Source organism: Hordeum vulgare, chromosome 3H (genome assembly GCF_904849725.1).
Source record: "Hordeum vulgare subsp. vulgare chromosome 3H, MorexV3_pseudomolecules_assembly, whole genome shotgun sequence".
Classification (NCBI taxonomy): Eukaryota; Viridiplantae; Streptophyta; class Magnoliopsida; order Poales; family Poaceae; genus Hordeum; species Hordeum vulgare.
In genome coordinates this window covers 12,419,797-12,490,177 of record NC_058520.1, presented here as the reverse complement: position 1 = coordinate 12,490,177, position 70,381 = coordinate 12,419,797, and the positions used below count along the sequence as shown (strand labels likewise).

At 46.6% G+C, this 70,381-nt stretch overlaps 6 protein-coding genes across 7 annotated transcripts; 2 read left to right on the top strand and 4 right to left on the bottom strand.

The window, feature by feature from the left end:
• Positions 1–27,302: 27,302 nt before the first annotated feature.
• LOC123439244 (chitinase CLP-like) lies at positions 27,303–28,755 on the top strand. The gene has a single exon (XM_045115982.1). It carries the CDS (start codon positions 27,464–27,466, stop codon positions 28,655–28,657), a length of 1,194 nt encoding a protein of 397 aa, XP_044971917.1. The 5' UTR covers positions 27,303–27,463; the 3' UTR covers positions 28,658–28,755.
• Positions 28,756–38,914: 10,159 nt separating this feature from the next.
• LOC123442532 (probable signal peptidase complex subunit 3) lies at positions 38,915–41,989 on the bottom strand. Its single transcript, XM_045118601.1, has 6 exons — positions 41,838–41,989; positions 41,272–41,319; positions 40,799–40,861; positions 39,703–39,756; positions 39,310–39,396; positions 38,915–39,227 (listed from the first exon to the last, which is right to left on the bottom strand). The coding sequence occupies exons 1-6, from the start codon at positions 41,961–41,963 to the stop codon at positions 39,099–39,101; spliced, it is 507 nt and encodes a 168-aa protein (XP_044974536.1). The 5' UTR covers positions 41,964–41,989; the 3' UTR covers positions 38,915–39,098.
• A 2,078-nt stretch (positions 41,990–44,067) lies between these two features.
• LOC123442531 (alpha-1,3-arabinosyltransferase XAT3-like) lies at positions 44,068–46,512 on the bottom strand. Its single transcript, XM_045118600.1, has 3 exons — positions 46,185–46,512; positions 45,790–45,992; positions 44,068–45,651 (listed from the first exon to the last, which is right to left on the bottom strand). The coding sequence occupies exons 2-3, from the start codon at positions 45,911–45,913 to the stop codon at positions 44,402–44,404; spliced, it is 1,374 nt and encodes a 457-aa protein (XP_044974535.1). The 5' UTR covers positions 45,914–45,992; positions 46,185–46,512; the 3' UTR covers positions 44,068–44,401.
• Positions 46,513–46,615: 103 nt separating this feature from the next.
• LOC123442529 (leucine--tRNA ligase, chloroplastic/mitochondrial) lies at positions 46,616–54,649 on the bottom strand. 2 transcript variants are annotated; one of them, XM_045118597.1, is made up of 20 exons: positions 54,490–54,649; positions 53,990–54,134; positions 53,818–53,874; positions 53,050–53,169; positions 52,745–52,849; positions 52,387–52,610; positions 52,227–52,293; positions 52,001–52,155; positions 51,283–51,544; positions 51,003–51,197; positions 50,295–50,374; positions 49,958–50,020; positions 49,807–49,888; positions 49,280–49,357; positions 49,097–49,198; positions 48,844–49,016; positions 48,572–48,749; positions 48,013–48,090; positions 47,415–47,546; positions 46,616–47,027 (listed from the first exon to the last, which is right to left on the bottom strand). In XM_045118597.1, the coding sequence occupies exons 1-20, from the start codon at positions 54,504–54,506 to the stop codon at positions 46,794–46,796; spliced, it is 2,547 nt and encodes an 848-aa protein (XP_044974532.1). In that variant the 5' UTR covers positions 54,507–54,649; the 3' UTR covers positions 46,616–46,793. The 2 variants fall into 2 exon arrangements, with proteins under 2 accessions (XP_044974532.1, XP_044974534.1); XM_045118599.1 differs by lacking the exons at positions 53,818–53,874; positions 53,990–54,134; positions 54,490–54,649 and having other exon boundaries at positions 52,745–52,874; positions 53,050–53,142.
• Positions 54,650–61,682: 7,033 nt separating this feature from the next.
• Positions 61,683–63,790, top strand: LOC123442528 (protein NEN4-like). The gene has a single exon (XM_045118596.1). The coding sequence runs from the start codon at positions 62,229–62,231 to the stop codon at positions 63,075–63,077; it is 849 nt and encodes a 282-aa protein (XP_044974531.1). The 5' UTR covers positions 61,683–62,228; the 3' UTR covers positions 63,078–63,790.
• LOC123442527 (alanine--tRNA ligase) lies at positions 63,638–67,258 on the bottom strand. The gene is made up of 9 exons (XM_045118595.1): positions 67,110–67,258; positions 66,809–67,038; positions 66,572–66,709; positions 66,358–66,461; positions 66,117–66,206; positions 65,844–65,946; positions 65,697–65,771; positions 64,862–64,957; positions 63,638–64,029 (listed from the first exon to the last, which is right to left on the bottom strand). The coding sequence occupies exons 1-9, from the start codon at positions 67,195–67,197 to the stop codon at positions 63,970–63,972; spliced, it is 984 nt and encodes a 327-aa protein (XP_044974530.1). The 5' UTR covers positions 67,198–67,258; the 3' UTR covers positions 63,638–63,969.
• Positions 67,259–70,381: the final 3,123 nt, after the last annotated feature.

The window sequence follows — 70,381 nt, the reverse complement described above, 5'->3', positions numbered from 1 at the left end:
GCAAATCTTGGACACACCATATTTGTCTTGAAGCTTTGTCCACAACTCATGAGCATCCCGAAATGGCATGAGTTGAAATATAACTACATTGCTCAAAGCATCAAAAACCACATTAGAAGCTTGAGCATTGAGATAAGAGTTTTTCTCATCCTCTAAAGATATACTTTGAGAATCCTTTGGAGGAGAAAAACCCATATCTATAATTCGCTCTAAATTTCGGTCCATGACCCTAAAGTGATTAAGCATGCGAATTACCCAAACATCAAAATTTGTGCCATCGAAACTAAGAGTGTCAGTGAATCCTAAACCCCTAGTCGACATCCTTACTCTCTAGGTGGTTAAACCTAATAAAGAGAGACCTAGCTCTGATACCAATTGAAAAGGACGTGGATGTCGCCTAGAGGGGGGGGGGGTGAATAGGCGCTTTAAAATAGTTAAGGTTTAGGCTTGAACAAATGCGGAATAAAACTAACGTTTAATATGTCAAGCACAAAACCTACAAACAACTAGGCTCACCTATGTGCACCAACAACTTATGCTAAGCAAGATAAACAACTAAGTGATAGCAAGATATATTACAATAAACAATATGTCTATCACAAAGTAAAGTGCATAAGTAAAGGGTTCGGGTAAGAGATAACCGAGGCACGGGGAGACGATGATGTATCCGAAGTTCACACCCTTGCGGATGCTAATCTCCGTTAGAGCGGTGTGGAGGCACAATGCTCCCCAAGATGCCACTAAGGCCACCGTAATCTCCTCACACCCTCGCACAATGCAAGATGCCGTGATTCCACTAAGGGACCCTTGAGGGCGGTCACCGAACCCGTACAAATGGCAACCCTTGGGGGCGGTCACCGAACCCGTACACGTGGCAACCCTTGGGGGCGGTTACCGGTACCCGTACAAATTGCTCGGGGCAATCTCCACAACCTAATTGGAGACCCCGACGCTTCCCAGAGCTTCACACCACAATGATTGAGCTCCGAGACACCACCAAGCTTCTAGGACGCCAAAGCATCCACGAAGAACAATATCAAGGGTACTAAGTACCAAAGGTAGTAAGCTTCTCAACTTCTCACTTCCACGTATCACCGTGGAGAACTCAAACCGATGCAACTAATGCAATGGCAAGAACACACGAAGTGGTCAAGTCCCTCACACTCAAATCCCTCCACAACAACAAAAGCTATGGAGAAATATGAGAGGAAGAACAAGGAGCTCACAAAGAACTCCAAGATCAAGATCCAAGGGGTTCCCCTCACATAGAGGAGAAAGTGATTGGTGGAGATGTGGATCTAGATCTCCTCTCTCTTTTCCCTCAAGAACAAGCAAGAATCATTGGAGGGATAAAGAGTAATCAAGCTCTAAGAATGTCAAGAATGGAGGTAGAACACGAGCTCAACGGATGGATCAAAACCAAGGGGGAAGAAGACCCCCTTTATATAGTGGGGGAAGGAATCAGACCGTTACCCCCACTCTCTGCCCGAGCTCCAGCGGTACTACCGCTGGCTGCAGCGGTACTACCGCTGGCCCCAGCGGTACTACCGCTGGGCCCCTGGTAGTGCAAAGGCACTACCACCGCCAAGAAAGTCTTCGCAAAAAGGTCTGACCACGAACAACCGCTAGGCAGGCGGTACTAAGCTCCTGGAGCGGTACTACCGCTGACCAGGGCGGTACTACCGCCAGCTAGTGGTACTACCGCTAGGGCCAGCGGTACTACCGCCAACTCTAGCGGTACTACCGCTAGGTCCAACGGTACTACCGCTCGCCACTGAAACAACCATAACTTTCGCATACGAGCTCCGAATCGAGCAAACCCAAGTTTGTTGGATTCAGGACGACAAGGGCTATCCAAACAGCTTGTTGGAAATCTTAAGACCATGCAGTTATGAAAATGCCAAAGATATAGAGATGTGAGTCCTCTATGAACGAAGAACCGGCAAAAACTCCAACATCGAAAACATCATTGTAGATGCATATGGACTCCGTTTTCGATGAACTCGAGCTTGTCACGAAGATGACCATAAGCTCTAAAACTCACAAAGAGAAACACCAAACAAGAACCAAGAAGTATGATGCAAGGATGCAAATGGTTTGAGCTCTCAACGAATGATACGATCAAGCTACTCACTTGAGAGCCCCCTTGATAGTACAGCAATCTATCCTAAACAGAAAACCTATCAAGGGCAAACCTATACCTTGCACCTCGTCCTCTTGAGCTAGATGATGATGATCTTGGCTTCCTCAAGATGGACCACCTTTCTTGATTGTGTTGGCTTGATGAAGACTAGTTTATTTCTCCCCCATACTCACTACGGGTGAGCCACTCTTCAGCATATCTTCACAAGTCCATTGCCACCACAATGGACAGCAAGCTTCAAGCATGATATCTTCGTGCTGATCCACTTGAACTTGCACATCGCAATCTTGATGACTATCACAACTTGACGTCATACTTCATGGGTTGTATGAGATCTTCCCTTTGACGCAAGCCCATGGAAACACACCTAACCCCCACATAGAACTCTCACGAAGACCATGGGTTAGTACACAAATACGTAATGGACAATGCTTACCATACCATGGGATCACTTGATCCCTCTCGGTACATCTTGTACGCTTTGTGTGTTGATCATCTTGATTTGCTCTTTGTCTGAGATCTTGATCAACCATGTGTCTCTATGACCATTATTTGGATAATACCTTGAATACCATCTTGGTCATTGACGTCATACTTCATGGGTTGTATGAGATCTTCCCTTTGACGCAAGCCCATGGAAACACACCTAACCCCCACATAGAACTCTCACGAAGACCATGGGTTAGTACACAAATACGTAATGGACAATGCTTACCATACCATGGGATCACTTGATCCCTCTCGGTACATCTTGTACGCTTTGTGTGTTGATCATCTTGATTTACTCTTTGTCTGAGATCTTGATCAACCATGTGTCTCTATGACCATTATTTGGATAATACCTTGAATACCAACTTGGTCATCATATAAACTCCTTGAACCCAACAGATGGACTTCAAGAAGTGCCTATGGACAAATCCTATAAATGTAACTTAAGGCAACCATTAGTCCATAGGAATTGTCATCAATTACCAAAACCACATATGGAGATATATGCTCTAACACCTCCAGCCGACTGATTCAGAGGCTGGCAGAGGGATCGAGAAGATCTGTGCCCTGCTGCACACGGCGCAGCAGCAAAATTCGGCGGTCTCCGAGTCGCACAACAGGATCCACAATAGTTCTGTTCGCGCGAACATGCATCGGTCAGTTCACAGCCCCGGTTCTCATCAGCAACACAGGGGAGGCAGCCGTTCCATGAATCCTGAAGATCGTCGCCGTTCACGCACCCTTCCGCGGGGTGGGCCCTACGGGCCCCGACATCATGATGATCGGCGTTCGGTCGGTGACACTTATGATCCAAGGCCTGACGCAAGAGGATATATCACCTAGAGGAGGGTCGACAGGGGCCGGGCCCACCGCGATGGTCACGATATAGACCGTCCGAGTGGAAGCAGGACCATCGTCTCTGGCCCCGAATGTTTCAGTCGAGCCATCCGTTCGGCTGACATCCCTCCCAACTTCCGATTGGCGACGGGGATCAGCAAGTTTACAGGAGAATCCAAGCCAGAAACGTGGCTGGACGACTACCGAGTGGCAGTCCAGATCGGCGGTGGAGACGACCAGGTCGCCATGAAACATCTCCCCTTGATGCACGACGGCTCGGCACGAGCGTGGCTGAACCAGTTGGCTCCTTCAAGCATCTACAGCTGGGCAGATCTGGCCCGAGTCTTCGTCAGGACCTTCGAGGGGACGTGCAAACGCCCTGCTGGTCTCGTGGAGCTCCAACGCTGTGTCCAGAAGCAGAATGAGCCCCTGCGCGACTTCATCCAGCGTTGGACAACCCTCTACCACACGGTGGAGAACGTCACAGAACACCAAGCAGTCTGCGCCTTCAAGGCAGGCGTGCGGTACAGAGATCTGTACCTGAAGTTCGGTCGAACATGCGACATCTCCATGAGCAAAATGATGGAGATAGAGGCACGCTATGCAAATGGCGAAGAAGAGGACCGCATTCGTAGCGGCAAGCACAAGGCAGCCGCCGATGGAGATGGGAACAGCACTCGGAAGCAGAAGCAGAAAGCTCCGTGCACTCCGCAGGCGGAGGCCGCAGCCGTTACCAATGCCAAGTTCAAGGGCAAGGGGAAGGCTCAGTTCACCCCCAAGAAGAAGCAGTTCGGAAACCACATCCTGGACCAGCCATGTCCAATCCACACGAAGATGGATGAAGAGGGCAACGCCATATTCCCGAAGCATACCACTCGGCAATGTCGCCTCCTGATCTAGGGGTTCGGCGAAGCGCAGCCGAGTGAAAAGGACAATGAACAGGATGAGGAGGACAAGGAGGATCCGTTCCCCCAAGTCCATGCCACGCTGATGATTTTTGCTAACGTTGAAAGCAAGAGTCGACTGAAGTTGGTGAACAGGGAGGTGAACATGGCCACCCCGACCAACCCCACGTTCCTCAAATGGTCTCAGACTGCGATCACCTTTGACCAGTCGGATCATCCAACACACGTACCCACCCCAGGGAGGCAGGCCCTGGTCGTCGACCCGGTGGTGGAAGGAGTCCGACTGCGCAAAGTCCTCATGGACGGCGACAGCGGCTTGAACGTCATGTACGCTGACGCTCTCAAGGGGATGGGCATTCCGATGTCTAAACTTAGCGAGAGCAGCATGCAGTTCCTTGGAGTCGTCCCTGGACGAAAGGCCAAGTCACTCGGCCAGATCGCGTTGGACGTCTTCTTCGGCTCCGACAAGAACTTCCGCAAGGAGAAATTGACGTTCGAGGTGGTGGACTTCCAGAGTGCGTACCACGCGATTCTGGGCCGCCCGGCGTATGCGCGTTTCATGGCCCGTCCATGTTACGTGTACCTGAAGCTGAAGATGCCAGGCCCAAAAGGTGTGATCACTATGACAGGCAATCAGCAGCGGGCCAAAGAGTGTCTGCAGCAGGGATCGAGGATCGCTGATCAACAGATGGCTGTCCTCGAGCTCGACGAGTACAAGAAGACAGTCGACCCCGCTGACTTGATGCGTTCGAAGAAGCCAGCTTCGAAGTCCGCATTCCAGTCGGCGGGAGAGACGAAGAAGGTCAGCATCCACCCGACGGACGACACCGCTGCTCCGACGAACATCTCCACCACCCTCGATCCTAAATAGGAAGCCGAGCTCAACCAATTCCTCCGTGAGAACTGGGACATTTTTGCATGGAAGCCCGCTGACATGCCAGGTGTACCCAGGGAATTGGCTGAGCACCGACTGCATGTGGATCCTGCTGCTCGGCCTGTCCGAGAACGCTTGCGTCGGTCCGCCGCGCACAAGAGGAAGGCAATCGGAGAAGAGGTGGCTAAGCTTTTGGCAGCCAACTTCATTCGCGAGGTACACCACTCCGAGTGGATCACCAATGTTGTCATGGTGCCCAAGAAGGACAAGTCCCTCCGAATGTGCATCGACTTCAAGCATCTCAATAAGGTCTGCCCGAAAGACCATTTCCCGCTCCCCCGCATCGATCAAATTGTCGATTCGACTGCGGGTTGCGAGCGTTTGTCATTCCTTGATGCCTACTCGGGCTATCATCAGATCCGTCTGTATGGCCCCGATGAATTAAAAACAACCTTCATCACCCCATTCGGGTACTTCTGCTACATCACTATGCCATTTGGTTTGAAGAATGCAGGAGCAACCTTTATGCGCATGATCCAAAAATGTCTCCTTGACCAGATCGGTCGAAATAGGGAGGCGTATATGGATGATATCGTAGTCAAGTCATGCAAAGGTTCTGACCTGCTGACTGACTTGGCAGAAACATCCGCCAACCTTCATAGGTACGATATCAAGCTCAACCCAGCCAAGTGTTCATTCGGTGTTCCCAGCGGAAAGTTACTCGGTTTCTTCGTTTCCGAACGAGGGATCGACGTCAACCCCGAAAAGATCGGGACCATCATCCGAATGGAGCGGCCGGTCAGAATACACGATGTTCAGAGGCTCACAGGTTGCCTAGCGGCTTTGAGCAGGTTTATCAGTCGACTCAGCGAGAAGGCACTTCCTCTGTACCGACTCATGAAGAAATCAGATACTTTCGAGTGGACAGACGAAGCCCAAATCGCATTCGACGACCTCAAAGTTCTACTTTCTATCCAGTCGGTTATTACTCCTCCGCTCAGTAAAGAACCCCTTCTTCTGTACATCGCGGCTACAAATCAAGTCGTCAGCACTGTTCTCACAGTCGAACGCAAAGAAGAAGGCAAAGCATACAAGGTTCAGCGGCCAGTGTATTATGTCTCCGAAGTCCTGACTCCTTCCAAGCAGAGGTATCCCCACTATCAAAAACTTATCTACGGGATTTACATGACTGCGAAGAAGGTGGCTCATTATTTCCAAGACCACTCGGTGTCTGTCGTTTCTGATGCTCCGTTGTCGGAAATCCTCCACAATAGGGACGCATCGGGCCGAGTGGCGAAGTGGGCGATGGAGATGTTATACTGCGATATCAAGTTCGAGGCCAAGAAAGCTATAAAGTCTCAAGCTCTGGCTGACTTCATAGCAGAATGGGTAGAACAACAGCAACCGACCCACATCTACTCGGCTCATTGGACAATGTTCTTCGATGGGTCCAAGATGTTGAATGGCTCCAGCGCTGGCGTTGTGATCATATCGCCAAAGGGTGACAAACTCAAGTATGTGTTGTAGATACACTTTGATTCCTCCAACAATGAGGCAGAGTATGAGGCTCTCCTTTATGGATTGCGCATGGCCATCGCACTCGGCGTCCATCGCCTGATGGTCTACGGCGATTCAGATTTGGTAGTTAATCAAGTGATGAAGGAATGGGACGTGAGGAATCCCACCATGACCACATACTGCAATGCAGTGAGGAAGCTCGAGAAAAAGTTTGAAGGTCTGGAACTCCACCATGTTCCGCGACTGAAAAACCAAGCACCTGATGAATTGGTGAAACTTGGATCCACTCGGAGACCGGTCCCGAGTGACGTCTTCCTCGAGCACCTTCACCTCCCCTCAGTTAAAGAAGATCCTTTCACAGAAGAACCAGTACAACCAAAGAGCTCGACAGATCCGACTGAAGTCGAAGTCCCTGCTGTGGTTGATTTGATCATGGAGATCCTTGCTATCATCCCCGATTGGACTGTGCCATTCATTGCATACATCATGAGGCAAGAATTACCAGAAGACGAAGTCCAAGCCAGACAGATCGTCCGCAGGTCAAAGTCGTTCACTTTCATTGATGGCCAGTTGTACAAGGAAAGCGTTTCAGGCGTTCTTCAACGATGCATCTCCCCTGAAGAGGGACAGTTAATCCTGAAAGAAATTCACTCGGGAACCTGCGGTCATCACGCCTCCTCAAGGGCAATCGTCGCCAAAGCATTCAGAGCCGGTTTCTTCTGGTTGCAGGCGAATGATCGGGAAAGGATATGGTCGACCGGTGCGAAGGTTGTCAGTTCTACTTTAACAAGTCCCACAAGCCAACATCCGCGTTGAAGACAATTCCTCTTGTTTGGCCGTTTGCAGTGTGGGGATTAGATACAGTCGGTCCATTCAAGACAGGCCAAGGGGGATTCACACATCTGTTGGTGGCAGTCGACAAGTTCACAAAGTGGATCGAAGCCAAGCCCATCAAGAAGCTCGACGCCCTTACATCCATCAAGTTTGTCAGGGACATCATCTCCAGGTTCGGGGTGCCGCACAGCATAATCACTGACAATGGCACAAACTTTGACTCGGACAGATTCAAAGGTTTCTGTACAGGCCAAGGTATCCGAGTGGATTTTGCATCTGTGGCGCATCCCCAAACAAACAGGCAAGCAGAGCGGGCGAATGGACTTATTCTGCAAGGTTTGAAGCCTCGACTCCTGCGAGAAGTGGGACATGCTGCCGGCGCATGGGTCTCCGAGCTGCCTTCGGTGCTGTGGGGTCTCCGCACAACCCCAAATAGATCTACAGGGCGATCCCCGTTCTTCCTCGTTTACGGAGCAGAGGCAGTCCTTCCGAGTGATTTGCTTCACAACGCTCCACGAGTTGAACTCTTCTCCGAAGCTGAAGCAGAGCAAGCAAGGCAAGACGGAGTGGATCTTCTAGAGGAGGAGCGTGAGATGGCACTAACTCGCTCAACCATTTATCAACAAGATCTGCGGCGTTTTCACGCGCGACACGTCAGGAGTCGTACATTCCAAGCAGGCGACCTGGTGCTCCGACTGGATCAACAGAGACCTCACAAGTTGGCTCCCGCCTGGGAAGGACCCTTCATCATCTCCAAGGTGCTGAACAACGGAGCATATCGACTCTACAACCTCGAGAGGGAAATGGACGAGCCGCGAGCATGGAATGGAGATCTCCAGAAGCGCTTCTACACGTGACCGTCGGCTGAAGCAATGTAAAGAAGAAGTATCATTGAAGTAATACAAAGCAGATTGAGTTTTTGCAGATTCAAAATTCTTCCGCGGTCGCAGACTCCGGTCTAAAAAAAACAAACTTAGCTGCGATCCAGAATCGCCTAAGTACTAACTTTCTCCGAGTGTGCACTAAACATCGCACTCGGGAGCTTAGCTGCGATCCAGAATCGCCTAAGCACAAACTTTCTCCGAGTGTGCACTAAACGTCGCACTCGGGGACTTTGCTGCGATCCAGAATCGCCTAAGCACAAACTTTCTCCGAGTGTGCACTAAACGTCGCACTCGGGGACTTAGCTGCGATCAAGAATCGCCTAAGTACTAATTTTCTCCGAGTGTGCACTAAACGTCGCACTCGGGGACTTAGCTGCGATCAAGAATCGCCTAAGTACTAATTTTCTCCGAGTGTGCACTAAACGTCGCACTCAGGGACTTAGCTGCGATCAAGAATCGCCTAAGTACTAATTTCTCCGAGTGTGCACTAAACGTCGCACTCGGGGACTTAGCTGCGATCAAGAATCGCCTAAGTACTAATTTTCTCCGAGTGTGCACTAAACGTCGCACTCGGGGACTTAACTGCGATCAAGAATCGCCTAAGTACTAATTTTCTCCGAGTATGCACTAAACGTCGCACTCGGGGACTTAGCTGCGAACAAGAATCGCCTAAGTACTAATTTTCTCCGAGTGTGCACTAAATGTCGCACTCGGGGACTTAGCTGCGATCAAGAATCGCCTAAGTTCTAATTTTCTCCGAGTGTGCACTAAACGTCGCACTCAGGGACTTAGTTGCGATCAAGAATCGCCTAAGTACTAATTTTCTCCGAGTGTGCACTAAACGTCGCACTCGGGGACTTAGCTGCGATCAAGAATCGCCTAAGTTCTAATTTTCTCCGAGTACGCACTAAACATCGTACTCAGGGACTTAGTTGATATCCAGAATCGCTTAAGTACAAACGTTCTCCGAGTGTGCACTAAACGTCGCACTCGGGGATTTAGCTGCGATCAAGAATCGCCTAAGTACCAACTTTCTCCGAGTCTGCTCTACACGTCGCACTCGGAGACTTAGCCGCGATCCAGAATCGCCTAAGTAACGGCTTAGCAGAACCTCATTGAGACTCATGTGGATGTAAAGACAACTGAGAATTACATGAGTACCAACTCCCTTTGAGTGCGCACGAGACAGCACACTCGGGGACATAGCTGCGATCCAGAATCGCCTAAGTAAAAGCTTCCTTCAAGTGTATCCTACAGATCCACTCGAAGGCTTAGCACACCCTCCTGGAGACTCATGTGGATGTCAAGACAACTGACAACTACATGAGTATCAACTTTATTCGAGTGTGCACTAAACGTCGCACTCGGGGACTTAGCTGCGATCAAGAATCACCTAAGTACAAACTTTCTACGAGTGTGCACTAAACGTCGCACTCGGGGACTTAGCTGCGATCAAGAATCGCCTAAGTACAAACTTTCTCCGACTGTGCACTAAACTTCGCACTCGGGGACTTAGCTGCGATCCAGAATCGCCTAAGCAACAACTTTCTCCGAGTGTGCTCTAAACGTCGCACTCGGAGACTTGTCTGCGATCAAGAATCGCCTCAGTAAAAACCTTCCTTCGAGTGTATCCTAGAGATCCACTTGGAAACTTAGCAGACCCTCATTGAGACTCATGTAGATATCAAGACAACTAACAATTACATGAGTAGCAGACCCCCATTAAGGCTCATGTAGATGTCAAGACAACTGACAATTACATGAGTTGCAACTCCCTCCGAGTGCGACCTTACGGTCGCGCTTTAAGACTTAGCTGCGATAACGAATCGCCTAAGTAAAGAACTCCCTATGAGTGTATCCTAGAGATCCACTCGGAGGCTTAGCAGACCCTCATTGAGGATCATGCAGATGTCAAGACAACTGACAATTACATGCTCCGCATGTTTGCCATTGGCTTCACCAAGAAACGGCAAACAGAAACCACGAGCCAAAATCGTGTCAACAATTCTTTGGCAAAGGAAGAGCAAAATATTCGGTTCCAATTAAAAGTTGGTTTAAAGATAGTCGGTTCGGTGTAGATCAAGCTTATCCACACCGAACCACGAATGTGACGGCCAACAGCAGTGGCCAAAGTTTGATACAAGTAACACTCGACATACCAAGGTAAAAGTTTTCTCAAGCGTCGTCAGGGCTGGCACTGGGACTGGCAGGCTCCATGAAAGTGTCGAGGTCGATCCCGTCTGTGATACGAGTGGCGCTCTCAAGGAAGGTCTCCATGAAATCTTCGAATCGAAGCTTCTTGGTGTTGGCGACCTGCAGCGCTTTCAGCTTCTCTTCGCGAGCCTCCTTGCAGTGCACTCACACCAGCGACAGCGCCACGTCCGCACCACAGCGAGCAGCAGACTTCTTCCACGCCTGCACTCGGTTCGGGACGTCCTCCAGCCGAGTCATCAACCCTTCCATCTCTTGCCGGGACTCGTCTTCGGGCCACAGCTCCTTGTCGATTCGGCCGACGACCTCTCTCAGTCGACCTATGAAAGGTCCCACTTTGCCCAGGCGAATGTGCGCTCGGAGCATGTCTCGATTGGCGTCCTCGCCGAGTGGAACGTTCGGAATAACCGACCGCTCAACGTCAGCTGCTTCAGCTTCAGCATCCATACAGAAATCTACGAAGACAAGACGAGCAGAAAGTAAGCGCAGAATGAAATACACAGTCAAGAAGCACTCGGAAAAACAGAACTTACCACCGAGAAGAGAAATCATCTTCCTTGCCCAGTCACTGACGTACTTCTCCTGTGATATGCACCGCCTATTCATCACCTTCATCTGTCCCATCAGCTCGGTCCTTTGTTTCCCCATTTTCTCCATTTCGGCCACCAATGCCTTGTTTGCCTCACGGGACTCCTCCAAGGACTTCTCTCATTCAGCTAGAGCGCCCTTCACACCAGCCAAGTCATGAAGAGCTGCCTCCAGTTCCGCAGCAAGCTGAACCTTTTCAGCCTTCAGAGCGTTGTACGCTGATCCCATCTCGCAAGTCTTCTGCAAATCAAAGCCAAGAGAAGATCAGACAAATTCAACAAGGGAAACAATAAAAGCTCGAAGTTCTTCAGACCCCTGCCGACGCAAGCAGTCACAACGGCCTCGGGGACTACACCCAGTGGGTTCACTAAGAGTGACCCCACTGCATGAAGCTCAAACAGGTCCGCCCTATTGAGTTAAATAACAAAAACAAGCCTAAGAGGCTACTACTACCCGACCTGAGTAAAATTACTCTCGGGGACTACTTCCAGTAGGTGCACTCGGAGTGCCCTCACCGGTAACATTCGAACAGATTAGTTTTGATCTGATCAAGTTAAATAAAATGTATATAAAGACAACTGCTGGTGCGAGCACTCGACAGAAATCTCGGGGACTACACCCACTGGGTTCACTAAGAGTGAACCCACTGCAAAATAATCATACTGCATCCGAGTATATTGCTTAAACACCCAGTGGGTTACAAGAGGAAAGTAAATACTTACTAGCCCACTTACTCGGATATCTTCCCGGAGTTCCAAGCTTCGCTTGTACATAGATGCGATGGAGTCGTACGCTCTCTTGGCATCACCCGCCATCAACTTCGCCTGCACGATGGCTCCCTTGGCAGCTCCCACCTGATCTTCCGGGAGGCGTTGGGCGTCGTACTGGACAGTCGACGGACCTGGCACCACAAGAGACTCCTTGGGCATCCCAAGTCCTGCTCCAGTCGGTTCAGCAGCGATTAGCGTCGTTTCAGTCGACGGCATCGTCTCGGCTGGCGGCGCGTCCATGGCGGGAGTAGTAGCAGATGGAACGGCCTCAAGGACAGGCACCGCAGTTTGCTCGGACCTCTTCTGGTCGTCCTCCCCCACGTGAATCACCTCTGAAGGAAGTCCGACTGAACGACGTGAGACCACAGAAAAAAGGGCAAGATCAAAGACAGAATTCGCGAAACAATAATTTGGGCTCTCGAAGTCGTCACGACGTACCTTGCTGGGATGTGGCAACGTTGTCCGTATCCATGGGATCGCCTTCCTGGCGTGGCGGAGAAGTGGCGGAAGTAGCAGCTCTGTCGAGTAAAATCCACTCGACCAATAAACATGAGTTCAATCAAATACTAAAAGAAGATAAGAGAACATGACTCACGTTGAAGCAACGGGAACGGCGATCCTCATCCGCGGCAAAGCCTTCCGAGGTTTGGATCCACTCGGTTTGGCCACCTTGGAAGGTTGGCCCGCAGGTTCAGCAGCAGCGTCCCTGGTCCTCTTTGTACTCCGAGCACTCGGAGCCACGGGAGTAGCTGTCAAGGCGCTCGGAACCACGGGAGGAGCTGACGGGGCACTCGGGGCCGCTGGAGGAGCCGACAGAGTCACGGGAGCTGACGGGGCACTCGGGGCCGCTGGAGGAGCCGACGAAGTCACGGGTTCGTGACGGCGCTTAGTTCGAGGCTCTGGTGGTGGGGGTGGCGAGCTCTGCTCCTCATCCTCCCCCTCCTCTTCTTCGGACTCCTCCTCCGTCTCCCCGCTGTCTGAGACATACTCGACGCTCTCCACACTGCCTTCCTGGCTGCCTTCCTCTTCCTCAGCCGGATTCCCGTTCGAGACGGGGGAATACCAGTTGGTCCACGCCTGCACAAGATACAGTCGACAACATCAGACGTCAGACAGTGATGCAAGAAAAAGCGGCAAATCCAATGGAATTGTAAGCACTCGGCAAGGTATTCTCACCTCATTCGGAGGAGGGTTGTCCGCGCGGAAGGGCTTCACTCGCCGGGCTCCTCTGGGGTTATCGCAGGCGCCTGTGATGCGCGGACCCATGCTGTCACCACCTCCCCGGTCACGCACTCGGGGTGAGTCCGAGTGGAGTCCTCAGGCCCCGTGTAGTGCCACATGGAGTGATGTCGAGCTTGCAAAGGCTGGATACGCCGACCCAGAAAAACCTCCAGCAAATCTATGCCGGTGACTCCCTTGCGGATGACGTCTCCCAGCGCGTCGACCAGAGGCTGAATCTGGATTTTTTCCATCTTCGTAAGCGCAAGCTGCCTAGGCGGAGCCGGTCGGTCTAGACTAAAAGGTGGCAGTCCAGTTGTGGCATTCGTACAAGCGACGTCCTAGCAGTAGAACCAAGTCGACTGCCAGTTCCAAACGGATTCAGACAACTGAAGAGCGGGATAGCTACTTTTTCTTTTCTTCTAGAAGCCTAAGCCTCCGCAGAGCTGGAGGAGATGAGTTTTGTCGTCCGACTGGCTAAGCCTGTTGATGGTTTGGGATCCAGCGGAGAAGATGTGCTTAAAGAGCCCCCAATGAGGAGGGCAACCGATAAAACACTCGCAAAGCACGACGAAGGCAGAGAGATGAGCTATTGCATTGGGAGGAAAATGGTGGAGCTGCGCCCCGAAGTGGTTTATTATACCTCTGAAGAAGGGATGAGGAGGCAGAGAGAAGCCTCGGAACACGTGGCTGAGCAGCAAGACGCGCTCATCCCCCCGAGGCACCGGCTCCGTCTCACCCTCCGCCGGCAGCCTCCACGACTCGTTCTCGATCAGGCCTTGCTCCACCAGCTCCAGCATGTTGCTCTTCGCCACCGTGGAGGGAAGGAAATCCCCCTAGATCCACCCCGCCGCAGTGCCCGCTGTCGCCGTTGAGCGGGAGCCGCCGTTTTCTTCTTCTTCCGCACCTCGAGCTTGCTCGTCTGCCCCTTCGTCATGGTGGAGGCTGCAGATCCACGGAGGAGGAGGAGAAGGAGAGAGCTTGGGATGCGCAGGAAGCCACGGGAGAGACGGGGAGAGTGCGAGTTATCAGGCGAGTGCAACGAGAAACCCTCGCTGGGGAGGTTTAAATAAGGTTCCGACTGGGTCACTAGCAGGTGGCCCCGAACTCTTATCCCCCGACCGGTTGCTGCCATATTAGTGGAGGAGATGAAGGCGTGGAAATCGAGGCGACAGATACTACTCGATGACGATGTCGTCATCCCCGCTGAGCGCTCGACAACCGAAATTTGAGGATCCCAGAAAATCCGCCGCTGTGAGTTGACCGGTCACGTCAAAAGATTCCACGGAAACACTCGATTTCTGACGGTTCGTTTCACAGATATATCCACTCGGATCACCGGTCAAGAGGATAAAATGGATCGAGGCAAACAACGCCAAAGTCGCATCCATACCAGTTGGATCAGTACTCCAAGCGTCGCTTCGTCGTTCCAACCCCGATCTATTCGGGGACTAATGATGAGGTTATAGTCCTAGGGTAGGGTCATAGGCCTGCCCTATAGGTCCTACCCAAGGACTACCCTTCATAAGGGACAAGGCCCTTAGTCAGTTCCGACTGAATTAAGGACTTCCCTTCATCGAGTCGGTGACGATTCCTCCATCATCGAGTCGGTGACGTTTCCTCCATCATCCAGTCGGAAATGAGCATTTGGAGCGTATCAAATTTACCGACTGGATTCCACTCTGTACATCGTAACCCCCCTAGAGGGCAACGGTCATACGCTTTCATGTACCTTTATTAGCATTTAAGGCATACGTTACCTGTAACGTAGACATTTAATCACCACTACACCACCCCTATGCACCGAACCGTTGTGAAGGGCATCGCACTCTATATAAGTCGCCCTTCCGCACTGGTGCAGGGGTTAGCAATTCACTGTAATCCATATTCCACTCGACATCAAGCTCCCAAGAGCACTGAGACGTAGGGCTTTTACCTCCACGGTAGAGGGGCTGAACTCATACAACCTCGCCGTAGCTAAGGCTCTGCCCATCCTTTCGTACCCTACACATCTACTGTCAGACTTATACCCACGACAGCTGGCCTCTCGCCTCCTTCTCCTGCGCCTATAAAAGAGAGGTCGCTCCTCTCCAGAGAAGACGCATCAGAAGTTCCCTTCGCCACCGGTTCCTTTCCCTGTGCTACTGCTACGTTCTTCCCCATCCCGTCTTGCGGCGTGCACCGTTCGTCGGGACAGTAGGCCTCCAAAACTCCGTCTCTTCGAGTCCTGTACGGGAGAAGGGCGATAAGGTTTTTGGGGAGCGCTCAGCGCGACTATTGGCTTCCATCACGGACACCGACGATTTCTTCCCGGACGACGACTACTTCCCCGACGTCGACCACCTCTCTGGTAACATGGCCAACGACAATGCCAACACCAATGGTACTGCTGCTGCAACTCAGTACGTACTCATGTTCTTCTTCTTTCAGTTCCTACCGCAACTTCTTGCTATAGTATCTTTTCTAGATATGTTACGTTTCTGTTTAGCACTTCATATGATACCTTGTTTATATAGAACGGTTACACATATGTTCTTTCCTAGATCATATGTGCACATATCTTTTGTCATTTCATCTCTATATTGCATGCCTTCTTCCGTCTTTATTATGATGTTTATGTTTATTCTAGCTTTTCCTATAATAAAATACTATGGTAAATTTCTTATATTTCCAACAATCCAAAAACCTTATTATAGGCAATTTACCCCGAGTGGTTTTGCTGCCTCCATGAGACCTCCTATGTTTGAGGGTGTTCACTACAAGAGATGGCGTGTGAGAGCTGTTCTATGGTTTCAAACCATGAGTTGCTATGACGCCACTCTTGGCAAACCTGAAGGAGATCATGGTGCTCAACATGAGCTAGCCTTTCAAAAAATAGGTACCTTGTTTAAGGCTGCTCTCTTGAGCATTCTTGGTGAGAACATAGTTGATGCTTATGCGTCAATTGATAATGGAAAAGATATGTGGGATGCACTCGAGACCAAGTTTGGGGTCTCGGATGCTGGCACTGAGTTGTACCTCATGGAACAATTCTATGACTACAGGATGACTGAAGAGCGCTCCGTGGTTGAGCAAGCTCACGAAATACAGTCATTTGCAAGAGAACTTGAGCACTTCAATTGCATTCTACCGGACAAGTTTGTTGCCGGAGGCATCATCACTAAACTTCCTCCTTCGCGGAGGAACTTTGCTACCTTACTGAAACATAAGAGACAGGAGTTTTCCGTTCCGGATCTCATAGGTACTCTTGATGTGGAAGAAAAGGCGAGAGAAAAAGACACACGTGCTCGAGCTATTGAGGGAGGTTCTAGTGCCAATCTGGTACAGAAGAAAAACTTCCAGCCCCACAATTTCAAGAACAAGGGCAAATTTGATGGTAAAGCAAAGTTTGATGGGAAGAACAAGGTTGTACAGCACACCAAATTCAAGAAGAAGAATGACAAGAATAAAGGTGTTCGTCATGTGTGCGGAGATCCTGATCATTGGGCACCTAACTGCCCTAATCGTTATGACAAGCGTCAACATGGGAAAGGCGGCAAGTCTTCTAATGTCATCATTGCTGACACTGATGTTGAGGATGTTGGGTATGGTATATTACCCACTATTCTTTCAGTATGTCATTTTTCTGATTGGTTGGTTGACACGGGTGCTAATGTGCATATATGCGGTGATATTTCCATGTTTTCATCTTATCAGTCCGCAGGGATTTCCACCGTCCTGATGCGCAACGGTTCATGTGTGCTTTTGTTCGTGGTGTTGGCACGGTCGATCTGAAGTTTACTTCGGGAAAGGTCGTGCGGCTGAAGAACGTGCATTATGTCCCCTCCGTCAATAAAAATCTTGTTAGCGGATCTCTTTTGTGTAGAGATGGCTACAAGCTTGTCTTTGAGTCTAATAAATTTGTAATATCCAAGTATGGAACTTTTCTTGGTAAGGGCTACGAGTCAGGAGGCATGTTCCGTTTATCCTTGGCGGACGTTTACAATAAAGTTGTTAATCATGTTTACAATAATAGTGAATCAAATGTGTGGCATTCACGTCTTTGTCATGTTAATTTTGGTTGCATGTCGCGACTAGTCAAATTGAACTTAATCCCTAGATTTAACACCGTCAAGGGATCTAAGTGTCAAGTTTGTGTGAAAGCCAAACAACCTCGTAAGTCTCACACGACTGCCGAAACGAGAAATCTAGCACCGCTAGAGCTCATACATTCAGATCTATGTGAAATGAATGGCATTTTGACAAAAGGTGGAAAGAACTATTTCATGACACTAATTGATGACTCCACTAGATACTGCCGAGTGTATCTTCTGAAGTCTAAGGATGAGGCTTTAAACTTTTTCAAGATCTATAAAGCTGAAGCAGAAAACCAACTTGACCGAAAGATCAAGAGGCTTAGGTCCGATCGTGGAGGAGAGTATTTCTCAAATGAATTTGATTCTTTCTGTGCGGAACATGGTATAATCCATGAGAGGACGCCTCCCTATTCACCTCAATCAAATGGGATAGCCGAAAGAAAGAACCGTACTCTAACTGATTTGGTTAACGCCATGTTAGATACATCGGGTCTCTCCAAGGCATGGTGGGGGGAGGCGATATTGACTACATGTCATGTCCTGAATCTACTTTCCACAAAGAACAAAGAGATAACTCCATTCGAGGAATGGGAAAATAAAAGGTTAAAACTCTCTTATCTACGAACCTGGGGTTGTTTGGCGAAAGTTAATGTGCCAATCCCAAAGAAGCACAAGCTAGGACCAAAAAAAAGTGGATTGTGTTTTTCTGGGATATGCTTTTCATAGAATTGGATATAGATTCTTGGTTGTAAAATCTGAGGTATCTGACATGGATGTCGGTACAATCATGGAGTCGAATGATGCGACTTTCTTCAAAGATATCTTTCCCGTGAAGGATATAGCTACCTCATCTAATCAGGAGATGCCTAATTCATCAAACCATGAATTAGTCACAATTACTGAACCTATCATTTCGATGGAACACTTTGAAAATATTGTGGAGGAGAACAATGAAGTTCCTACCAGGAGCAAGAGACAGAGGACTCCAAAGTCCTTTGGTGATGATTTTCTTGTGTATCTCATAGATGACACTCCTAGTTCTATTTCAGAGGCCTATGCGTCTGAAGATGCTGACTACTGGAAGGAAGCCGTCCGTAGTGAGATGGATTCCATCTTGGCAAATGAAACTTGGGACATCACTGATCGTCCTTATGGGTGCAAACCTATAGGATGCAAATGGGTATTCAAGAAGAAGCTTAGGCCTGATGGTACTATCGAAAAGTACAAGGCACGGCTCGTGGCTAAGGGTTATACACAAAAGGAAGGTGAATACTTCTTTGATACTTACTCACCCATGGCTCGACTAACCACTATTCGAGTACTACTTTCACTAGCCGCCTCACATGGTCTTCTCGTTCATCAAATGGATGTTAAGACTGCTTTCCTAAATAGAGAGTTGGATGAGGAAATTTACATGGAGCAACCAGATGGGTTTGTAGTAGATGGTCAGGAAGGGAAAGTATGCAAGTTGCTGAAGTCTTTATATGGACTTAAGCAAGCACCCAAGCAGTGGCATGAGAAATTTGAAAGAACTTTCACAACTGCAGGCTTTGTTGTAAACGAAGCTGATAAATGTGTGTACTATCGCCATGGTGGGGGCGAGGGAGTTATGCTTTGCTTGTATGTTGATGACATACTAATTTTCGAAACAAATCTGAATGTTATTAAATAGGTCAAGGATTTCCTATCTCACTGTTTTGAGATGAAGAATTTAGGAGTGGCTGATGTCATTCTGAACATCAAGTTGTTAAGAGACGAAGATGGTGGGATTACGTTGCTTCAATCTCACTATGTGGAAAAGATCTTGAGTTGCTTTGGGTATAGTGACTGCAAGTCCTCTCCCACACCATATGATGCGAGCGTGCTGCTTCGAAAGAATGGAAGAATTGCTAGAGACCAATTAAAATATTCTCAGATTATTGGCTCGCTTATGTACTTAGCCAGTGCTACAAGACCTGACATCTCTTTTGATGTTAGCAAACTGAGTCGGTTTGTCTCAAAACCAGGAGATGTGCATTGGAAAGATCTAGAGAGAGTTTTGCGTTATTTGAAAGGCACTGCAAATTATGGAATTCACTATACTGGACATCCAAAGGTGCTTGAAGGGTATAGTGATTCAAACTGGATCTCTGATGCTGATGAGATAAAGGCCACGAGCGGATATGTATTCACTCATGGAGGTGGCGCTGTTTCTTGAAAGTCTTGCAAGCAAACGATCTTAACAAGGTCAACAATGGAAGCAGAACTCACAACACTAGATACAACTACCGTCAAAGCAGATTGGCTTCGCCGGCTCTTGAGTGACTTGCCGGTTGTCGATAAACCTGTACCAGGTATCCTTATGAACTGCGACAATCAAACTGTGATCACAAAAGTGAGCAGCTAACATGAAGTCATCAAGACACATTCAGAGAATGTTAAAATCTGTGAGGAAAATGAGAAACTCCGGAGTTATTGCATTGGATTATATCCAAACATCTAAAAATCTGGCAGATCCTTTTACTAAGGGTCTATCACGTAATGTGATAGAAAATGCATCGAGGGAGATGGGTATATGAGACCCACAATTTGAGTTGTTCACAGTGGTAACCTATTCTTTGTGATCGGAGATCCCGTGAATTAGATGTGGAACACAAGCTGTTGGTCAACTGAGAGGAAAGTATCCTTATCATTAATAATATCACTCCATGAAGATGCAATACTTTCCTAAACTGCATGGCAGGTTGATATACATCTTAATATATTCTAAGTGGCTTATTGAAGCAGAGATGTTATCCTGCAGAACATCTTTTGAAGAACATACCTATATGAGTCTGATTGTTAACGTCGCAATCTATGAGAGTAGGGTGCTCTCTAATAAACTCATGAAAGGTCTCGGAGTATGACGCATAAGCTCCACCCGCGGGGAAGTCCCACGGTAGCCTAGTATCGATCAAACCTCTGTGTGAATCTAGTTTTGCAGAAAACTTGCAGTTCAAGGCCTAGTCCACTGTTCAAGTTGCTTACTAGTGTAGCATAGAGTTCTAGGTGGAAGTTCAACTTAACAGTCTTCACTTCAATATCGGTATATAAAACAGTGTTTTGGAACCAAAGGCAAATTTGTGTTTGCCTCTGGGATCTGGTGGGGGATTGCTGGAATTTTGTACGATTATTTGGGCCAACCCAATATATAATTCCTATTAAATCCTAGAGGCCCACGCAGCCCATTTGTGCAAGGCAAGAGGTGGAAATGTTTAGTCCCACATTGCTAGTTTAGAGGGAGTTGGACCTTCTTATAAGGGAGGATGTTTCCACACATGTATGAGCTTGAGAACAAGAGAGACATACACGCGCGCTCCTCCTCCTCCGCCGCCCGCCCCGCCTCGTCACGACGCGCCGCGCCGCGGGAATGAGCCGAACAAAAATTTCAACACGCACCACTGATATACGAAAGTCCACTCGGTGAAGCTGAACGTTTTACGTTTCTGTTCATCACTTCATATGATACCTTGTCTATATAGAACAGTTACACATATGTTCTTTTCTAGATCATATGTGCACATATCTTTTGTCATTTTATCTCTATATTGCATGCCTTCTTCCGTCTTTATTATGATGCTTATGTTTATTCTAGCTTTTCCTATAATAAATCCTATGGTAAATTGCTTATATTTCCAACAATGATGAATCTACAAGAGTTGCTCTTAGTAATCAGTACACAAACACAAAAGACTTTGCAACATGACATGGTAGATCGGCGAGGCGCACACACACACATAGAGAGAGAGAGAGAGAGGGAGAGGGAGAGGGAGAGGGGGAGGGGGAGGGGAGAGGGAGAGAGAGAGAGAGAGAAATCCAGGGTCCTTAAAGGGTGAGGATTTAGGGCATGCATGTGCGAGGGCACTCAGGTCCTTCGTGCCGTCTTTTTATCACTGTAACTTAAAACTTATTGAGTGATTTTTTTAATATGCGAGGGCACTTAGGTCCTTCGAAGGATTCAACTATAGCGCGAATCGCAATACAAAACGAGCGGGTGGCAAGACTTGATAGGTCAGTGCCCCCGCACTTGCTTGTAACTGTAAATTTTTGGGTCCTGCAGCAACATCTCGAGTTCACAACTTATTTTTCCGAGATTGAACGAGTTCACAACTTTGATCACCCAAACACGCATTGTGTCGGTGTGATCTCCATAGGCGGTCTAAGGGTGCACGGGCTTGCTCGAGCTGATTTCTTTAGGCTAAGCACACTTCATTTTATTAATCAATAATAATGTTCATCTGAATACAATTAAGGACCAGAAGCTGAATGAGCTACACATGACGCATCTCAGAAAGACTAGAGCATGTTTAGCAGGGCTATGTGCCTCGATATTTGATTTCTCTCTTCATATTTGAAAGGTGCAAGCCTGGAAATCATAAGCCAGTAAGCTAATTCATGAATGATATTTACATGTCTTTTTCTAGTACCATACTTTCTTCCATGCGATACTGAAGAGATACTCAAAATTCGGGCGCCCCCAATACAACCTTACGATGTCCTTGCTTGACGCCCAGGGAAGCTAGGCACTTCTTCAGTACGGCCGACTTATAACTTTGTTTCTGAGGTATCATGCAGGACTATGGAAATGTCTTCAAGTTTTGTGCCCGATGGTAGATAGAAGTGCTGGGATCTTATATGGAGAATGAATGTACCGCCAATGTTGGAAAATTTGTTTGGCGTGTGGTATTTGATTATCTTACAATATGGCCGGATAAGAAGAAAAGTGGACTTGAGATAATAGAACTTTGTCCAATTTATGATCGTGAACTGGAGCACACATTTCACGTATTGTGTAGGTGCATGATTGTGCATGATGCTCAATTTTTAGATTACCTCACCCTGGAGAGCTTCAAAAATCTAGTAAGGAATGGCTTCTTCAAACCCTGGAGTTTCTTCCTGATTTCGAGAGATTCATGCTTCTGGCTCACTTTGAGGCACCGATGGTATAATAGGAATGAAGTTCTTCACTACAAACGCTTATCACTGATGGATGTGTCAAATATATTTTGTCCAGCTATTTGGATTCAGTAATTGGTACTAGTAAATAAGTATGTGCAATGCACGTTGATATTTGGTAGGATGTTTATTGCATGATGATATTAGGTAGAATATTAATTGCATGTTAATTATATGATTAGAAATGATATTGATTGCAATGTTAAAATGTTGAGCACTCGGCATTGAAGAAATTTAAATCATTGGATTGACTTTCTTTGATGGTTGAGATTAATTGGATCTACTGCTTATTTGGGTCTTTTTATATTGATATAGATAGATTGATGAAGCTACTATATGTAATGCAGTAAAAGGAAAGGGTACTGTTGTGGTCGATTATGGTGCAGTTCCGAAACATGTTGGGGTTGTGTCTGATCAGATTTATAAGTGGGTTGTCCCTCCTCAAGGATAAGTAAAGTTAAATATGCGATGGTTCTTGCACGTTAGATAGGAGTGCTGGAGCTGGAGTGATTCTCCGAAACAACACAAGCAATGCAATTTTTTCGCCTTGGAGGGAACTTTTTTCATGTACAGATGCAATGGAAGCTGAACTTTGTGCCTGCGTGGACGGACTATTCTTATCATTACAACGATTAGATCTTGTATATGGAATTTACAAATGCAATGGAAGCTGGAATGATTATCCTCGCATCGACCTTACGACGCTCGATCGGATGGCAATCGCTTTGCCATCCAATTTAACACGAGGATGAAAGTATTACATGTCGTGCCGACGCGGCGTTATCATGTCCATCAAGGCCAACCAGATTCTGATGGGCTAAGTAGTGAGTTATTTGGTTGCTTAGCTTGCACGTAGAAACTAGTCGGCACGAAACTTAAACCATCCTCGGCATGGCTCGCAAGGTATACTTAGAGATTGACCCTTTTTCAGATGCATGCTGGGCTTATTCCAATTTAGACATCGAGGATGCGAGCTAGGCCTGTATACACCTAAGAGCATCTCCAACACCCGCGCTTTGCGCCGCGCGCAAAAAATCTGTTTGCCGCGCGCGCTTTGGCTGGTTTAGCGCGGTTGTCAGCGCTGGCTCCAACGACCGCGCTATAATGCAGAGCGCGGTTTCAGCAGCCCCCAAAAATACAGCGCGCGCAACACGCACAAACCACATATACATTTCAAAAAATAGGAACAAAAATGATCAAAAAAACAAAATAAATCAACAATAAATAGTCATTACAACTCAAACAAATAGTTTATCGTTCAGTACAACAAATAATGCAATAAACACAACTAATAGTTCATGAACAATACAATGTCAAATGCAGAAATCATGCTCTTTCTCGTCCATGCCATGTCCACCACTCTTCAATCAGATCCTTCTGAAGTTCATTGTGCGTTGCGGGACGCCGAATGGCATGATAGGAGGCAACAAAACGGGCTACCCTTACAGCCCTCCGTCGCACTCGCACGGGATGTCCCAAGAGCTCATACTGTGAGTAGTCTAAATCTTGGCCACGCTCATTCTCGATGATCATGTTGTGCATGATCACACAAGCGTGCATGATGTACCAAAGCATGACTAGGAAGGGGTGGGGCGGACGCGCGGCGGCGCGGGGATAGGCCGGGGAAGCGCCTGAACGGTCGCTGGGGGGCGCGGGCGGCGGCGGGGATAGGCCGGGGAAGCGCTTGAACGGTCGCCGGGGGGGGGGCAGCGGCGGCGGCGCGGGGATAGGCCGGGGAAGCGCCTGAACGGTCGCTGGGGGGCGCGGGCGGCGACGGCGGCGGGGATAGGCCGGGGAAGCGCTTGAACGGTCGCCGGGGGGCGCGGGCAGCGGCGGCGGCGCGGGGATAGGCCGGGGAAGCGCTTGAACGGTCGCCGGGGGGCGCGGGCAGCGGCGGCGGCGCGGGGATAGGCCGGGGAAGCGCCTGAACGGTCGTCGGGGGGCGCGGGCGGCGGCGACGGCGCGGGGATAGGCCGGGGAAGCGCGGCCGGATGGGGGGTAGGAGTGGGAGAGCGAGCGGGAGTGGAAGAGCGAGCGGGAGTGGGAGAGCGAGCGCGCGAGAGTCCAGCCCGCGGGAGCTGGCGCAGCAAATAAGCGGCGCGCGATTGAGTTTCGGCCAACGCGCTGAACTGCATATGCCGCGCGCGTCGTTTTTGCGCGCCCGCTGAAGCCACCCGCCGCATTGCGCGCGCTAAAACGGCCTAATTTAGGCGCGGCGCTAGTTTACCGCAGCTGTTGGAGTTGTTCTAAAGAACCTCTACTGAAACAGGTTCCGCTGGACCAGACTACACCGAGAAAGCACCCAAATGCGCCTTCATGGCTTGGCACGGGATGTGTCCAGGGATCTCGGGTTCCAGACAAACATAGCTACAGAACTAGTCAAACCATCTGACGGATAAGCATGGACATGTCTACCATGCATACACATCATTTACAAACTTGCATGGACGACGCTACCCTGCCGTGTAGGTAGTGGTTTTTCTGAATGCTGGTGCCATAGAAACGGAATGGACCCTCCTTCAATTCGTTGTTAAACAATCGCATGGTTTGTGGTTCGGCGTCCGCCAGCCAAACGCACGTACGTTTTCGAGACTTCGAGTTAGGCACGTACGACCGACGCCGACACCAGGTGCTTTCATCTTGTCTTGACCAACACATGTGATGGAAACATATCAGTGGTTACTTAGTTTGCAAAAAAGAAATGTAAACACACAAGAACTCGACTAGCAGAGCAATTCTACGTCTACGTAATAGCCTAGTTGTCATCTTTTTTATTTATTTTCTAAACGGAGTACAACCAAAGTCATTCACATACACGGACATACACTCATGTCTATGAACGCATACAAACACACTTTATCTCTATGAGTATATTCGAGAGACTGAGCCGGTATATTATTTTTAGATTTATGAAGTCGTTATAGACGTCTTCGTAGTCGACGAAAACGTCTTTTCTTATTAAACGCACATCATCCAAGGTCTAAAATAAATTGAACTCTGGTTGGCATCTTTTTGTTGAACAGAATTAGAGGTTGAAGGGCCGGCCACCAGCTGAGTTCATACTTCAGAGAGGAAACAGGGTGGAAAGAGTTGAAGTAGGACGTTTACGTACAGGATCACGTATATTTACGTGGATGTGGGATTTTTTAGACTAGAAGTATCAAGAATAAATACACACACACAGAAACGCATGCAAAGTCTAGCTACCAGTTAATGCACACGTGCAAGATCTTGGATAATCTCGTATGGACTTTGAACAAGAATCATCTATGACTTGTCGACTATGATCGATAACGTACAAAATTGGAACACTACTAGTTCGTTAAGCAACGTTGACCACACATGGATTGGTCATCATTGATCTAAGATAACATTTGACCGTCATGCATTGGTTGGGAGAGTTTTTAGGGTACCCTATACTGCTACTAGTGAGAGGGAGCAGTATATGTGTGATCCCACCGTTCATTGTTAAAGGTAGTACAGACACTTCTTGTTCAAAGAACCTGACGGTAAAAACTCGCAAATGGGATTGCCGCAAATGGGATTGCTCTGGTCGGCCAATATGTTGGAATGGATGGTGCACGCCGATGAGCAAATTGAGTCATGTCTGGGTGAGCGTTAGAGCACATGACATGATCAGTGGTCGTCGGCCTCACAACAAAGATAGACGAGCAGCTCCACGTCCCACGAGCTCCGGCCAAAATAGAGCGTGATACAGGCCATGAAGAGACGAGGAAGAGGAGGGGTAGTAAAATAACAAAAGGCGACCATGAGTGTGCGAGGGCATGGTTAGCAAAAAATAGCCAAGGTTCTGCCGCGTTCCGGCACTCTCCTAGCCGCAGCTCTCCGTCCACCGCAAGACCGTCTCGTCGTCAACGACGGGGAGCTCGTCCGCGACGTGGGGTGGTTTGGCATGCGTTGTCGCCGTTAATCACGAAACACAGTAAGAGTGATGCTGGGGCGCTCAACCATACGGACGATCTATTTCGTGAGCTGATCACGTATACCGGTGGACGGGAGACACACAGTACTACCGATACTGCTGTTCCAGTTTCACCGGTATAAGTAAATACCTACCCTTGGATACTTGTCAATGGACGCCCTGTATTCAATTTAAGGTACCATAAAAGAGCTCGTTCGTTGGACCACCCCCACTCCAAGGACGGAGGGTCCACTATCATGTACACGGTGCGCCTCAGCGTGGGCCGCCCGCTCGTCATCGACCTCTGCCCCGACCATCACGACGCCGTGCAGCGATCTGACGATGACAGTGACGCTCTCCGCCAACTTTACCGACGGCAGCAACCCACTGTTGAAGAAAAAAAGATCGTTCGGTTCCGTTGACCAACCTTTCCCCTCCCCTCTCGTGTCTCTCCCGCGGGCGACCGGGGTGGGAAACCCTAGCACCACCGGGGCCGCCCTTCTCCTCCAACCTCTCCTCCTCGCTGCCGTTCGGACGCGTCGCCGGGCAAAGCCCGGTCGGCATCAGCGGCGGCGGGGCCTTCTCCTCCCTTGGGTGACGAGATCCAGCGCAGGCGGTCCCCTCGGTGGACGAGATCAGCGACGCACAACCAATATCATCACCATCACTGCATCTTGTGGATCAACGCACCCAGGCCCACACCGGGTCCCAACCCTTCTCTTTCCCATGCGACTGCTAGATTCCCTATAGCCTTTGCACGTCTGACGATAATACGGCTAGGAGAAGCTGATGGTGTCTATACTATTAGCTTGTCAAAATAAAATTACACTACAAACAAATATATCACCATATCCTTCAATTGTTTTATGAAAAAATAAATTCATTTTTTTATTTGACTTTTTCATGGTGAGCTATTCGAAACAAGCCCAATATCAACATATTTAAATTTAGACATGGGTCTACAACATGCTATGGGAATACTAGTGTCATACAATACTTTGTTTCAGTGTAAACAATAGTATATATACCAAGACAAGATGCTACAGCATGAGTATTGCACATGTAAACACAGAACAAGAAGAGCGCCGAATAGCTGCAATGTCTAGCTAGCAACCAATGTACAAGGAGCAGGATTTCAAACGAGAATAATCGTGTGCGACTATGATCGATAACGTAGAAAATTGCAACTCTGGTTCGTTAGGCAACATTGATGGCGACAAATGCTGTCGAGACATGCATGCATTGGTGAATCTGATTCCAGATCAAGCGTGTATATAGGGGATGCACGTACGTACGTGCCTTCCATCACAGCATCGGCATTGATTTCGATTCCAAGCTTCCAACACAACACAACACAACACAAGCCCAAAATGTTGCAGTCCAAGCCAGTTCTGGTGCTCCTCCTGCTCGCCGCCTCCACGGTGGCGACCGTCGGCAAGCCTCTGCTCACCAAGGTAACCAAGGGCGGCGCCTCCACGGCGCTCTACACGGCGCCCCTCAGCGCCGGCCGCCCACTGGTCTTTGACCTCTCCGCGCCGGCCATCACGACGCCGTGCAGCGGGCAGACGACGACCGTGACGCTCTCGGCCAACTCCACCGACGGCAGCAACCCGCTGTCCCCGGTCTCATTCGCCGCCACCGCCACCTGCGCGGCGGCACCCTCAGGCTCCGTCGGCGTCGCGGGGCTCGCTCGCTCAGGCTCCTCGTTCCCGGCCCAGGTATCCAGCACGCAGAAGGTGTCCAACTCGTTCGCGCTCTGCCTTCCAAGCGACGGCGTGGGCGCGGCCATCTTCGGCGGCGGCCCGTTCTTCCTCGCGCCCCCGGCGGACCGGCCAGCCATCACCACGCTGCTCTCCGACGGCGTCCCGCTCCGCCAGCCCTTCGCCGGGAACCCCGGATACTTCGTGTCGGCGACCAACGGCATCGCCATCGACGGTACGCGCGTGGCCGTGTCCGGCTCCGGCGCGCTCGTGGTCGGCCTCTCGAGCACGACCCCCTACGCGCAGCTCCGCAGCGACGTGTACCGCCCCTTCATCACGGCCTTCGACCGCGCCATGGGATCCAGCGCGAAGGTCGCGGCGGTGGCGCCGTTCGAGCTGTGCTACGACTCGTCCAAGCTGTCGCCGACGCTGTCGGGCTACTCCGTGCCGCAGGTGGACGTGATGCTGGAGGGCGGGACGAACTTCACGGTGGTGGGGGGGAACTCCATGGCGCAGGTGAACAGCGGCACGGCGTGCTTCGCGTTCGTCCAGTCTGGCAGCACGGGCGCGACGCCGGCGGTGGTGATCGGCGGGTTCCAGATGGAGAACAAGCTGGTGGTGCTCGACAACGACAAGAAGACGCTCAGCTTCACCCCGTACCTCCCGGCCAGGGGATTCTCCTGCAGCAACTTCAACTTTACCAGGGCGGGATAGTGATCCACAATTTCATGATAATTTGTAGTGTTGGAATAAAATAAATAAATTCACTGGAATATTAATTAAGGACAGCGATAGCTTCCAAACTTTCGGCAGCTTGCATTGGATCCGAACAATTTATATTCACTGATGACAAATGCAGCCACGCATGCAGACTCCCTGATGACAAATTCCAGTAAGCACATTTTAAATAAGAAAAAGGTTATAAATGAATATAAAATAAACTACAAATTAGGTGAGAAATAAGAAAAATGTTACATGTCATCGGCACATCACATTATCTCTATATATTATGTCATTTCACTACCAATGTTGGCTGCAAAACAAGAAAAAAACAGAGAAATTGAAAATGATATATGTTCAAAGGAGATCATCAATACAATTTTGCTAAACCCCAACTTGAGTTGCCCAAAAGTATTCTAAACTTGAGTTTTGTCACGACAAGAATTATGGAACAGAGAGATTACCTCTTATATCAGATCAAAGATAAATAAATTCTGAACAGTAACTGATAAACTGTTGTAGATAAATTAATCAAAAAACACAAATTAATGTGCAGGTTATAATACAGTGAAAGAATAAAGTTCTTTTGTGCAATTTGCATAAATACACGCCTCACCTCCTCTGAGTTTCAAGAGATTTCCAGACTTGGCCCCAACATAGCTCACAGCATACGTGTGAATCTTTGCGGTTAATACCATACATAAAAAGGAAAAACAGTACAATCATTGGCAATGCAAGCCGTACATATGGATTCTCTAGGCCAATAAACAAGTATGGAAAGTAGATGATATTGCAAACAAATTTCAACATCGATTCTCCATGAACATCGTCTTCACAAACTTCACTAACCTGAACATTTGCAATTGATGTGTCTGGATTTGTTTATTACAAAAGGAGGTCAAACTTGTGTTCTTCTTCAAATAATACACCCATTCGTATTTATCTTTATATAACTTTCTAATGCTTTCTTTCAGGATAATTGGGTATTTTGAGAGTACATCGGATGCAATCATGTAGGAGGACCACTGGAAGCTCTATTACAATATAATTGAAATAAAATAACTCAAATGATCATTTCCCTTGCGGTAAAAAGGAGCACATTTAGCTGCAATCCTCAGTAAAAGGAAGATAATCAGGAAAGAAGAAATATAGAAAATAATCCATAATAGTGATAGAATAATCTCAAATGTTGCTTAACCAAGTGAAACCTAACTTTTTTGTACACTAAAAAATCGTAGTATTGAGTTATCCAGGATAACATACAATTTCTCCATATTATATCCAAGAAACAAACAACACAAAAAAGTAATTGAGGGGAAGATGGCATTCTTCTTCTTTCTTATGAATCCTGATTATACCTGAAAATAAGATGATTCGATCAATACCATCTTCTTCTTTCTTATGACTCCTGATAATACCTGAAACAAAAGAATATAGATACCTCCTCAATCATATAAAAAAGAGGCAATTACTCAAGATTATACCTCTTTTGGGTATTTCCCTCTTTTGGGTCGCCCGCCGCTCTGAACCATCATCAACACCAATGTGATTGTTCGCCTCCAGGACGGGACCGTCTTCAGCAGTGGCAGGGCGCAGCAGCAGAGCCCACTCCCCGACGGTGGCAGGGCGGGAAAGGAGAACCGGCGGTGGCGGGGCACGGGGAGATTACATGATTAGATGCTTTAGATTTTAAGTTGGATCTACCTCTTCGTTCTTTTATAGTGTAGATGTGAGCAAGATGCCGAGTTACCAAAAAAGTTCTTCGTTTGGTGACAAAAAACAATGGGGATGTGTTTGGTTCAATACTATTTTACCCGTTATCCGATTATGCCATTACTGATTCCTTAAACATGTTTCGTTGATTCAGCCCCTAAACACATACCCCGCAAACAAATTAGAGCCCAACTTAAAACCGGTACCTCTTCCGCAAAAAAAAACACTTAAAACCAATACTGCCCAACCCCCAGAGGAAACAGATTACGTTACCGGGCGGAAAGCTTCGAAGAAATCTGGCGAATGGCGACTGCTCGAGTAGAACGTCCGCCGCTGATGTTTCCCCCGATTTAGTGCAAGCGATGGTGGTGGGTGACAATCTCCTTCACTCGCCGCCGTTGCTGGCGGTCGATGCCTCGATCTCACCCTCGATTTCCTGTGACTCACGAGCAAGGGTGGAGCAGAGCATCATTGCATGAAGAACAACAACCAAACAAGATGAGCAAAAAATCCTGTTACGTCCCAGTCCCACCGTAAGTTGATTCCCTTACCATTTACGTTATTGTTGCAAAAAAACACAGCGTGGGTGATTTCCTTCTGAAACAGAAATACACTTAATTACATATTTAATTTGCCCCTATATATCTTTAGTTGACATACTCTTTTTGTTGTGGCACGTTGCACTAGCTAACTGAAACTGCCATGCTGCATGGAATCCTGCATCAAACTCTTTGAGGCAACATCCTATTTCATATTCCTATTCTTTTCACAGTAACAATGAAGTAAAAATAATGAAATTAACTTGCACTGATGAATGCTCTAGGGTCTTTTACACACCATTTTAGCACCTAATAATCAAGTGTAAGAGCATCTACAGCCAGACTTGGTAAATCCGACCCACTATACGCCCGCGGACGTGTTCGGACGCGTCTGCGGAAAGCGTCCGCCGGCGCCTCATATGTTGTGTCGCACATCCACGTACCTCAATGCCAAGCCTCAAATCCATGCAATTCATGCACCTCAACTATCCGAAACAAATTGTCTGAATTCAATATTCGAAACAAAACAAAGCAAATCATAGTTTAACAAACCGGACATGTCAAAATGAAATCAATGTCCGGACGAGAAGGGGTGTTGTCGGATCACTGGCCAGACGCGGCCATCCATGCCACCTGCTCGTCCTGCTCCGTCTGGGCAGCCAGCTCCTCCTACATCCGGGCTGTTTGTTCTGCGTGCATCCGGCATGTCTGCTCCACTTGCATCCTGGCCGCATGATCCGCAATCGCCCTCGCCGCCTTCTGCACCTACGGTTGTTGATCTTCTTCTTCTCCGCAAGTCACTTCTTTGTATGCTAATCCATATGGGTGTCGTCCGCCAAAAATGATCTTGGCATCCTCCACGTCCCTTACGAGTTGCAACCTCTCCTTTTCGAGCTCAATCTCTTCAAATATATTGGCCTTCTCGAGTTCCCATTTGATCGCCGCCTCCGGTTTCTCAAACTCGATCTTCTTCCTCTCAATTTCCAGCTTTTTCTTCGCCCTAGCCCGGTCCCAATCCATCTTCTTATTTTGCGCATCCAGAATGGGTTTATACTTCTCCTCCTTGTTCTTCCTCATCGAAAAAATGCCCGTCTGAGTGGACGACATTTTTATAGCTGCGGCGTCACGGGCAATTCGTGCCTTTTCCCACTTGTTTCCCGTGACTTGCCAGTTATCCTATGGCACGGTGGCTCTTCCATTCATGACGATAACATCGTCCTCTTCATTATCCAACCCAATGGAATGGTGGGAGCTTGATCCATCATTCTTCTTCTTTCAGGCCTTGAGATTGGCCACAACTTGTGTTCACTTTGGTTTGCCATTCAATATGATCCAACAATGGCTAAAAGCAAATGGCTTCTTCTTCACCTCATGATACAAAGTGGCCACCGCCGCCATCTAGCAAACAACATATGTATGAGCACAAGAATTCCCACACAAGAAGCATATCCAAATGACAACAACATGAGGCAATTGAGCTTACGTGAGTTGCCACTCCTATCCCACTTTGTGGGCATTTGATCTCTTGTGTGTAGTAGACGACGTACTTATTCACATCCCCTTAAATTATACCCCATTAACGTTGAAGAGATGCCATATTGCGGGTGGTCGTGATAGGATGCGGCTCCACATACTCCTTTTGTTTGTGATACTCCTTCCAAATCTTCTTCCAATGCGTGTTCCCCTTTTGCTCGGTGTCGCATATTGGATCCATTGAAAAGGGGCTAATGAAGATCCTTGATTCAAGCCAGGGCATGATGGCTCGCATCCGGTGCTCAAGCTGCCGCCTCTACACAGTTGTGCTCACCATTGACACACCGGCCTTCTTGCTGATGAAGAAAGATGACGAAACCTGGCGTTGGCATGCTATATGGGTCATCTACATTTCAGGGCACTACATGCCATGTCATCCAAAAGCATGGCACGCGGGATGCCATTGATCGATCGGGTTGACAAGTACTACGATGGATGCGCCCTCAGCAAGCAGCACCGTATCCATTCCCGCAGGCAGCAGCGTATATGGCCGAACAAGGCTTGGAGCTTGTCCACGCTGACTTGTGTGGTCCGATCAGTCCACCCATCTTGGAGGTAACACGTACTTCTTGCTTATAGTTCACTTCAGTCGATACATGTGCTTGGCCGTACTGAAGACAAAGGACGAGGCATTCAGTTGCTTCAAGAGGATTCAGGTTGCTGCTGAAACTGAATTAAGATGCAGGTTGTGTGCGTTCCGGTCTGACCGGGGCACCAAGTTTAATTCTGGTGGGTTCGTGGAGTACTGTCACAAACTCGGCGTCAAGCACTATAGGAGTGCACCGTATTCGCCGCAACAAAATGGCGTCGTGGAACGGCGGAATTAGACTGTCGTGGAAATGGAGCGATGCTTACTGAAGAGCATGGGCATGCCAACAGTTTTCTGGGGAGAGGCCGTGAGAACAGCAGTCTACATCCTCAATCAATCTCCGACATGCAGCCTCGACGGTGTCACGCCCTACGAGGCATGGCACAGCCGTAAGCCCAACATGCAACATTTGTGCACCTTTCGTTGCACGGTACATGTGAAGAAACTAGGTCCAGTAGTGATAAAGCTCTCTCGATCAATGCCAATGGTCTTCATCGAATATGAGGAAGGGGCCAAGTGCTACCAGGTGTCCAATTCAGTGACCAACAAGCTTTAGGTAACTCGTGATGTTTTATTTGAAGAAAGTAGGCCATGGAACTGGGACGAGCCAGGCGAGTCCGCAGCGCCGACGTTCACGGTGGTCTATACCACTGGACCCGACGAGCACGAGTTGGATGCCCGGAGTACCTCGAGCCCGACGGCGAGCAGTGGATCGGTGTCACCCTCTACTCAAACTTTGGGATCACCCCAGTAACCTGTGACGCCAACCCCGGGGAGTTCGCGGTCACCCATGCCGCCGACTTCTAGGTCAGCCGAGGTAGCGTACGTTGTATCAACACCAGAAACCGGCATGGGCTGGGTCACGCCACCGTCACAAGATGATGCACGCAACGTCGACTCTAGTCCCATACCCGCGGCTCGAGTACATACTCAACGACACCAAGAGTGAGGCGGTGCATGAATCATTTCAGCGTTGCCTGCTCTGTCATGAGGAGTCGGCCAACGGCGAAGATGCTCTGAAGCATGCTCCATCGAAGGCAGCCATGTATGAAGAGATGTGTTGCATCAATGAGAATCGGACATGGAAACCAGGGACGAATTTAGGGGGGCGAGGGGGGGCTAGAACCCCCCCCCCCCCCCCCCCCCCCACTATGATTGTGGTTGTTGTAGTAAAAAAGATCACTTTATACGAACTTTGCCCCCTCCATGAACAAACTTGCCCCCTCTGTGCATGAATGTTGGCTCCGTCCCTGATGGAAACTGAGCACACTTCTGGCTGGGCACAAAGCCATTGGTTTGAAATGGGTTTTTAAGGTGAAACGTCATGCAGCAGGAAACATCGTCAAGCACAAAGCACGCCTGGTTGCCAACGGTTATGCTCAGCGAGAGTGTTAGAATAAATTCGAGGTACGTAGTCGATCCATCGAGGGATAAACAATGACAGCACGATAACGACACCGAGATTTGTTAACGAGGTTCGGCGAACTCGCCTACTCCCCGGGGCAATGACTACGGGCGCTCCTCCCCGAGATACCGCAACACCGGCCACCCGGGTGCCGGCACAAGCCGTCGGCTCCCCCTTACGAGCCTGTCGCTATCTAGTCGTCATAGGTTACAACATGGGGTGCCTCCTCATATATAAGAGGCCAAGGATACAACTGTCCGACTATGACACTACATGTATCCTACCCAAACTACAACACCAAGTCCATATGTAACCCAACTCGTACATCAATATTTGACACAACTCTAACAGAGAGGGGGTGGATTTCGATGAAGTTTTCCATCAGTGGCCAAAATAGAAACAGTGTGCGTGTGTTGCTAGCTCTCGCGGCACATTCTGGTCGGGAAGTTCAACAGATAGACGTCAAGTTGCTAGCTCTCGCGGCACATTCTGGTCGGAAAGTTCAACACATAGACGTCAAGTTGCTAGCTCTCGCGGCACATTCTGGTCGGGAAGTTCAACACATAGACGTCAAGTCCGCTTTCTTAAAAAGAAAGCTTGGCGAAGAGGTTTATGTTGCTCAGCCACCCAGGTACTTTGCCGTCGGCAAGGAGGACTGAGTGTTGAAGCTGCATAAGGCACTGAATGGCCTTCATCAGCCCCCCCCCCCCCCCCCCCCCCGCGTGGTATGCAAAGTCGGACCAGTCTCTGACAAAGCTGGGCTTCACACGTATCCCGTTGGAGCACGCGGTGTATAGGCATGGTGATGCAACCTCATTTATTTTGGTTGGAGTCTATGTTGATGACCTCATTATCACCAGGATAGACGTTTCTGTCATTGTGAAGTTCAAGCACCAAATGTAGCACATGTTTAAGATGAGCGACCTCGGGCTCTTAAGCTACTATCTAGGGATCGAGGTGTCGCAATCAGAAGGCTAGATCACGTTGCATCAGCAAAGCTATGCCGCCAAGATTCTGGAGGCTGCTGGCATCAGTGAGTGTAATGCTTGTGCTATTATGGAAAACCATCTGAAGTTGAAAAAAGGAGATGGTGGTGAACCGATCGATGCCATTTTGTACTGGAGTATGGTTGGGAGCCTACGTTACCTCGTGAACACTAGACTCAACATCACATTAGTTGTTGGGATCACTAGCTAGTTCATGGAGAAACCTAGCTCACATCACTAGGTGGTTATTAAGCAAATTCTCGGGTACATAAAGTGAACAATGGACTATGGGTGATGCTATAAAGTTGACCATGGAGAAGCGACATTTGTTGGTTACAGTGATAGTGATCATGGAAGTGACACTCGAGATCGCAAGAGTACTTAAGGGCAGATTTTTCTTCCTTGGTAAGAATCCAATAACTTGGTATTCGTAAAAGTAAAAGATTGTGTCCATTTTTCTTCTTGCGAGGTCGAGTATATGGCAGGAGAAGTCGCATGCTGCCACGGCTCATAAGAGACATGTTAGGGAAGCCAGCAGAAAAATTCAAGCTGCTGATTAACAATCAGGCCGCCATTGCGCTGAGTAAGAATCCAGTTCATCATGATCGAAGGAAGCACATTGATATCAAGTTCCATTTCATTCTATACTGTGTAGACACCGGCCAAGTGAAGGTTAGTCATGTCCGCGCCGACGTGCTGACAAAGGCGTTGGGGCGGGTGACTTTCGTCGAGATGAGGTAGAAGATCCAGATGATCAAGATGGAGATGGAGCACTGAGTCTATGGGGGTGAAATATAGGATAAATTCATCCATGTTTCCTTGTTTTCAAATAATGTGGTGCATGGCTGATGTGAAACCTGCATGCACATGCACGTAGGTAGGATACCGGGAGTGTTAGTAGAACGTCCAGGTTGTTTATTTTCTTTACTCAATTCTTTGTTTAGTCCTCCGATTAGCAAGGCACACAGGATGCAGTCGCGGAATGGCACAGCATCACGCAAATCGTGGAGCAGTCTGACTAGAGGTTAGTTAGGTAAGATCCTTTGTAATCGAGCTACACATTCAAAGGAATAACTGAAAGAGTTGTGCAGGTTCAAGAGACGCAAACTACAGTCTCTCGTTCGTTTTTGATTCTCTCCCTCCCGATCGTCTTATCGGCGGTCTGACCGGAGTTTCTTCACTGCTCTTTTCTTTTTATTTATATTGAACTTATTTATCTTCCTATAACTAAACTATTATTTACGTATATAATAGTTTTTCTCTATACATTATTCAACATATCATATGAACCACTATTTTCGATGTAGCTAAGAACATTAACGACGAAAAACTCTGAAGTACAATATTTTTGTATAGTTCTCTTTATCATTATAAATACAATTTTAATGTGAGTTATACCTATAATTTATTCAAAAATTATCTATATCTCTTTTTACTTTGGGATTTTTTGGTAAAAATATATTTATTTACATGGGCTTCAACATAAATATGAACATACTTTTTCCATCATTTCCCTAATATCTTAAAATGTGTTTGTATATACCATTCTTCCAGGGTAGGTACTACTAATGTGTTTGTATACTGGGTATGGATGCTAGTAACTTCATAATATATATGGAGTTTAGGACTATAAACTTTACAGTGTAACAAAATAGATATTTCGAGAATGTATGAAGTGTCAATTCGTGCTCTGTCCTCACATCCAAGTGTATAAACTGTCAACTAATAGTTTGTCTTCCAATTTTCTCTTTTGTTGTCGCTTGTTGGTGGCCCTCAATCTTCAGATAAGCTCAAGTTCAAAACGAATCTTGGCCCATATGGACAAGTGGCACTGGGAGGTCAGCCTTTTTTACCCATGGAGAGTACCCTTAGGGCAACTCTAGACAAACCCTTAACCCCTCAAAAAAAACTCTAGACGAACCCTTAAAAGGGTATAAATCCTCAAAAAATCTCCTTTTGAAAATTAAACCAGACCTAACCGAATCCTCAACCAGTTTAACTCCTCAAAAAAATCAGTTGCGCCTCAAATATGAGAGGTCAAGGCCACTTTTAATAAATATAAATAAATAAAAAGTCTCCCTCTCCCTTGCTCGTCCACAGCCACCTCTCAATGATACAATTTTTCGGATCAATGATATAATTCTCTGAATCAGAGTGCCTTGGTACCTTGGTGCATGATCCGTGATACCATCCTCCTAGCATATGAAATTATGTATGGAGGAGGTTGATGGTGAGTTGGGCAGCTTTAGAGGTGATCCCACAAAGACATCCGCAACCTTCTTCGATTCTCCTAGGTTTATGCCACAACAGCCTTCTTCACATGTGTGATACAACTGTGCTCATCATTGAATGCCTCATATAATTTACTATGAACTAGGCTTGGTATATCCATCAAAAAATATCATCCCTATCATGCACCGCGGGAATCAAGTTCAAGTAAATGTTACATGGCCTTTTGGAAGAGCACATTTTTTGCTTGGCAGTGCACTGCTAATGCTCTGGTTGTATGTGTCAATACTCGAGCTTGTTAACGACACATTCCCGAGTTTTCTTCCTAGGCACGACAGTTGCATTTTTTTCTCAAGTGCCCCGAAGCGTGTTCTCTCTTCGCTAACAAACATTGTATGCCATTCAGTATCGCATGTTCACCAAAAGCCAAAATTCGGTCTGGAGTTTGGGAAAAGCCACCAAAGGGATACATGAAATTAAACGTTGACGCGGGGTTTGATCAAGATCTACTTGAAGGATCCGTGGGGGTAATCATTCGCGATCAGAGTGGACAATTCATTGCGGCGGCGAACGAAAAAATAGGCATTTGTTTCGATTCTTTCACAGCAGAGGCTCTGGCCGTTGGGTTTGGACTGAACCTTGCAAGAACTGTCAGATATAGCAGGATCGTGGTAAGCTTAGGCAGTTTGGAGATTGTGGAAGCCCTAAAAGACGGCAATTCTTCTTCGGTTGCTTCTGCAATTATTGATGATTGTTTCTTCATGTCCTCTGATTTCAACCATGTTATTTATGATCATTGTATTAAAGAGAGTAATAAAGTAGCCCATGAATTTGCTAGGCTAGTTAAGTTTTCCCCTCCTAGTTGTTGGTTGGTTTCAGTGCCTCCTGAGGTGCTCTCATTACTTGTAAACGATACCACTGTTCTCGTATCTGAATAGAGGAGAAAGTTCTGTCAAAAAAAAAAACATTGTATGCCATGAGTCAGAGAGCAACGACTCTTATTGTCTGCATGGAAAAGATGAAGAGAAGAAGATTTGTGCACTCTTTTCGCCTTTCAGACTGGAGAGATGCAAGTATATATAAACCCTGAATGTTGTAGGCAGACGACTGATCACTGCCCAAGTTCATTTCATCAGATCTCTGAAGTGTCAGACAGATAACCAGAGGAATTCCGCTGCATCCTTGCTCTCTAGATTTGCCCCGAATCCACTATCAACCTATCCACTTGGCATGAACAAGTACATCCGGACAGGGCTCTTCGTCAAGAATAAGCTATATATGTATATCCACATTGTGAACAAATAAGTCATGAATTAACAAAACCACTGTCCTGAGTGCAACAAAGACGCTTCGTATTCACTAGAGGATTATTCTTGTAGATCTACAACTGTGAGCCTCCTACGTAATTTATCGCATGGAGCAGAGGAGCACAGCTTCGTTTTCATGAAGTATACGTGTCTGGGAGAGTGAACTCCGAGAGAGGCATCTTGCCTCGGATCATTGCGCCGGCGTTCGGCATTATGTGCCAGTGGAGGACGAGCTGAACTTTCTTGCCCCGCAGACTAGTCCCCTGATGACGGACACAAATCGGAATTCAGGTCATTTACAGGTAATGTAACAAAAAAACGGAGTGAGAAAGAGTGGAGCTTTACCTGGTCAATCAGGGGATACTTGCTCTTCACCTCCACTTGCACGTTTGCCTGGTCTTTGTCAGGTATTATGTTGTCCCATAATGAAACCTGTCAAATGGAATAATATGAATACAAGCATGATGGGATCGTCCTCTACTGTATTCTTATTGAGAACAACACAATGGTGTTTTGCAGCACTTCTCGATAAAAGAAAGGCAGGTATTCTGAGTGATGATTAAAGTGCATGCTGCCAAAATATAACTTCTTAATTCAAGCAGCTTCTCTTATCCCAAGGTGACAGAAGGAATACTCCATATTGAAGCAGTGGTTAATTACAGACAGTTATCTGTTCTTGGAAAATATAGATAGTGGCAGAAAAATGTTGACCAGGATTAAATAAGGGTATTGGCATACCTGGTTCAGGGAATTCTTCGCGGTTTCATACTCAGCGGTCACAAAGGCAAAGACCTGATAAAAGACAAGAAATTAAGTTGCCAGCTTCAATGTGAAGTGGAGCAAATACAACCTCTCTACCAAAATGTAAGACCATTTTTGGTTTTGCACATAAAAAAGTGTCTTACATTTTGTTACGGAGGGAGTAACTAACAATGTCAGCTGAAAAAGATATGGGAGTAGCACCGCAATCGGACTATTTCTTATCTACGTCAAATATGCTTTCACATTCAGCAAGTTTGTCAAGAACATTCTAATAATAGCCTGTGCTTCTGAATTAAGCATATCGGTAACAAATTGCTGAGTAACATGGCTTACATGTTAATTATGAGGATGCATTTTCTTGTGTATCTATTATTAGTTACAAGGCACTCAGCACTGAAACTATCTTCGCTAACTATTTTGCATAAATGACCATATGTGCTGCCCAAATTGGGGGGAGGGGGATTGACGGTATGATGGCTCTCGGTACAGAAAGGCCGAAGAATGGTTTGCTCCTTGTGATGATTCTGCAACCAGATAGCACTAAATTTGCCAATGTAAAGCTTCATTAGAAAAACTATATTCTAATAGTTTTCAAGGTCGGTATCTATTTCTTCTGAAGATAACACGATGTTCTGTAGCATAACAAACAAATGATGCATTTCCTTGAGTACATTTTGGCAGCATTCTACGGGCTGACAAAATTGAAAAGAAAAAAGGATCGAGAAAATGACAGCTTTCGGTACAGTAAGACCAAGGACTAGATGAAAAGGTTGCTCCTTGTGATGCTTTCCGCAAGCAACCAGCATTGAACTTAACACCGTAAAGCCTCATAACAAATATTACATGTTTTTTTTTTCTGATGAAGATATTGCAGTAGAAATTGGCAAACCAAGGTAAGTCTTCATTCAATATTGACTCAGTTTTTGTACATAACAGTTGAGCAATATTACTTGTCATACGCACTTGTTATATTATTTGTCAGGCCACGATATATATGGGCTCTGTTTACTGGGCATCTACACATTTAGAGAATAGTTTAGCATTGCACATCCTACTAGAATGAAAATATCACCTGCTTTGTGTTCCACGTGAAAAGTGATTCCAAATTTGCAGATAGACTGAAGGTCAAGGTCACCTGTCACATTTGTTTTCAGAAATTCGTCAGTGGTGCTACAATAGAAGTAACATGGCATATATACAAGCGATGAATTTGCTTGCAGCGTTGTGTCAATGAATGATAGTAATAGCAACTGTGCAACATAAAGGCAGTCGCAAATGCACAGATTAGAAGCTGTGAAGCAATATTACTAGATTGATATTGAAGACTGTTTTCAAGATTTTTTTTCCACAAGGAACTGGTTTTATTCAGCGACTTGCCGACTTACTGAATACTTGCCCAAGGGAAAACATTCTATGTTGTAAAATGATGGCCTTATTTGTAGATGATGAAAGAACTACTCCGTACGTTCCAAAATAAGTGGCATGGTCATCGACGACACTTGTTTTGGAACACGGGAGACAAAAGGGTGAGGTAAAAGCACAAACCTTGTCGTTCCCATTGATCTGTTTGTGGAATCGGTTTATCTTGGTAACCTACGAGAGCACAAGAGAACCAATAATCAGGCTTTAATACATGTAAAACAGGAACCAGCAAAGAGGTTGCAGGCGTGCCTGATAAAGCAACAGACTTTCCGGTGACCACAAGGCACAGGGCATGGAATCTGAACCCAACTTTTACACAAGTCGCAAATCATGCCTAAACACTTCTACTCGTAGAATACTAGGTAAGCGACTGAACGTACAGAGATACTTGAACCATCCTACAATGACCCAAGCTGCATCCGGGCAGATCGGCGAATTCAGGGACAGAGAACCGGCCAGATCCCCAAAAGCTCACCCCCGCCGGCGACGCCGAGCCCCGAACCCTACTACTGGGCTCCTCACAGGATTGCGAAGCTCCGGCGTTACTACTGGCGACACCACCTCCGCGAATCGCGTGACGGAAATCCAGGCGAGCGCTCGCGGTTCAGAGGGCTCAACTGCAGACGACGACCGCTCTAGAGAGAGGCCAGGAGAGGGGAGGGGAGGGCAGGGGCGGACGGCGGACGTACGTGGGCTTGGGCCTCGACGGAGGGGACGTGGAAGGCGTCGAGCGCGGAGGCGGCGGCGCAGGCGGCGACGAGGAGGACGGCCGCCGTCGTCGCCGCGGCCAGCAGCCGGGTCCCCCACGAGTGCATCGTTACCCTCTGGGCTCTGCCTTTTTTTTTCCGTTCTGCTTCTGGTGGGGCGGGATATGGGCGCACAGGCCACGTACGCGCGCGCTCGGGGCCGTCCGATCCGGAAACCGACGGCTGATACTGAAGACGGGCCGCGTGGTCGATGAGATTCGATTGGGCCACGTGGTCCGCTCTTCGGAAGAACAGAGTTCAACACCGTTTGGGGACACAAACCTTGCAGCCTCTCTCACAATCAAACCTTCGTCAAAGTTTACATCTAACCCTTATTCGACGCCGATAGCATCTCGCCGACGTCAAATAGATACATACTTCATGCCCAAAGAGGCTCCCGAGGGCCGGCTCTATTTTTTTTTTTTTTGCGGGGGCCTAGGGCGAAGTTGAAAAATAGGTTCAGACGGATGATGGATATGTATGATATACAGGTGCAAAATATTAAAGTTTACATCTAACCGCGCATTCTTATTTAGAGACGTCTATAAATAGTCGATGAATGTTTAAGTTATATCATATCACGACAAAGGGAATAAAAGAGTAGCGAAATGTAACAAATAATATTCTCGGCTAGTTTGATTACATCAAATAAGAATCAAGTTTTTATGAGTTCAAAGTTCATCGACAATAATACTTTAGTGTATATGATGCATTCCTTTTGTCTACGTTAGCTCTTCATTCTTCTCATATGCTCTTCCGGATTCATTACCCTTTAGACACTGAAGTAAATGCTTCACATTTTATTGGAGAATCATATATCTATGTTAGATCATGCTATTTAGTTCAGAATTGTGTGTGCCCTTTTTTTACTGAATTTTACAAATGTTTTTGCCTTGCTTAGTTTACCCTGCATTAGGGCTCTCTCACATTTTTGTCATGAATTTATAAATGTCTGGTGGGGATTCATATTTTCTTCGTTATTTCTCCCATTTGTTTTGAAAGCTGTTGTCGGTTTTGAATAGTCATTATCTTTGACCATTATATAGTGAGTTGATACAATAATTTCTCATTTCCAGGTCCACTGCCTTCCTCCTTGAGGCCTTGTTTGGTTTCTCTAAATTTAAAGGGGTTTGAAGGGGATTGAGAGGGATTAAATCCCCTACAAGTCAAAATTCATCTTAATCCACTTCAATCCACTTGAACCCCCTTGTGAGAGGGATTAACCAAACAAGCCCTGAAGAATATGTGATTCATTATTCCTTTCTGCACCCCTATTATGCTTACGAAAAAGGCAAGAGAAGGTTATGGATTTTCTAGGATGGGCACATTTGCTCTCTGGTCTTCCGGTGCAACACTGTGATTCACCTTTTGCTCTTTGGTCATCGAATTTTGGCTTTTGGCTGCTCCTGTAGTATTATCCTAAATAAGTAGATCAGTTAAATCCATTGTGTCCGTTCGTGCTTTAGGTAAATAAATAAAGAAACTTACAAAAAAAAATGCTCTGTGATTCATCTTGTAAGACTGTTACCTTTCTATTAAGATAGACATATTACCTTACTTTGCTTGCTCTGCTTTCTGAGTGAATGCTCTACTGGTACTACAGTTTAATTATGTCTATTCTTTAAGAACTGGCGTTTATTTGGATTGTATACACACGTTTACAAATTCAGCAGCTAGATTAGTGCATCCAGCCACGCAGAACCACTAGTGTCCGTGTAAAGTTGGATGAGCAAACAGCAGCAGGGAGAGTAACAAATGAAGCAAATGTGTCGCACCCACCTTATTCTGGGTTAGTAGGAACTACCGTAGGAGCAGCATTATTGTGCATTTGCAGCCGAAAGTCTCCTGGTTTGTTACCGTATAAACTAGTATAAAGTGAAGGAGTACCAAAATTCTTAAATGATCAATTATTTACGGTTAATTAGAAGTGGAAGATATTATTTACAGTTATTTACAGCATCGTTACATGCATATTGAAGCGTTTCCCCAGGCAGAAACAGCAGAGACATCTTTCTAACTGAATTACGCTTTACACAACTCATAATAACTGCCCGTGCCAAAGTAATAAAGATTTAATAATGCACGAAACAGAGCATGGTGCACAAAAAAAAGAGCTCAAACCGACACGATGGTAGTTAAAATCTGAAGAGACACTGTGCTGATTCAGCCTTGGTTGTTCCAATTTGTGTCCCGTTCCAATTTATATTTGTCCTATGGAATTGCTAATTCTTACTCCCTCCGTTCCTTAATACAGTATAAGACCTTTCAGAAATTTTACTATGAACTACATACGGATAAAAGGATAAAATGTTTTGTATTTAGAAACAGAGAGAGTAGTCGATTGAGAGAGTTATAAGTCACTAGACTGGCCTTCTAGTTTGCCTTCTGACCGTGTGACCGGCAGCTCATCCATAAATTTAGCCAGACCCGACATTTTACTGAAGTAAAACACTTGACAAATTATCTTGTAACCACAATCTACGCCCTGTTGAGTGAGTGTCTGTCTTCTAATGGTGAAGAAGCTCCAGAGCAAGGGACAAGGCGCCACTGAACCGAGTGACGTTGAGCGTGACGTTCTGGCCGGCCAGGTACGCCGGCCGGAGCGCCAGCGACGCTTGGCTCCTCACCGCCGCCGGGTTGTCACTTGGGTGCAGCTCCGCCAGCGTGCTCTCCCCGATGGCGACGGTGTACCGAACGTAGCCGAGCCCCATGTCGCCCGCCGGTACGCCGAAGTCCTCCCCCGCCATGGCCTCTAGCCCGCCCAGCGGCACCACTTGCACCACCACGGCCCCTGGCGGGAGGAACACCAGGTTGGCGAGCCCAGTGCCGTGAACGCCCACCAGCACGTCGCACGAGTTCACCAGCCGTGCCAAGGCGGAAAGGTCCGAGCGCTGCTCCGCCTCGCCGACGATCACCTCGTACCCAAGCATGGCTGCCGCCTGTGCGACAGTGCCCATGTTGGTGAACGCCCTGGTTGTCTTCCGTGAAATGATGAGCAGCCTGGGGCGTCGCGGGCTCTTGACGTTGTCGCTGCTGCCATGTAACAGACGGATGGCTGTGTCTCTCTCAAGGCCGTAGGATCTCCGGGCAAGGCGGGCAAAGGCGGCCATGGAGTAGTGCCCGCCGGCAGTCTTCGCGTCGTTGATACTCATCTCCTTGTGGAAGCTGAGGCCGACGACCACATGAGGGTAGCAGAGCACTTCTGTGCTTTGCCTGTCCATGTCAATGACAGCATGGCCAGAGAGCCCCCGGAGCAGCGGTCGGTACTTGTCAAGCCACCACGACGGGGCGTCGCTGGCAAGCAGGTGCACGTCGCTGCGGAACCGGCTGGCGGTGATGAACAGCGGGATGAGCACGTCGGTGAAGTCGTGGAACATGTTGCCCTCATAGCCACCACCGACCGAGAAGACCACCGCGGGGGCGGCGCTCTCGGCCATGCATCCCGGAACGTGAGGCGATGAAGGGGTGACCGACACCAACACGTCTGTGACGCTGGCGAGCACGTGGCCATCCTTCTTCCTCGCGTGCGGCTTCATCCTCCGTGACCGGCGCCTCAGAGAGGCAGAGGGGTGGACGAGGGCAATGATGGTGATGTTGGAGAGGATTACCCGAACATCGCCCTTGAGCTCGCATACATCTGATCTTAGGTTCGACATGTCACACTCACACAGCAGCTGCTCCCCTTCGTTAGCAGAGTCCATCTTTTCTTCTTCCCACATCACTGAAGATGTTGGACCAGCTGAAAACAGCAACCTCACTGCAAACGCAAAATAGAGTAAGCGAACATAAAACCAGCAGAAACAAAGACCAAAAATTGTGTTTTCCCTCGAGCCACCGGCAGGAGCACTCTCTATTCATCGGACACGCCAAAAATGTCAATGCTACAATAACTTACATGTCTGCAGAGGAACTGTGTGCCTGAGCAGCACCATGAGCGAAACCGGCGCAAGAATGCATACTGCAAACAGCACCAATCCAACTTTGACAGTAAGGCTGATTATTTTCTTCTCACTCGCCATCTTGCAACGCTGATGTCCTCACAAGCCAACGTAGCAATGATACTTCCTGAGATGCTTCTCTGATTATATTCTTCTTCACCTGCTTTGTTAGTTCAAACATCTAATTAAACAGGTAATGTTTGTTCGGAAGATCTACTAGGGATCACCAACAGAATAAGCAGCTACGCCCTAGAATAGATTGAGGGGTGTTGCGTAAAGTGTAATCCCAAGACAAAGAAGTAGCAGATAAATATTCCAAAGGAGATGACTCACTCAATCATGGAGAACATACCTTTTCAGAAATCGTAACAGTTCGACACACCTAAAGAAAACAGAGCATTATGAACAAAAAAAATCAGAAGAACTAAATTGTGAAACCTAAAGAGATACCTGCTTGAAGCTTAGTTGCATCAGTCCATTTGGTGTTAGTGGACACTGATACCCCAGGTCAGGGTAAAGGTCTACATCAGTGCAATAGTTGATATGTTAGGTGTTAGACTCAAGAAAATACTGTTTCGGTTAGTTGGTCCAACCACTTTGCTAGAATAACGACAAGGAGGATTCTGCTCATGTCAAATCCTCCTTGCCAACATGTCAAGCAACAACAGAATTTCAGAAACTTGGAAATATTGAGCTAGGTTCAGTGGTACTTTTAGTAGCCCACAAGAGAAATCTTGCGTTTCACTTCTTCAAAAAGCTTCTGCAGACCTTAAGTAGAAAATATATTCAAAGAGAGAGGCCATCATAAAATTATATTGTTAAACATAGCAGCATCACAAAAGATGCATGCCAATAGCTGGAAATGTTACTAGAAAAGAATGGAAATTTACAGATCTCTAGACTCTATCAACTACTCTGGCAGGACTCCTGGGAAGATTGATGGAAAAAACCAGAGCAATGATCACGTCCTTGCCTTTTGTTGATCTAGTATAACATTCAAGATCCTTCCAGGCACATAAATTCTCTTCCTGATGGCCTTCCCGTCCAAATATTTGGAGAGTCTCTCGTCTGAGACTGCTATTTGGAACACATCATCCGCGGAACACTCCTTGTCAACAAGGATTGTACCCCTGGTCTTCCCATTGATTTGCACGGGGAGCACAATCTCTGATTCTTTCAAATACTCATTATTTGCCTGCACAGAACAGAAAGAGTTCAAAATAATTTATACCAAAATACAAAAATTAACTCGCATGTGAAATTTCAAACCATAGTCATATATCAGACTAGCAATCTAAAAGATGCCTTTATTATCTTGACTAAGGTAATCTGTTAGTAGCTGCTATCTCACATTTATGAGATGTTGTTTATTTAAATGTACAACTATCATTCCTCACAAAAAAGTAACCATTCCGATCCATATTAATTGTCGCTGATTTAGTACAACTTTGGATCAGAGGGAGTATAATTATCCCACCTAACTATCAAAGCAGTAAAATCTTCGTAAGAATCTTCATCTTAAATGTATCAGCAATGTATGCTCGCTTGGTACCAAAGGAAAGCAGGACAGGTTTGAGTTTACCTCTGGAAACTGTTCATGGGCCAATGATTGTGAGTGTCCAAGACGAAACCAAAGCTCCTCAGCCAAGTGTGGTGCAAAAGGTGCAAGCAACAGAACAAAGGAGCCTATGACTGACTTTGGTTGGGTATCCCACTGTAAAGAAAGTGAATATCACATCAGATTCTTCTCGAAATGTGTGGGTTGTACAATATCAGAGCTAAAGGGCATGTTTATGCTAGTACTATGCTAAACCAACGAATCTTTAGTTCCTTTTGTGCTAACATTGAATCTTCTGACAAAAAAACCTATGGAATTTACTAATGCCAGCTTTACAAGAGATCATGTGCCCACCAATACTTAACCAAAGTATGACCTGAATGCATGAACAAATAAATACTGCATGCATTAAAGTGAATGTGCAGTTGCGCACAGTTGACTCGTTACAGGAAACTGCATAAAAAACTTGCACAGATTTGAATAACTTTAGCGTTTTGGTACATAACTGATGCGACCGAAAACTTGTGCTCTGCTATCGTTGGGACTAGAAAAAATGGATGTGTAATATGAACGCTGGCAACCAAGCCCTGCAAGGGGGCATGCAAAGCATGTCTAAATTTACCTTGTATGCAGCATTCACAAACTCCATCATTGCAGAAATTGCAGTGTTAAATCTTGTTTCTTGAATCTCCTCTGAAACCTACAAAGAGAATAATAGACGTTATCCAGGAGTGAAAAAGTAATTCTCACAACAACACGACTTGAGGTAAAAAAAATTGCAATTATGTTTGGCACTGAGATCATATTGAAGAAAAAAACTATATGTGCCACAAAGCTTTCACATGGGAACTGGTAGATAGAGAAGTAAGGTAGTAAGGTTTCCTCCTATTTGGCCACCTCCATGCTGCAATCATCATGAATTTTCAAATATTCCAAACAGAAGGCAGTATGGTTTCTGGAATGAATTTATAAATTCTTCCTCCCACACAAAACCAAATACATCTGCTATCTTTTATATTATGGGACGGAGGGAGTACTTGTTAGTTGAAACATTGTAGGAGTTCCTCAACCAGACAGGCAACTCTCATAAACCCAATAAGTTGCATGGTTTTCATTTCGGAGTGCATTAAGTGCAAAATTTGTTATTCCGCCCTTGTGACACCTGTGACAGTGTGACCTACCCTTGCAATGCATTTGTGAAGAACACGAAGCTGCTCAAAGGTTGGTTCGTCATCAGTGGACATAGTTCCATCTTTATATGATCCATCCGATAATGGTGCGCCAACCACGAGTCTCCAAGTCCTACCTAGAAACCGATGCACACCTTCAATTCCACCAGTGCTCCATGTTTTTGAATCTCTGTATGTATCAAATTTCTGTTAACTTGCTCAAAATGATTCTATTTCATCTGTAAAAAATAATGCAGCTTTTTTTAGTAAAAGAAATGATGTACCTCAATGGTCCCATGAACATCTCATATAAGCGGAGAGAATCGGCACCATATTCTGAAACCACGTCATCAGGGTTGATGACATTTCCTCGACTTTTACTCATTTTGTATGCGCGGGCATTTAGACGTATGTTTGGATCATCCTTCAGCACATAATGATCTCCAACTTTTGTGATCTTAAGAACACAATAGAAGCAAGCAAATGTCAATCTCCAAACTTTTATCACCCAAATGAATACAAAGGATCAGAACACACCTTATCTGCTGGTACTTTTTCTTGGAAGCAATCATTCATACTTGAGCCTGAGTCTGCAGAAACCAATTTGCCTTCGTTGTCTCTATATGCAGTATACTCAACCTGTTACGACACCTATTACTTAGGAACAGAAAAATGCATGATAAAGATATAGAACACTTTAAAGAAAGTAGCTCCACCTACTTCTCCTAGTATTAGTCCTTGGTTTATCAGGCACTTGAAGGGCTCTTTAGTGGAGACCACGCCAATATCATAGAGAACCTAGAGAAGTAGAGAGATCATTTGGTTAAAAGAAATATAAGGCCAAAAGATATTATTACTTACTATATTTGTGTACTACAGGCCTACGTGATATACAAGCAGGGAGAAAAAGCATAGTGAACCAGAAAGAGTAAACATTGGTCCCTGAGTATTCTAAGAGCTGAATCCGGTTAACAAGAGCTGAAATTCCACTGTGCAATGTTATTATGTTCGTTGGGCACATACCTATTCAGGCCTCTCTGGTTGTTTTTAGATTTCATGTACAAAAAAACAAACACACATTTAACAAAATCTCATACAGTACGCAGGTGACAAGCTGATAACAATGGCTTTAACAAATTCAGATATGTTTCCCATAGTATACATCACATAAGATAGGTGCGGAACTTTCCAATAGCCTTCAATTGGGTTTATAGAAGGGGAGATTTTTGTATGAATAAGAATCAGACCTTATGCCAAAATCTTGCATACAGCAAATGCAAGACAGAATGTTCAGCACCACCGACATAGATGTCTACTGGACCCCAATAACTGCATGATATAGAAAAGAAGTTACACACACATCACTTACTGAAGATCAAATGAGAAAGAAGGATGCACCTTTCTTTAGCCTTGTCAACCAATGTGCTGGAATTTTTTGGGTCCATGAATCTCAAATAGTACCTGCACAACCATTTAAAAATAGGAAAATGCAAGGGTTTAGAAGTCACTGGCAAACAGTCACAAACACAGAAAGGACTCACCCAACAGCAAGGGCAGAGGTCCATCAGTGAACAATGATGAGCAATTGCAATATTAAGACAAACATATCGTTTCAGAGCAAATTACAAATTGTGTACACCACAAAAAGGTTCCTAACATAAAACAGAACTTCTACAAGTATTTATGGAGTATTAAATCCATGTAAATTGCTGAAATTACAACGTCAGAAATTTACCAGCATGAACCAGCCCATTGTGGCATGGTGCTTGTTTCTCTTCTTGCAGGCTTCCCAGTTAAAAGATCGGTGGTTCTGACCTGAAAAGGGAGCAAAGCACTTTAATACTATATATATGCAAAACTAAATGAAACTCAATACATATTTTCATGCCAATTTACTAACGAGCAGTAGTTTACATTAGATCTCATGACCCTCAAGTTGCAATGGTATTCTTCAAAACAAAAAAGTCAAGTAAATAATGCTTACATTATCCAGTTCTTTCCAGTTTGCTCATTCAAAACACATGTACAAATGATGCAGAGCAGTCCAACAAAAGGAGGTGGCATGCAACTTTCAGAAACTGTGTTTCTCTGTATCATCTTTGTGGTTTATATATTTCCTCATGTATGATTTTAACTTCACAAAATATAGAAGTGGGATTAACTACTTCGCCTCTGCAGTTTTCCCCTTTTCCCAACCTTCACAACTATGTTTCTTCTCTTTGTTCCACTTTTTTTAACCGAAACTCTTTGTTCCAATATGAATATATGATTGATAGACATGCAACAACTAGAGAAGATTTTTCAGAGGGGGGAGCGTAAAGTTCTTAGCATTACACAAAGACATAACACAAGAAATTGTTGAGAACACGTACCCAATCTACTGCTTTGGTCAAAGGGAGCATTACACAAAGACATAACACAAGAAATTGTTGAGAACACGTACCCAATCTGCTGCTTTGGTCAAAGGGGGCTCCCCAGTACCAGTAGGAGTGAAGTCATCCAATTCAGGAAGAGTTAAAGGCAACTGGTCTTCTGTAAGAGGCACCATTTCATTTGTATCATCAAGGTAAATAACAGGGAAAGGTTCACCCCAATAACGCTGTCTAGCAAAAAGCCAATCTCGAAGCTTGTAGTTTACCTGGTAATTAGATGTGCTCAATTAGTCCTACAGAAAAATCATGTGCAGAACATTGCTACACGATGAAGTGGGGGAAAGAATGCACCTTTTTCTTTCCAAATCCATTACTCTCTACCCAGGCAGTAACTTCTAAAGCAGCATCTTGTGAAAGCATGCCATTAATATTTAACCCAGATGAAGAACTGGATGAGTTTATCATGATACCATCATCTGCATAAGCCTCCTCGGGATCACAATTGCCATTGGGTGGACTTACAACCTTAATGATTGGAAGTTCATATTTCAAGGCAAATTCATGGTCACGGGAATCATGTGCAGGCACTGCCATGATAGCCCCAGTGCCATAACTGCAAAGTAGTTAAGATTAGCTTTGGAAGAGCAAAGGTTTCATTTTTCTCATTACTAGTAAAATACAAGTGTAAAACTAGGTTTCATTTTTCTCATTACTAGTAAAATATGCAGAGATAACAAACCAAACTTCATTTGCCAATTTACTGAATATTCTACCATGTCCCTTTACTTGTATCTGAATTAAGCAACTCTGAAATGGGAAAAAGGTGGATAATGACGACAATAAGGAAACTGAAGTAGACAAACTGGATACGACAGCTGAACTCTAGCAAATGTCCCAATAAGTAGTGTATTCTGCTTACTCATTACATGTAGAATACTAGGTTATCTACTATAATGAAGTCTAGACTTTGTAGCATTTGAGTTTTGCTTAAGAGGATGAAAGCAACGGGACAATGATAATGCAAAACACAACACTAAAAGACACAGAAGACAAAGATAAGTTCACAAACCTTGCTAGGACATAATCTGCCACCCAAATTGGAATTACGTCCCCGGTTGCTGGGTTCTTAGCATAAGAACCACTGAAAACTCCAGTTTTTTCCTTCTGGAGCTCAGTTCTCTCAAGTTCGCTCTTTCTTGCTGCAACTTCTGTGTATTCCTCTACCTGCTTTTCCAATTAGTCTATATTGACGTTGGACGATGCTAAAGTTGTCAAAACGACAAAAAAGAACATACATGTGCACGTTGTTCCTCAGATGTTAGAGACGGCAACAAAACATGCTCAGGTGCTACAACAAGATATCTGCAACAGAAAAGAAAAGGTAGTTCAATATTGTCCATTTGGATCTAGAAACTGTACTAGCTGGCAAGATTAAAAAATAAGGCAAATACTCACGTTGCACCAAAAATGGTGTCAGGCCTTGTTGTATAAACTGTCAATTTGGCACCTAAATCATGTCCTTCCTGGTCAACTGCACAAAATTCAAGCTCAGCACCTTCCGATCTCCCTATCCAATTTCTTTGCATTTCCTTTATGCTCTCAGGCCAATCAAGATCATCCAAATCTTCAAGAAGTCGATCAGCATAAGATGTAATCCTCAGCATCCACTGGCGCATTGGCTACACAGCAAAAGATAAAGTGGATAATATGCAGATAGGTACTGAGCAACAGGTTCATTGACATGGCAGAACATAGATAAAAAAGGAGAAGCAAAACCCGCAACAGAAAGAGTTACACAGTTTCTACAGCTTACCTTTCTTATAACAGGATAACCACCACGTTCACTGACACCGTCAATTACTTCTTCATTCGCCAAAACTGTCCCAAGAGCAGGGCACCAATTGACCGGTACCTCAGCCTGATTGTAAGATAGCAATGCCAGCCTAAAAATCATTGAAAACCACAGATACAACACTAAGCACATAAAACAGAACCCTAAAAATGAATCGTGCAAAGCAGATGATTAGTTGAAACAAAGTAAATACAGAGCATGACAAGTCAAATGATACATTTTGGAACTCGAACGATGCAGTAAAAAAGGACACTGGTAGCTCTGACCTGGTAAGCCAATCCTCTTTTCAGTAACTGAAGAAAAATCCATTGCGTCCATTTATAGTAGGCCGGTTCTGTTGTGGAGATTTCACGATCCCAGTCATATGAAAAACCTAATGATTTAAGCTGCAACACAAGAAAGCACCCTCCTAATGAACCAGTAGTAATCAAAGTACTACACAGAACATTTTCACTTTCATTTCCACAGAAACAGACGCGTTTTTATACCAACAATCTATCCATAGTTTGTGAAATAAAGGAGTAGATTTATTGTAAACTGGACTTATAGAAAGCAGGCGTTGCTTCAATGGTACATGAAAAAGTTTCAGGCTATTTGTCATGGAACATGTATGGCAGGGGTACAACTAATACCCATGGTTTCGCAGTGATCAGTCAAAACAAGCACCCTACAAAGCATACAGGGGAAGTCTCGTCTAAGATAACTTGTACCAGTCATAATTTATAGCAGTTGCATCCATGGTTAGACCATTACCAAGATCTTGTTTGGCTAAAACATATTGTTGTATTGGCAGTGTAGCTCAATTACCGAAGCTTACTTAGTAGCAGAACTAATGGAGCTGGTAAGAAGTGATCTGTTTTTTGTGTATACCGGAAATGCAAGTGCAAAGCATATCTAATTGGCAGCCTGAAATGAAGCATGAGAGCACACTTGACTTGCTACTGTAAATATGTAATATCTACTAGACCTTAGAAGCAAAAGTGCAGCATAGCATGAAGCCATGAAGTAGATATATAAATTGAAGGCATTATTACCTGTGTGCGGAAGCGGGCAATGTTTCGTGCAGTCGTAGTCTTGGGGTGGGTTCCCGTCTGCGCACAAAGTTACATTTTACATCATTGAGAACACAGCAAACTTCCCCCCCCCCCCCAAAAAAAAAAGTAACAACCCCGATATAAAGAGACCTCGGAGGAGATTTTAAATGACCTGGATAGCATACTGCTCGGCAGGAAGACCAAACGCGTCCCATCCCATCGGATGCAGGACATTGAAGCCCTTCATACGCTTGAATCTCGAGAGGATGTCGGTCGCCGTGTACCCAAGGGGGTGCCCAACATGCAGCCCAGCCCCACTGCATGGCAATTTGCCAAATCATGTGAAGTAGGAACAGCATGCATCTACTTGCAGGGGCAGGACTATGATTCAATTCAATTCAGGACGGCTGCTCTACGCATCCGGGAAGAATAAGTTTCTTCAGCATTGAGCGCCTTACGGTAGAGTAGAGCACTAGAGAAATCCATTATAAACTACGTACAGTATAACGATTAATTCGAGCACTGGTGGAGAAACTGAAATAACCATTATCTTATCTCTGCATACATGCATGCACACGCAATTCAAGCAAGCACAGGTTCGCGGCCGCGCATTCACGGTGAAGTAAACCCGACAGCTTGGTTGCGAAATTACGGGCGGGGTGGGGAGGCAACCTTGGGTAGGGGAACATGTCGAGGATGTAGCACTTGGGCCTGGAGGTGTCGAGCCCGTCGCCGACGTCCGGGGTGCGGAAGGTGCGGCGCTCCTCCCAGTGCGCCTGCCACCTCGGCTCGATCTCGTCGTACGGGTACGCACGCCTCGCCTGCGCCTGCGCCTTACCCGCGTCGGCGCCGGCGCAGCAGCGGCAGGGGCGGGCTCGCCGCGGCTGGAGGAGCGCGCGGCGCCGGTGGTCGGCGGCGAGGGCGGGCGGCCGCGCGCGGAGCTGGAGCGGCGGGTGCGTCGTGAGAGCCATCGGGGGTGGTGGCGGGAGCGGGGTGTGGAGAAAAGATGAAGGGGAGGGAGCAAGACGAGGAGCTTTGGGATAAGGTTTCGGAATTTGTTCCCCGCAAACGATACCTGACGAACTGTTCGCCGGGAGCAAAGTCCTGGCGAACGCACCGGAGAACCGCTGGATCTTGATCCGACGGGCGAAGGTTTTTGCCGCAGTTGATAAAGTTTTACTTACTTTTGTTTTTTGTTTTTTGCGGGATGATAAAGTTTTACTTACAAATAAACCGCGTTTCGTGTGGACGCATAAATCACAAGTTAACCCACCAGAATATTTATGTCCCGTCCTACAGAAATTAACCGGCTTTTAAACCCTTGTGCCATGTATATACCCGCTTTTAAATACGGTTCAAAAAAAAATCGACGACGCCCGGTATCCTGCAGATGGTGTCGATGGGCTTGGAGACAGGCGACGACCGCAAACGTAGTAATGGAAGGCAATGGATTTTGAGTGGTTCACATCCAGAATTATGTTGCGAGTAAACGTTAAGTTTTCCTTGTGTTAGGCTTTTATGTTGAGTTATTTAAAGTTCTAGCTTTGTTTCCTGTCAAGGGAAACATACTTAAGTTTGACCTAGCTAGTACCCCCTCTGTCCCAAAATAATTGTGTCAACTTTGTACTAGCTCTAGTACAAATTTGTACAAAGCTCCAAACACTTATTTTGAAACGGAGCGAGTATATAAATAAAGGATGTTGATATCTACAACATTAAATATACATGCAGAGAAGTCCATATTTTAACCCTGAAATTACGCCCTTGTTTAATTTACAACTCTGAACATCAATACTGGTTAGAAAACAACCGTCAACTCTCAAATCCGTTTAAATTACCCCCTCACTTGACCTAAAGGTGGTTTCGCATATGTGGCAGCCATCTTAGCACCCACTTTTGACCAAAAGTTGAAAGTGCCTAGAAAATACTCCATCTGAAAACTAATATAAGAGCATTTATATGAGTGCGGACGTTTGGAGTTCGGCCTTCATGGAGGCCGAAATTTTTGAATAATTCAAAATTCAAACTTTTCGGTTTCAAAAAAATCTGAAAAAAAATATGGAAGTAAAGAAGGACGTTATGCGTATGTGTGCAAAAATTTAGGATGAAATATCTTAAAATACAATCTGCACAAAAAAGACAAATTCATGACCTGAAATGATGAATAGTGTCATGTGTAAAAAAGCCTCAGATTTGTCTTTTTTGCACAGCCCTCGTTTCAATGTATTTTTTTCTGAAAATTTACACACATGTGTGTTACGCCTTCACTTATCCCTGTATTTTTTTCAGAATTTTTTGAAATGTAAAAATATGAATTTTCATGAAATTTGAGTTTCAAATTTAAAGGGTTTCATGGAGCTCGGGAGCCAAAAGCAATTTCCGCACTTATATCACTATTTTAATGATATAAATACTCTTTATATTAATTTACAGAGGAAGTATTTTGAAAATTATGTAAAATCAATACTACCATAATATTAGTGTTAGTTTTACAGATTGTTTTCATTTTTTTGTGAACACCTTTATTTTTAGTCAAAATTTGACAAAATGGGGTTCAAATTTAATTTCTGATATATTTTAAAATCTGCTTGTCAAAGAAGTGTGAAAGATTGTCACATTGATTGGCATGGTAGTGTAATTTTAGATAAAAAAAGATAAAAATTTGGACACTGAATTTTTGGTTAAAAGTGGGTGCTGACATGGCTGTCATGTGTGCCCAAACCACCTTTAGGCCAAGTGAGGGGGTAATTTGAACATATTGGAGAGTTGATGGTTGTGTTATAACCGGTATTGAAGTTTGGGGTTGTAAATTAAACTAGTGCGTGAGTTTATGATTGGAATATGCACTTCTCTCAATATACATCCTATGAAAGCATAGTTTATATCGTACTAACAAATGTAATGAAACTAATTTGGCGGTGTAGATGTTCACCTGTTCCTCTATATACTTGGTCAAACTTTTTACCCAAAATAATAATACTTGGTCAAACTCAAAAGAATTTGACTTAGATTGATCCTATATATAAAACTTCATGGATTCGAAACGGAGGGAGTATATATATAGTACAAACTTGAGTTAATTTTGAGTCATTTATTTTAGGACAGGGAGTACAACAGGAGCATGCTGCATCAGGAAAGGTGATTGTGGATTAACACGCTAGCTAGGTATAGGAATATTTTTCGTCGGCTCCATCATCAACTTATCATGGATCCGGTCTAGATGTTTGGTCCGTGCGTCCAACAGTGACCCACGCACGCACGAAAGCAAACTAAAGTGCCGTCATGGCATCTAAAAGTGTGACTATACCACAAGTCCACGTCCGAATGTAATGGGAAGAGATCAAGAGAATTAAGGTAATTGAGCACTTATATATATGTAGTTAGTGTGTAAGCTTCTTCATGCTCTCGGTACGATGAATCTTCACGCGTGCAAACTAACCACGAACACGCACATGTGCATATTTTACCGCAAAATATATATGCATCTTTTTGGACATCACAATCAAAAGTTGTTTGAAGTGTTTAAAGACATCTTTTAAACATTCAGACTAAGTGTCCGGAAGCTGCAAGCCATCCAACGGGTATCTCATCGATCCGTGGACACGTCCAAATAAAACCCACCTTTGCGCCATTCCTTCACAGCTCATGACCTTTTTCATCCGTCGGCCGCTAGCACATGGTGCAGACCAAGACCACCTACTACAAGATGTTGACGTCGGAGCGTCATATGCCGAAATCACGATAGAGCTCGACGTTGCGGACGCCCAAGTGCCAGGCCCGCATTGCGACGAGACGACCTCCGAGCTCTACAAAGCCGAGATCGGAGGAGGACGACACCATAGCCATGGCAACGGTCGCGTATGGGTAGTCGCCCTCGATGACATAGGAGGCGATGACCATTGATGCGGTGCCCAACCTCTTCGCCATGCGGGAAGCAGAGGAGTAGCTCACCAATGGTGTGTGCCGCACATGGTTCTTCAAGAAGCTCGAGGCGAAGGACGACGAGACATCGAAGCAGCACCACGATGATGCCAAAGAGGCAATGTCGGCTGCTCCCGGTTCCCACTGGCTGACAAACGATGACAAGGCCCGATGGCTCCGGCCCGGTCGGGGGTCATCGACCTCACCTTCGACGGAGAGGCGCACAGTAGGATTTTTAGTTGTTTTTCAAAATCTTTTGTGTTGTAAAATCTAATCTAAATATTAATTAAAAAAGAAGTCCACCTTGTTTTGAGGGAGACGGTTGGATGACGACATGACGTTGCTTGGTCGGGTGATTTGCGTTGAAGATGCCCTAATTAACCCAACAAATAGAATGGTTTGCGTTGTAGGAGTAAGAGCATATACAGTCGTACCTCTCAAACCGTTTCAAACATTTGGACAAGCTGTCGGGCCACTAATCGGGCATAGAAAAACGAATCAGAGGGGCGTTTCAAACAGGCCTCAAACGCCCGGTCTGACCGAAACCTTTCATATTTAGTTTAAATATATGACGGATATGGGACGTCTGGATGCGTCCGTCACGTGGACCCGGCCATGCTGGCCCACCCGACCACACATATATTTCTCCTCATCCGTTCATCGGACCAAATTCTAGCCACTTCACTCTCCCCCCCCTCACTCCCTTCCATTTCCCACCGCCACTCGAGCTCACCTCCGACGATCTCCGTCCTTCTCCGGCATGGTGGGCAATGGATCTGAATCCTTCACCACCAGATCTGTCGACCCCGAGCTCATCCCACGCGGCCCCGAGGAGGAGATGGTCGTCCCGCTTGCGCTCCAACGCTTTCAGGAGGTGGCCACTCGATGGCAGCGCTCGGACTCCTTCCGTCGGGAATCCATCGCGTCCGCACAACAGGTGCATGGATCCGCCATCGCTGCCTCACCGGAGGAGATGCAGTCCGTTTCACGTCCGATCACGGTGGCAGATGCACAAAATCTTCGTTGGCCTGCCGAGATGAAGGACGCACGCACCATGGGCGTCCTCGGACACAAACATGACGCGGTGTGCCCGCCGTGCGAGGCAGCGTGCGTGGGAGGCGGTGGTAGCCCTCACAGCGATGGATGTTGGCACGAAAGAGTTGCACCCTCTGGTGCCCCGTATGGTGAACCGGTACGGGTGTCACAACCGCGCCGTGGTGGACGCCGGCTCCTCCTAGGAGGGATCTGTCATCGATCTAACGTCCACCGACACGGTCCGGGTTACTACGAGGAAGAGTACGACATGGGAGACGGCGGGAGCTTGACTCCCATACGTAAGCCGGCTAGTGCCGCATGTCTTACTCTAGCCGGACGAACTCCGCTTATTATTAGATTTACATTACATGTAATAGTATATATTTAAGGTTTCTAACTGAAGTATCCATTGTAGAATGCATTATTTAAGAATTGATCGATCACTGTTAATGAACAGGTTCGGAGACGTTTGAGGAATCAGATTTGCCAACCGCGTGTAGATGATCTAAGAGCATCTCCAACAGCAGCGCAAAACAAGCGCCGCGTCCAAAAAAATGCAGTTTTAGCGCGCGCGACGCGGCGGGATGCTCCAGCGGGCGCGCAAAAACCGCGCGCGCGCTAAAACAAGTTGGGCGCGCTATCCATAGCCTTATCCCGCGCTGGTAATTTGGAGCGCTCACTTCCGCGCGCGCGAACTCTCTCTCTTTCTTCCTCCTTCGCACCGCACGCGCCGGCGCCAACGCCCCTGCCACCATGGACGCGCAGACCGGCACCCCGCTCACCCCGCTGTACAGCCGCGAGCCCCCCGCCGCCGCAGCCGCAGCCGCCGCCGAAAACCCTAGCGCGGCGAGCGTTGGCGCCGCCACCGCCGGATCTCCGCCGACCGTCGGCCTCGCGCGCAGCCTCTTCTTGCCGCCGCGGATGACCACACCGACGGGTGGCGTCGCGCCGGCGCCGTCCCGTGCCGCCGCCGCACCGTCGAAGCTCCCCAATGCGGCGGGGTCGAAGAAAGGAAAAACATCCGCGAAGAAGAAGGCGGCGGACGGTTCCGGGAGCTCGAAGTCGAAGAAGAAGCTTGCAGGGCGGCGCACCGGCGCGGCGTCTACCGAAGCGCCGGCGAGCTCACTTGTTGAGCCGGCGGCCGACGCGCACCACGTGTTCGACGAAATGCCCCCAAGGTGAAAAAAAATCCAACTTTTATTTTCTTGTTATTTTTTCAATGCATCATCATATAGATAGCTTATATTTGCATTGTTCAAAAACTTTGTAGTCTCAACGATGATGCATACATGTCAACTATGGGTGTTGGGTCCAACAATTCGCATTGGTCTCAAACCAATGACATCCATTTGGACGACCATGAGTTTGAGGTGGACGAGGAGGGTGAGGGCATTGTCGCGGCGCCGAAAGGAAGAGCGGGCAATTACACCACCAACGATGACAAATTACTATGCAATACTTGGTTGCAAGTGTCGAGGGATCCATCCATTGGAGGTGATCAAAGTAGAGATGCTTCTTGGGGGCGAATGAAAGAATACTTTGATGCTCAGTACGTGAGTGGAATTGACCGCTCCGAGAGATCACTTCGGTCCCGATGGTCGACAATCAACTCGGATTGTCAAAAGTGGGCGGCTGCACAAAAGGCAGTTGACAAGCTTAACCCAAGTGGCACAAATGAGGATGATAGAGTAAGTGGCATCTCATACATGTTCATCATACTTGTTTTTGGTGTCCGAAGTGCTAACTTGTATTGTTTTTCTTGTAGTACAACATTGCCCAAAACTTGTTCAAAGAAGAGACGAGGACAACCAAGAAGGGGAAGATCAAGAAAGGAAAGATCTTTACCTTGCCTCATTGCTATGAAGTGTTGAAGGATGATGAGAAATGGAAGAAGCGTGGAGATTTGGATGATTTGCATTTGAGCAACAAACGCAAGCGAACAATTGAGTTGAATGATGATGAGGAGGAGGAGGATGCATCAAGTGATGACGGCAAGAGAAGCCCCACACCCAACTCGGTTTCATACTCGAAACCAAAACGACCGGATGGGTGCAAGAAGGACAAAACCGAAAAGAAGAAGAGGAAAGGAGATGATGAGCTCACAAATGCTATGGAAGCTATTGTGAAGGCAAGAAAAGAAGCCAACGAGGTGAGGAAAATGGCAAGGAACCAAGATGTCGCGGCCGAGGAGAGGAGGTTGGCGGCCGAGGAGAGGAGGGTGGCCGTCGAGGAGAGGAAAGTGGCATTGGAGGAGAGGAAGGTGGGCATGGAGGAGCGAGCTAAGTTGTTGGAATGGGAGAAGCACTTGTTCTTCTTGGACACATCTTTGTTCAATGATGCGCAAAAGGAATATGTCAACCTTGCTCGTGAGGAAGTCTTGATCCAAAAAAGAGCCATGATCTGCGGCATGGGTGGCGGTGGCCTCGGCGGCATGGGTGGCGATGGTCTCGGCGCCATGGGTGGCGGTGGCCTCGGCGGCATGGGTGGCGGTGGCCTCGGTGCCATGGGTGGCGGTGGTCTCGGCGCCATGGGAGGCATGGGTGGCTTTGGAGCCATGGGATGCATGGGTGCACCTCCGGCCGCCATGGGAGGCATGGGTGGCTTTGGAGCACCCTCCGACGCTATGGCCGCCATGGGAGGCATGAGTTTTGCTTCTCTCATGGGAGGCATGGGTGCACCTCCGGCCGCCGTTGAAGATCTTGCCAACACCGTCGGAGCTTCACGTGATGCGGTGCGTGATGAGGTTAGGGAGGAAGATTCATCTACGGAGGCGGAAGAATCGTCTTCGAAAGATGAGGACGAAGACGAGGAAGATGATGATTGATGTGTCTTTCATTTATATGTCTTGAACTTGTTTGCATTTTGAACTTGGTTGGATGAACTTGTGGGCATGAACTATGCATCAACTTGTGGGCATGTTTGCATTTATATGTCAAATTCACATGTTTGCATTTTTGCGCGCTGCTGGAGCGTCGCGCGCGCTGCATTTTAACGCTGCTGCTGGAGCTGCGCGACGCGTCAAACCAGCCAAAGCGCGCGCGGCAAATAAATTTTTTGAACGCGGCGCGAAGCGCGGCTGTTGAAGATGCTCTAACAAAAGGCACGTAGCTAGCTTTCTTCCTTCCTCCCTATCGTTGTGTCTTCCCGGGGAGGAGCTCGCTCGCTCGTTTTGCTTGCACCATCGGGAGACTCATCTCTCTCCTCCTTCTCTTCTCCATCCAACCCAAAAACCCACGCACACACACACACGCCGTCCAAACGAAGCAACCCTCCATTGACGGCAGCATATATTCCTCTCCTCCGTCGGCCGATCCCTTCCTTCCTTCCTCCCTCCCTCAAAATCTTATATATCAACGCCGATCCATCACCGTCGTCGCAAGGACGCGCGCCATTTCGCCAAGAAACCAACTACGCCAGCCAGCTGCAGCGAACACGAGCATACGTACGTGACGGCGATGGCGACGGCGACGGAGGCCAGGGAGGAGCTGGTGTTCTTCGACGTGGAGACGGCGGCGGCGCCGTCCCCGTCCGACGCGGAGGGCCGGTGGTGGCTGCTGGAGTTCGGGGCCATCCTCGTCTGCCCGCGCCGCCTCGTCGAGCTCTCCAGCTACTCCACCCTCATCCGCCCGGGGGACCCGTCCGCCGTCTCCGGCCGCTTCTCCGGCGACCCCGCCCTCTCCGCCGCGTTCCGCGCCGCGCCGGCCTTCGCCGACGTGGCCGACGACATCTTCGCGCTCCTCGACGGCCGCGTCTGGGCGGGCCACAACATCCGGCGCTTCGACTGCCACCGCGTCCGGGAGGCCTTCGCGGCGGCCGGCCGCGCCGCTCCGGAGCCCGTGGCCGTCGTCGACTCGCTCAACGTGCTCGCCCGGGGGTTCGGCCGCCGCGCCGGGGACCTCAAGATGGCCACCCTGGCCGCCTACTTCGGGATCGGCAAGCAGACGCACCGCAGCCTCGACGACGTGCGCATGAACCTCGAGGTGCTCAAGCACTGCGCCGCCGTGCTCATGCTCGAGTCCAGCCTCCCCGTCGGCGTGCTCCCCGTCGCCGACGACGGCGCAGTCACCAGGCGCCGCAGGGCCGCATCTTCCAGTTCCACCACGACGGCTCCTCCCCGTCCTCCTGCCACCCCGGTTCTCAAGGTGAACGGGAGGTCGTGCAAGAGGGACAGCACGGGGAAGGTGGTGACTCCCGCGAAGGGAGCGGCGACGGCGACCACCGGCGATGGCCGGAGAGTGCGGCGGCCGATGGCGACGGTGCCGTTCAGCATGGTCCTCCGGCACTCCCGGGCCATCGTCAGATGATGCATCCATCGGATCGGCCAACTAATTGCTAGCTTGGATATATACAAATTAGCATTCATTCATTTCTTCATGGCAATGTACAAACAACCATGCTTGCTAGGTAGCCGTGTTCATATTCAACCAAGGTTGAATTAATTAGATATTTGTTGCTGTAAATAATCTTGTTGTCAGCATTTCATTCATTTGTAAATGCATGCTCCGTAGGTCTCAGCTGGAGTATCAAAATAACCAACTGTTGTATGTATTCACTCCGTTGTAAATCTGTACAGAATAATAACAAATCTTTCATTTCTTGGTTTCTTCTTCTTCTAAATGAAGCACTGATTTTATTTCTCGCTGTAATTATTGTTGTGGTGCCACTGCAAACAGGTGAAGCGGGGTTTATTTATTTACCATTGGTATAGCCCCACTTTTTAAAATAAAAATCCCCAAACTAAAATCACCAAGGTAAATTGCTAAGATGAAACCAAAAATATATATTCCCAGAACCTGCATGGAAATGGTCTTCAGGAACCAGGGAGGTGACTCTACACCTCTCCCTCACCAGCCCATAGGGTAGCTAACACCTAATGATAGATTTCATCATTTCACACATACAAAATCATACAAGAGTTGGGACATATAGCCTGAGCAGGTGAACATCTGATCTGCAAATCCACCTTTCAGATGCCGTACCGTGACACGGGATGAGACACAAATCAGCGTGTGTAAAACCGCTACCTTTTCAAATATTCTACGTGATCATCTATTTTGTCCCCGAGAAATCCAGTGCGGTCATACAAAACTGAATTTATGAGACCATATGCAGCCAGACTTCTGGTTCTCTGGATAATTATGATTTCATTCCTCCTCGTATATGATAGATTCTAGGTGTGGGAGATGCACAGAAAAATTACGGGCTGATGCTGTAGGAGACTTTGGTCACGCCTTTCTTGACTCTTATATTTGTGACCTGAAAGCATAGCAGATAAGATCAGCCTCCAAGTTATCTGAATGTGTTTCTTGTGTAACTTCCTGAGGATCATGCTGACACACTTGGATGCCTAGAGGCCTAGACTCTTCTGTTGCTTTAGTTCAAGTATATCTGAAACAAGCCTATACATATTGCTTTACCAAACAATTATTGTGCATAGGCTGTTGTATTGTACTCCCTCCGTCCCAAAATAAGTGTCTCAACTTTGTACTAGCTCTAGTACAAATTTGTATTAAGCTTGAGACAGTTATTTTGGGACGGAGGGAGTATTATTCTGCCGCTCATTTGGGCAATGCACCCTGCATGTTTCTACGACATGGATTTTATCAAAAGTATCCCGAGTTGTACTTAGTTTGTTAATGGAGTCCACAGTGTCACTATTATATCCTGACCTTGAAATCTCCCAAGAAAACGAACCGGGCCTATTGAACTGTTGCAAACAAGTTGTTGGAAACACAAGTAGTGATGCTTAAACTCTGTAGTCCCAACCATCACTCAACTTGCACAAAACAATGTTGGACAGCTAAACAGAGATAAGAGTCGATCATCAATGGACTAGCAGCATCCATGCAATGACTAAACTTTTCCAATTAAATGTCCAGTTTTCAGGTATACTGTTCAAAACTATCATTTGTGTGATCCCAATGGTCAGAAACAAGACTATGCATGTGTTTGAGTTCTCTTAGAGTTAGAAGATTATTCTCAACTTCACAGAAGCCACCCAACTGTTCTAGTCTTTGCACTGCTGGATAGTTTTCATGACTTGCGGATAAGGATACTGGAAATTTTGACAGGCCTGAGAATCATCTACCTTTAGGTTGCCGATGTCCGTGATGTCAGCTACATGAGTGCCTCCACAAGGACAACCAGGACAGTCACCAAATTTCACAATGCGGGGAGTGCTATCCTGTAATGGAAACAGTCGGACATGGAAAATGTTATGTAATTCACAGAAGAGTTGGGAGTTAGAGAAACACAAAACTGTAAGGTGTCATTTACTAATCAACTCTATTGATAAAATAGGATTGATTTATTTAAAACAGCGTCAAACTTGGAAGAAATATTACAGACTTGAATTATTCCAGAAAGTAGATACTTTCTTGATTCTTTGATTTGTATCATAGTTCAAGATGGCTCACGGTAGGATTATAACACTTTGCATATGTTATGTGCAATCGCACATGCTTTCACATTGAATTTTTTCCTATTATCAAACAGATGTGTGTCAATATAAATCCAGAGATATGATATACTCCCTCTGCTTCCCTAACAGTTGTCACATAAGGGAAGTCAAACATATAGAACTTAATTTCACAACCAACATCTTTAAAAAAAATTGAACTAGATAACTGAAAATAATATGTCCGAATTTGTTAAGAGTAATTTCACAACATATAATTTTGCGAGATTTCATAAATACATTCCAATAGAAATTAGTGGCCAAAGTTACATTTTAGAGACCATGTCGATGTCCAAAACAACAGCTAGTATGGAACTGAGGGAGTATTTCTATGATTTTTAAATTAAAATGGAATATTATACATGAGAAGTCATCCAAATATACACAAAAATATCCATGATGCTGGGAGAGTTTGAATTTAATACAAGGAAGTCAAATTTGTCTAAGAGTACTGAACTGAGCTAACCTCTGAGATGTAGCTAGGCAGAGCACCTCCACATAATTTAGCTGCCTCCTCATAAGGGAAAACAGAGACTAAGACCTGCATCAATGGCAAACAATCAAAATATACCAAGTCGTGAAATCCTATATGCCAAGGTTTCTTGGGTAATACCTTGGCTCCTTTCGAAATCAGTTCGTTCGCCTCCTTTTCCAGCTGGATTTTCGTATCCTGTAACTGATCTGTTGGAACAACTCCCTTATACTCAACGAAAGGCCTGCAATGTATTCAGTAATCCAAGCCCAACCAAAGGGTATAAAAACTAACATGAGCTGGAGTGCTTGTACCAACAAATAAAGCCTATAAAAAAGCTGGACACAGAGGCGATCGGTAAAGGGAACAACAGATGAAGGACAGAAGAAGAAGCAGTCATGTATAGGATCATACCCATCAGGAAAATGGTATCCTTTCCCAGGTTCCATATGAAGGCCGAGATTGGTCATGCAACTGTCCAGCAAATGCCCTGCAGAGTGAAGCCTGAAGCATTGCAGGTTTAGCACGACTGACGGTCAGAAAACATGCAGAGCAAGGCAATAACATTAACGAAATGGTGCTGAATTTGATTTGGCGACTGCCATAACATCGCTCCATGTCGGACTTGATAGAACTAAACATCACCCATCCATACCTGGAGTTCAGCTTGCGCCGGTCCGCGTCGATTTCCATGCTGACACTCTGCCCTTGGCTGAGCTCCTCTCCATCAGCGTCCTCGAATCTGCCATAGTGGAAGACCTAGGCGCAGGCGGCAGCAGCAGAAGTGCAGAACACAGCTAAGCCTCAGATCAAATGGCAAAATATTCGGGCAATCTTTATCACAGGCTCCTGGGGATCTCGGCGCTCACCACCCCGTCCTTGACGCGCACGTCCTCGACGAGGAACCTGGCGGCGGAGACGATGACGCCCGTGTCGGCCGGCTGCCCGCCGCCCTGCGGGTGGAAGATCGTGGCGTCCAGCACCACCGCCCGCCGGCCGCCCTCCTCCTGCGGGCACCCCGGAGCCTGGTCAGGGCCCAGGGTTGTGAAACCCACAGCGGGCGCGCCTCCTCCGAGGAGAGGAGAGGGGGGAGAAGAGGGACGAACCTGATGGACGGAGAGGACGGCGGCGGGGGCGCGGAGGGCCCACATGTCATCGAAGTAGGCCAGCCTCGTGGGGCCCGCCGGAGCCGCCATCCCCGCGGAGAAGCTGGTCGCCGGCGGCGGCGAGCGGCTGGCGGCGCGCGCGGGAGCAACCTGCAGTGGTGGTGCTGCGCTGCACTGTAAAAAGGGATGAAAAGTCGGTCTGCAAGCCAAAGCAATTCGGTTGTTGGGTCCTGGTAAAAAAGGTGTGTGTGAGCGTGATTCTTCCAATTTTCCATGAGAATTTGGAACTGATCACCACTACCGATTGAGATTGACGGTGAAATCTTGGAAGATTGGACGGATGGTGGTAAGAAGATGAAAAAGCACTGAAATTTCCAGGAAGCGCCCATGCCTCCGGTCACCTCCGGCCATGCGTCTGATGCACGACGGCTTCTGAACTTTGACCAGCTACAGTATCATCTTGGTCTCTGATTGTTAGCAGCGGTACTCCGCATACAGAGATCCTAGCTAGTGCCATCACACTGACATGTGAGACTATTGTTATTTTTTCTTCTACAGGATAATACACGTCTTATTTATATCACAAAAATTATACTACTCCTCTGTTTCAAAATAACTGTCTCAACTTTATACTAACCGTAACATAAAGATGTATTAAGTTTAAGATATTTATTTTAAAACAGAAGAAATACTATACATGCATCTCTATTATAAAGTTGTATTAATTTTAAAAAATTATTTTGAAACGGATGGAATACTATACACGTGATACATATCGATCTGGCAAACTAAGAGACAACAAAATTCTAGGCTTTGCATAAAACAACATCAGCCAAGAAGTAAAAATACAAACAAGACTGAAGAAACATCTGAGAGTGACACCGGTGCCCGTCACCTATCTCCGGCACCAGCCATCAAAGAAAAACATGACGGATCACCTCCACACCCGACCTCAACGCAAGAGTGCCATTTTGCACTGAAGCGTAAACAAAGATGTACGCGTCAACAAGAAGTGTTTCATCATTGCATTTCCCGCGTTGAGATATTTAAAACTAAATACCATATTGATAAGTTTGATTTTTTGGGGGGGCGAATCCATAAATTCAATTAGTAGTAACTTGCGCTTCAAATGTCAACTAAATTGTGCTCCCAATGCCATGTGTCTCGTGAACTAGTGTTATATATACAGAAACATGAGGCATTTATTTTAGGACGGATGAAGTAACAGTTTAGGAACTTGGAGGTTATATATAATTATATGTGTTTTAAAAGGAACAAGACTGGAGGATGATCTGGATTTTCAGGATATAGTCCCATATATAGGCAAGGATTAGTACTAGTGACATTGTCATGATTTGAAGTGGGAAATCCAAGTTCCGGAAAAAATAAGTCCCTGTTACTGCACTGTTATATGCATAGCTAATCTCACTTCCTACACTATGTTAAGTACATATGACACATGGAATGGTTAATTAATTAAGTTAAATCATAGAGAATTAACTCTAGGGTCTTAACGCAAAATGACTTTTTCTTCTCACTTGCTCACTTCATTCCACCTTGTTATTTGTTTCCAAATCCCGCAGCATTCATTGGGAATTTCGGGTAAGTACCTTTCTTCTTCCTTTGATCTCCAATTGCACTTCTCCCCTCCAGCCGACCCTCTGCGCTTCAACTCTCTCCAACGGATCCCACACAGGCCCAACGCACAACATGCCACTAGGCATGTGCATACCCACCAGCTAGAAGCTCTGGCTTGAGCAATGCACGTCGTCTGTGGCCGGTCGGCTGGACGCCACCAATGTATTCCATGTTGCTCAACTGAAGATGCACACTACATGTACTCTTTTATAAGGATGATGTCTGCCCACGAGTGTGGCAATGCCTTACTCAAATGCCTACAACACCTTTGAGCGCTTGGTGTTGCGCAAAAGTCCTTGATAATGTCTACAAAGTACTCATGAGCGGGAGGAGTTTTCCAAATGCCCACTACAACTATGAAATCCCCTTGCACAACACTAGTCCTACGCCGGGGTGCGGGCGGCGAGGAGGCAGGCGCGAGCGTGGAAGGGCGGAGCAAGGAGGCGGACGAGGCCATCATCTTCCTCTTGCTCGGGCAGGTAGGCAGGTTGCTCTGTTCTTCGACGAGGTGCCGAGATGGTAACCACGAGTTTGGAGTCTCTAGCTCTGTGGCTGTGAAGGAACGGGGGTTGTGACCCTGTGACGTGTGAGTGAGGAGTGAACACTTGTGGTTATATCTGACCATGGGCCGGGCCGGGCCAGGCTTCGACCCAGCACCCAACAAGCCCAAGGTTCGCAGATAAGGCCCATGCCCTCCTAGGCCCACGAAAATACTACGTTTCCCAAGAATAGCCCCCCCGAAAGCCCTAAGCCCTTCCAAAGGTCCTCGACGTTGTAACAAAAGTTATCTCCAGGAAAACAAACAGAATAAGACAACAACACACCAGCACCAAAACAACACTAAAGAGCATTGTTTTCGCATCAAAAAATTTCAGGGCAATTGAACCTCGTTTAGTATGGAAAACCTGCAAAGTAAAAACACGCAAACAACAACAACTATCATTAGGCACTAGGTCAATAGGTTAGTGCTAAAAAATAATATAAAATGATAAATAAATACCCCAAAAGCATTCTAGAATGATAATATATCAGCATGGAACAATACAAAATTATATATGCGTTAGAGACGTATCAAGCATCCCTAAGCTTAATTTCTGCTTGTCCTCGAGTAGGTAAATGATAAAAATAGAATTTTTTATATGACATGCTATCCATGATGTAACCTTATGCATATATGCTCATTGAGAAATGATGAATTTGAAAACATTGACATAACAAATCTTATAGGTATAAGCAGCAAATCATTAATCTTTCAAAGTATACGATCCTCATAGATTGTTTTACCCCCATCCGTCTTTATTATATTAGCAAGGCATGACTCCATCTTCATCACATCAATACAAATGTCAAGCACCATGGTGTTCAAGTCAGGCAATTGGATTGTACTTTTTCAATATACATAAAAAAAATCACGCGATACATGGGCGTGAACCATTGGACATAGCATAAAGGTGAAATAGAATATGATGGTAGGTTTGAAATGGGTAAATATGGAAAAGATACTCTCACATCAACTAGGCGTACCAACGAGCTATGGAGATGCCCTGTCGATAGATATCGATGCGAGGAGTAGGGATTGCCATGCAAACGATGCGCAAAAGCTATAAGTATATGAAAGCTCCACTGAAGCTAACTGGGATGTGCATCCAAGTTGCTTGCTCATGAAGACCTCGGGCATTTGAGGACGCCCGTCATAGGAATATTCAAACCAAGTTTATAAAAAAGTGATTCCCACTAGCATATGAATAATATAACATGGGACTCTCTATATAAAGAACAAGGTACCACTTTGAGGCACAAGTGTGGTATAGGATAGTGTTGCGGATCCAGCGTATAGGCACGGTGGGCCGTGGCGCACCCAGAATCTGGAATATTTTATCATTATTTATTAAAAATTAAAGTTGACCAAGCCGTCGCTCGCCCTCCCCAGCTGGC

What these genes read in the sequence shown, in the direction of transcription:
- LOC123439244 (XM_045115982.1), top strand. Translation starts at nt 27,464, where the DNA reads ATGCTGTCGAGACATGCATGCATTGGTGAATCTGATTCCAGATCAAGC.
- LOC123442532 (XM_045118601.1), bottom strand. Translation starts at nt 41,963, where the DNA reads ATGCACTCGTGGGGGACCCGGCTGCTGGCCGCGGCGACGACGGCGGCC. An exon ending in CGAAGAATTCCCTGAACCAG is followed by an intron (nt 39,397 to 39,702) that starts GTATGCCAATAC and finishes TCCATTTGACAG; the next exon opens with GTTTCATTATGGGACAACAT. An exon ending in AGTATCCCCTGATTGACCAG is followed by an intron (nt 39,228 to 39,309) that starts GTAAAGCTCCAC and finishes GTCCGTCATCAG; the next exon opens with GGGACTAGTCTGCGGGGCAA.
- LOC123442531 (XM_045118600.1), bottom strand. Translation starts at nt 45,913, where the DNA reads ATGGCGAGTGAGAAGAAAATAATCAGCCTTACTGTCAAAGTTGGATTG. An exon ending in CACAGTTCCTCTGCAGACAT is followed by an intron (nt 45,652 to 45,789) that starts GTAAGTTATTGT and finishes TTGCGTTTGCAG; the next exon opens with TGAGGTTGCTGTTTTCAGCT.
- LOC123442529 (XM_045118597.1), bottom strand. An exon ending in TTGCCCGCTTCCGCACACAG is followed by an intron (nt 53,170 to 53,817) that starts GTAATAATGCCT and finishes CTTGTGTTGCAG; the next exon opens with CTTAAATCATTAGGTTTTTC. An exon ending in CAATGGGCTGGTTCATGCTG is followed by an intron (nt 50,021 to 50,294) that starts GTAAATTTCTGA and finishes ATGGTTGTGCAG; the next exon opens with GTACTATTTGAGATTCATGG.
- LOC123442528 (XM_045118596.1), top strand. Translation starts at nt 62,229, where the DNA reads ATGGCGACGGCGACGGAGGCCAGGGAGGAGCTGGTGTTCTTCGACGTG.
- LOC123442527 (XM_045118595.1), bottom strand. Translation starts at nt 67,197, where the DNA reads ATGGGCGCTTCCTGGAAATTTCAGTGCTTTTTCATCTTCTTACCACCA. An exon ending in TTCACCGTCAATCTCAATCG is followed by an intron (nt 67,039 to 67,109) that starts GTAGTGGTGATC and finishes CTTTTTTACCAG; the next exon opens with GACCCAACAACCGAATTGCT. An exon ending in CGGCGCAAGCTGAACTCCAG is followed by an intron (nt 66,207 to 66,357) that starts GTATGGATGGGT and finishes GCAATGCTTCAG; the next exon opens with GCTTCACTCTGCAGGGCATT.